Below are 72,089 nucleotides of genomic sequence, written 5' to 3' on the forward strand. Positions count from 1 at the left end.
CTCCCATTTCTAATCAATCACTTCTTTAAGATCTTAATTTTCAATGCCCTAGGAACTTTTTTTTTTTTTCTTTTAGGGTCACGCCATTTTTTTAACTGTTAGATTCGTGGTATAAATATGTTTTTTAAAAAAATTAATATTTTTAATCTTAAATTATTTTAATATATTGATATTAAAACTAAAATTTTTTAAAAAATTTACTTTTAAACAAAAATTATTTTAAAAAATAATATACATCACACTTTTAAATAAATAAAATTAAGTTGTTGATTGATTTAGAATTCAGTTCATCTAAAATTTGGATTTTAGTAGGTTAAAGGAAAATATAAAAAGATCTAATTTAATTAAAAATTTAAGTTAATTCATAACCCAATCAATTTAAGTTAAAACTACTCGAAAAATTATATCATCAATTAATTAATATTTTTTAAAAATTAATTAAAAAAATAAAATCAACTTTAATTTGAATAAGATAACGATAAGATGTGGATGTCTACATCTATCAATAATTTCATTTGTTATATCATGTAGATGAATCTAGTTGGTTCAAAGTTTATCGTACTATACTACAATATTTCAAAAATATTATGATGCTTCATTGTTTATGGATTGTTTATAGGAACAATAAAAAATTAAATTTTTTTTTTTAAAATCTAATTTTTTTTTCTTTTAATTAGACACTTCTACAACTTAATTTGATGAAATTAGACATGCAATTATGATTAAATCACCAAATTAAATACAATATTCATCTCTAATACCGTATGAATAAAATACAATATCCTTTGATTTATTTGTTTTTTTTTCCTTTCTAAAATACAGTATAAATAAAATACGATCTCATTTGATTTATTTGTTTTTTTTATTTTCCATTTTCCCCTTGGTTTTTATTTTATTTTCATCTTTTTTTTTTACAATTTCATCTTTTAACAAAAAAAATAAAAATAGCATGCCACCACGCTGAAGTAGGTCTTTTTTTTAACCCTTTTTTTTTCATTTTATCTCTTTTATTTTCTCAATTTCACATGTCATTATTTTTTTAATTTTGAATTTATCTTTATAATTTATTTTGGTTTTCCACGTAGCTTAGGTTAATTGAATATATCGATGTTTCAATATTAAAAAAAATATCATCTTAAATATGTTTAAAATTCAAACCAAGTTTTTTTAATTGATCATTTAAGTTGGTTTTAGACTTATAAAGTTAACTATAATATATCATGATAACTTTCACATAATTAATTTTAAATATAAATTAAGAAAACAATTAAATCGAGAGATTTTAAATTTTAAATTTTAAATATAAATTTAATAATAATATCAAATAATTTTTTATAAAATTGAAATTATTTTTTTAATTCTATCCCTATCATAACTCAGCCTATAAACTAATATTACCTAGCTATCAAATAAATAAGAAACTAATAATCATAAGCTCAAATTTTAATGCGAGTTGTCCGAACTTGATTTTCTATTCAAATGAATTCTCAAAAGATGGACACTCAATTATGATCTTATACATTAAATAAGAATAAAGCATTATATATATATATATATATATATATATATATATATATATATATATATTAATATAAAATTTACAGGACAGAAGACTTACGATAAAGCTGATAACAACTACTTCTTTTGTTGTTTTGTTACGCTGCTGAACTCTTGATATCATTAAAATTAAAATAATAAAAATAAAAATAAAGAATATTAACTACATAAGGTTGACGTGTTGCTTACATAGTTATCATTGTACCAAAAAATTTAATTTTTTTTTCTATAGAGTTCCTTGATTTAAATAAAACTTGAAATACCATCAATTTATTTAAATGATTTTTTTAATTTTTATTCAAAATAATATTTTTTTTTCTAATTATTTTCCAAACGAACTCGTTCGTTTAAAAGAAACCTAAAACAATGTTTTATTAAAATTAATTTAGGTTAATTCACTTACTTATCGGTTGATTTAAACAAAAAATTCTTCATTTAAACAAAACTTGAAATACAACCAAACTCTGATGGGATATGATTATGTCATTTTCAATGATTTTTTTATTCTTATTTTCAAACGAGCTCATTCATTAAAAAACTCGAAACAATATTATTTTAAAATTAATTTAAATTAATTCACTTATTTATTTATTGGTTGGATCAACCAACCCATGATCCAAGCATTGGGTTAAGTTAGATAACTATGGTTTAATAATAGGATGGATAATTCCCTAAAGAAATTACGCAATCAATCATTCTGGTAGGTAGAGAGGAGGTTAGTTTTCTAAAATATCACTACTGAGTCTCTTTTAGACCCGTCCTTTTCCAGTCTTCGAGATGTTCACATAGCCAAAGTAATCTAATTATTCACACTTTCTGTGACCACGCAATGTAATCCCTAATAAATAATTAACCATCTTCATCATGGAGGAGCTGTGCAAATTCCAGTTCTAGCCCCTCCTGCTCTGCATAGATAGATGCCTTCATGCCACTGCTAATAATCCCACATGGTCCTCTTACTTTGTATATTTGTTCAATCAAATCTCTTACTCTGCATTTTATCAAATCAATCCTTCTACTTCCGATCGAAGGCGATTTAAGATCCCTCGGCCAATACACACGTAACATCTGTCTGACCGGTCCGTAACAAGGTGGATACCATAGAGGGGCTCAGATAACCTTCAATCGGAAGTACAGGGGTAAATTTAAAAAACATAAAAGATAAGGGACTGAATTGACTGAGAGTTTAAAGTGGAGGTCCCATAATGTGTTTATTCACTCAACAGTCTTACTCCAAATAGAGTCACTTTAATTTTGCTCATATCCACTTTAATTAATCGATGGAGATTTCTTGCCTGGACAAATCAGGCATTATGGAAGTGATTTTCTATACATATTTATTGAGCATTAAATTCCCCTAATTAATGTTTTCTCCTTCAATTTAACATGTATAATTTTAAGCCGAAAAGCAATTATATATTTAGTATAAAGTATTATGATTGATCAAATATAATCATTAAACAAAAAGAAAATTCACATTACACACAAATATGCAAATCATCAAGACAAGAATGAAGAGACTTCACTTTGCGTATATGCTTTAGCTTTATTAATTGACGTGTCTTTTTCTTTTCTTTTTCTTTGTAATATTTCTGATCTTTCTTTTCAACTGGGTGTCTTATTACAATAATTTCATATCCTTCTAGATGAACAGACCATGTAGCTAATGCCTTAAGTAAAAAGGCAATCAATTTGGTCCTAAGAAAATCTATAACCAGAAGTGCTTCAAGACAAAATAAATTAATAAATAAATAAAATACTAATTTGCATATTGAAATTATTATCAGTCCAAAACGGGTTTTCTGGCTGCAAAAATTGGAGAAAAGTAGCAATTGAAAAATCAACTTGAATTTTTTTTTTTTGGTGAGAAGTCAACTTGATTTTCTCGTTTGGCTGCTGCTGTAGTAAGAGCATAGAAATCAAATGTTTCTTGAAGCAATCTCGGGCAGAATTGATTGGTTTTTTTTTTTTTGTTTTTTAATGTTTTAAGTTCATGTCCACTCAATGGATAAATAACAACTTGGGAGACGGGGCAATATTTTCTTCGCTAGCATGTTCAAGAAGTCTACAATATTTAACACAAGACTCACTTTACTTTTTTTTATTTCTACTTCAAATTGCAATTGGAGCATATTGAGAGATCAATTCTAAACCACTGCAAATGTTAAGAGTATGGATTCACACAACTAATTGCTTCAAGCAACAAATATTTAAGAGTAACAGCAACAAATTGAGGTGATAGTTGCTTCAGGCTATAGAGGTTAAAGACCAAGCAATATGAAACAGTAATAGTTGAACTTTGAAAGAAAAAGAAAACTTAAGTCTAACAAAATTTAATGCTTTAGTATATTTTTCAACTAGAACATGAGAAAGAACCTGACCATGGAAGTTTGAACTGACTAACATTAGTTGATTACTAAATAATTCACTCATGCCATGATACGGGTTTAGTTAAATTACTAAATAACCTCATTGAAAGAAAAAAAAAAAGACTTGGTTTAACCCGGATTAACCTGCTAAATTCACGACTTTGATCATAAGACTGAGATAACACAATAAAAAATAAATCAAAATAAATTATGAAGGCTAATTCTCAATCACCCATTTCAAATCTAATATTGAACAATGAAATTTGTAAAAAAAGTTAATTTAAAAAATAACACAAAAAATAAGTCGAGTTAACCCAGGTTAACTTATTAAGCACTATTCCTGAGTCATGAAACCAGGATAACTTAATAAAAAGTAAACTGTAACAAATCATGGAGCTTAATTATCAATAAAAAATAATACTAAATAATGAAATTAGAGGAAAAAATCACAAAAAAAAACGAGTCAATTGAATTAACCTGTCAAATTCATGACTTGGGTCATGAGACGTGAATAACCTAATAAAAAGTAAATTCAATGTTGAAAGAATCGTGACCCGGGTTAAGAGATTAAGATAATTTTTTAGAAAAAAATGACCTAATTTAACCAGGGTTAAAATACCAAAATTCACAACCTTGATTGCGAGACTAAGATATCCTCATAGAAAGCATATAAAAACAGATTATGAAACTCAATTCCCAACTAACTCAGTGTTAAATGATGAAATTAAAAAAAAATCAACTAATAAAAAGATACAAAACATAACCCTAATCAACTCGTTAAGCATTATTTTCAGGTTATGAGGCCAACATAACATAATATAAAATGAACAAAACAAAACAAATCAAGATGTCTAATTCTTAATCAATATAATATTAAAGAATAAAATTAAAATAAAACGAAAAAAAACTTGAGTCAACCGGGTTAACCTGTCAAACTGGATTATCCTACCATCTCATGATCCATGTCATAAGAGTATGATAACTCAATTAAAAAAACAAATTTAATATTAAATGATCAAGTTAAAAAAAACATTTATTGAAAAAAAATCAAAAAAAAAAGAAGCAAAACACTATTACAATAAATGAAGGGTACAATAGAACTCCCTCCTATTTTAATTTATAGCTAATACAAACTCTAAGACCAAAACTATAAATGATTGAGAATTGTCGACAAAAACTCTTTTATCAAAATTTTATCTAAGTTTAATAACCTTACTCAAGTTATAGGTTAGATAGATTAATTTAGATAGATCTGGATCGATCAAAACACATCACTTTGATTTTTTTTAAGAAGTCAAAAAAATTTTAACAAGATAGATGGGGTTTAGAATTAACCCACCAGTTCATTTAAGTTTAATTAAAGGGACTATTCATTTAAGTCATAGACAAGTTCATATCTAACTGTGCTCCGCATGTTGCCTACCTGCATGCTTCGATAAATGGACCATATGACAAACTCCTGCACTTTAATTTAGGTAGAGTTGCATGTCGGTGGTTGATAATATCATAAAAATCTTTGTCAACATTAATTGTTCGATTCACATGACCTTATATTCAGGGTAAATTCAATGTATAGTCCCCTTGTATAATTCTTGCTTCTGAGATGTAAATCAATCCAGTATTTAGTTGAATTACGTAATGATATTAAACCTGATTTAGCCTAGCGGTTTAACTTGATTATTAATTGATCGGACTTTGATTTAGACTGGTTTTTAAATTAAACCGAATGAAAATTAATTTGGTGTGATTGTGTTGGCTTGATTGACTAACTTATGACTTGATCTACCCGCTCATAATTTAATCAAAACCTAGTTTGATTTTTTTTTAATTTTTTTCAAAACAAAGTCATTTTAACTGGTTTGAAAAATATTAAAGTGATATTATTTTAAATTAGCTTGGATCAACATTCTCAACCCGTGATCGAGTCTTATAATAGATCATGAGTTATATTATATTAATAACTTTAAAATTATCCATGACCCAATTCTTAGACTGAATCATAGTTCAAACCAGGTTTAATAACTTTAGAATTAACTCATGTATTTTAATTTTATACAAGCTAACTTTCATGTATCCATACTTTCAAATCTAGTCACATTTACTCCATACAACTCCTGCTTATTAGATGTACATCACGCGTTGCCAAGTGTACACAGCCAAATGCATGAGATATCCACATTTGACCACATGGATTCAAAATGTAAGAGTCGGCATGCTAAAAATCAAAGTAGACGGGCCAATTTCACCAATTGTTGAGACTTGAGGGATCACACAATGAATTTAACCTTAAATTTAATTGCCTCTTGACCAACCTATGCAAACTTCTTTAACGTGACGTTAGGATTAGATCAAGGAGAGTCATCAACACGTTGTAACCCTTCTATAAGAGAAGTCTCGTGACTTTCAATTCTTGAACACAAGCCTAAGCAGCAGGGGGGAAAAAAAAGAGGCAAAATGGTGCCTTCAAGTTTTTGTATTTTTTCAACTCTTGTAGTTCTGCTGCTATCTTCTTCAGTGACAGTTTCACTTCCAATTAAAGATAATTTTGTCCAATGCTTCTTACAAAATTCAGAAATTGCCGTTCCCACCTCAAGTTTTTACACCCCAGACAATAGTTCTTCATTCAGTGCTGTTTTACAGTCTACTGCTCAAAACCTGAGGTACTTGTTGCCTTCAGTGCCAAAACCTGTGTTTATCTTCACACCTTTGTATGAAGCCCATGTCCAAGCATCTGTTATCTGCTGTAGACAACTTGGACTTCACCTTAGAGTCCGTAGCGGTGGCCATGACTATGAGGGTCTCTCTTATGCTTCGGAAATTGAGTCACCTTTCATTGTTGTAGACCTTGCCAAGCTTCGAGCTATCCAAGTTAATATTGAAGATAACAGTGCTTGGGTTCAGGCAGGTGCTACAATCGGTGAGCTTTACTATAGAATTGCTGAAAAAAGCAAAACTCATGGCTTCCCAGCTGGCCTTTGCAGCAGTTTAGGCATTGGCGGGCACATTACAGGAGGTGCTTATGGTTCCATGATGAGAAAGTATGGCCTTGGCGCTGACAATGCCATCGATGCTCGTGTAATTGATGCTAGTGGCAGGGTTCTTGAAAGACAAGCCATGGGAGAGGATTTGTTTTGGGCAATTAGAGGAGGTGGAGGAGCCAGCTTTGGTATCATCACTGCATGGAAAGTAAAACTGGTTCCAGTTCCATCAACTGTGACTGTTTTTACGGTCACTAAGACCCTGGAACAGGGTGGCACTAAGCTTCTCTACAGATGGCAGCAAGTTGCTGATAAACTTGATGAGGATCTCTTCATCAGAGTCATCATACAAACGGCTAATGGTGCGAAAAAGGGTCAAAGAACTGTTACAACTTCTTATAATGCCTTGTTTCTTGGTGATGCCAGCAGACTACTCAATGTCATGAAGACTGGCTTCCCTGAATTGGGCTTGACACGAAATGATTGCGTCGAAACTACCTGGCTGAAATCTGTGTTATACATCGCAGGCTACCCCGCCAATACACCTCCTGAAGTTCTGCTTCAAGGAAAGTCAACATTCAAGAACTACTTCAAAGCCAAGTCAGATTTTGTCCAACATCCCATACCTGAAACCGCACTGGAGGGGATATGGAAAAGGTATTTTCAAGAAGTGACTCCTTTCATGATATGGAATCCTTATGGTGGAATGATGAGCAAGATTTCAGAGTCATCAATTCCTTTCCCACATAGAAAAGGTATCCTCTTCAAGATCCAGTACTTGACCAGCTGGCAAACTCCTTCAGAGGATGCTTCAAAGCATATAAATTGGATCAGGAAGCTTTACAAGTACATGGCACCTTATGTTTCCATGTTTCCAAGGCAAGCATATGTCAATTACAGGGACCTTGATCTGGGGATGAACAAGAAGAGGAACACAAGCTTTAAAGATGCAAGTGTCTGGGGTACCAAGTACTTCAAGAACAACTTCAACAGGTTGGTACAAGTCAAGACCCAAGTTGATCCTGACAACTTCTTCAGGCATGAACAGAGCATCCCACCTCTCCCATTCTCCTCGAGAAAAGGGAAAGGAAAGGGACACCATGGGATTCATTAGCTAGAGATATATAATTGGTTTGAGCATCATATATCCATGTCTTTAATTATTGGACCAATATTGTACTGAATTTGATTTTATTAAGAAATATGATAATGTTTTCTAGTTATGAAGATAAGTTATGCAATAAAATAGCTCTTGTGTTTTCTAAATGTAGTAGAAAGTTGATGAAATGTTCCCTTCTCTGCAAATGACATTTTGCTTAATGTTTTGATTAAAAGAAACGCAGCAAGTAAAGTAGTTCATAATCCAAAAGTAAATAAAAACATAATTATATAAGCTAGAGTTTAGTGAATACAAGATCATTCATTAAATTTAATTTAACATCAACAAATTATAATTAAAATCTTGAATTGAACACCCTCCACCACTTTTTTCTAGAAAAAACTAAATTAGCACACGTTGTTGACAAGGCCAAAACGGTAGGTCGATCCTTTGTCGACATGTTAGAAATGCATGGACCTTGATCTGGTCACTTAAAAAAACAAAACCTAGAATGAGACGTGATTTACGAGTCAAGACTAGGATAGTTAAGTTTCAATCAATTAATGGATTGAAGGGAGGAATTAGAGCGTGTATGGTTGAGCCGGCAGGTTTGTATTTGAGGCCCAATAAAAAACGCAATAAAAGCATCAAAAATATGTTTTTTTGCTGTTTGTATTCTTGTGCTTATAGGGACAGCAACGAATAGCAAACGCAACCTTTCTATCCAACAGGGCCATTATTACTTGAATTTACAACAATTTTGCTTGGAGATTTGAAGATCAACCGTGAATGAATAAGACAATTGATGAACACTTGTAGACATGTTGTCCTTCAATGTGCAATGTTTGTTTTCTTGCCCTTTTCTATCACGAGATTAACAGCTGTTGCAAAATATAACATGGTGGTAATGAGAAGATGGTTTCGAGATTTTGACGTTCAGAACCATTGTAAAACCGTTGTTGATGATAAATTGTGCCAGCTTCACCTTCATATGTTGCCCTAAATCTAAGAGGTGATAGGAAATATTTAGCTGCTAGAGATGTCGTACAAATCTTTAAACAGCGTAAGTGCTTAACAAATGAATTGTACATGTTAACAATTGTATACTTTTTATGTTTATTGAAAACACTAAATTATTTTTAATCAACTTTGTAATAACAAAAAATAGAAGCTCTTGCTTTAAAAGAGGGCATGAAGCTCAGAAAGCCATCACATGGAGGAATGTCATAGGGCATAGGTGTATTACTGTTTTTTTGCCCGAGACGCGACATCAATCGATTTCATTCTTGATAGAGAATTTGATTAGATTGATCAAGAAGCCCAGACTTGTGAGATGCATGGCCTTTCGTTTTCTAGGCCTGTTATCCTTGTCTTTTAGGCCAATTCTCAGTTCCTAATAGTTTCCCATGTTCACACTTCACACTTCACAATGCTAGAGGTTGGGGAAGTGCTCTTTTTTTTTTTTTAATGTAGTGTCAATGTATTTTTTCAAATTATAATGATGATCATGTAATATACAATGATATATTGATAAAAGGGCCTTTATTTTTTTTCTTTAACTGTCTACGATGATGATTTAACGGAAAGCAATTAATATAAATAAAACACAAATATGAAAAAATAGCTTTCATTAGTTATTTATCTGTTAAGGGAAGAATTAAAACCTCTTAAGAACTATTAGGTAAAATCGAGAGGTTTTAACCATCCGAGGACCGAAAGTGAACATTGTTTCAATCTTTTTCCCAACACCAAATCGACCATACTTGAACTTGAGGTAGAATTCGGTAAAGCTGATCAAGGAGGCCAGGCCTGGTGAGGTGTCCCATAAAGTGAACCTTGTGAAGCCTATTTTTCAAATTATGACTCTAATTTCGTCACTCTAATTTATATCCCGAGTCAAATCAGCCCTTTAGAAGATTCAAACCAATTCCAAAAATACTATTTTGTATCCTTGGCTATTTCTTCTCTACCAAGATATGGTTGCACACATCTGAACTTGTCACGACCCGAGTCCCGGATCCATGACCGGCACATAGGCAAGGTTCCCTTCCAAGGTTCCATACCTATGCGAACCCAAACTTACACACAACTTATCCTAACTCAATCAGAGTTCAACGCAGCATTAATAACAAAATCAACTTCATAATATAATTGAATTGTCTTAATACAAAAGTTTATAAAAGTTCAGAGTTTTGGAGCACTAACTAGACATAAAGGAAAGGTACAAATTACTACCAAAAGAGCAGGTTCTGAAGGTCCAACAAAATGACCTGCTATCAAGCTATAAGCCTGAAAAGGATAAATAATGAGATGGTGAGTTCAACAACTCAGTGAGTAGATAACGTTCAATATACACACACGAGGTAATACAGCAATGAGAAATATATATACAAGTATGGATTTAGGTTCTTATGGAAGTGTTCTCAAATTGGCCATAACAAGAAGATCATATGGTAAAACTCGTCAGAAAATCAAAATGCAATGAGCATGAGGCTCCGTACTGTGGGATGATCAGTCCACACAGGTTGGTGACTCCCCCGACCAACTAGGGTTCAGATACGATGTGCACAAAGACTAACACTACCCTGTTAGCATGGGTATTCTGACTGACATACCATAGGTTCATAATCATAATCTAACAAACATATTCATATCTCAAAACTCAACTCATGACATCAATCAAATGAGGAGCTATCAATTCAGAAGTTAATTCAAAATATATGTTGGTTCATATCAAGAATTCAGATTCAATAATTAATCATGCTTTATCAAAACAAGGATAATAATTAACATATATATTATCAAGAAGCATGATCCAATTCATATTAGCAAATCAAATATTTATAATATTTCTCATGCATATGGAAAATTATCCACTCACCTGACTTGAAAGCAATAAAACTCAAAGCTGATATCGAAGAAAAATCCTACTGACGTCCCGCCGGTAGAATATCAGGATTATCTGAATATAAAGGAGACATATTTAAGAATGACTCAAAAGAATATATATAACCTATTTAATACACTTATCTAAGGGTGTATTCCATAACCCTAAATGTTTTTGAACTAACTAGTTATCTTTCCTAAAAACCTAACATTTAACGGTTTTCCCGAAATCTAATCCATAATAAAGCAATTAATAAAATTGGTAATAATTCACTAAATAATCCTCAATTATTCATCAAACCAATCTGAAAAAGATAATAGTACAGCTAGGGACTAATCTGGAATTTATCATATTTTTAAGGGTCAAATTGCAACTTTTGTCAAATTGGAGGACCAAACTAAAATTTATCATAAATCCATGAATATACTGAAATTATGTCAATAATTCATCCTCATTTCTGTCCAGATCATCTCATTATACTCCAGGGACCATTCTGGAATTTTACCAAATTTTTAGGATCAAATTGTAATTTTTGTCAAATTGGAGGACCAAATTGAAAGTGTTAAATTCTCTTATCTATACAGTAATTCTGTCCATAATTCATATGTTATTCTGTTCAGAATCTTGGAATAGGCTCCAGGGACCATTCTGCAAATTTTCCAAAGTTTGGGGACTAAACTGTAATTTTCCAAAATTGAGGGACCAAATTGAATTTTCGTCATCTTCAACCTCCAACCCAGAATTTTCACAGAAACCTACTGTTCTCCACTGATTTTTAACTCAACATTCACCATTTACACAATTCATAACTCAAAATCATCATCTTTCAATTCAATCTCTCAAAATCAACCAAATAATCAAATACCCACAACAATTAACTCTATAACATTCAACTTAATTCATCAATTAACCCAAAACACAAATTTTCAAAACCCTAACATTTATCAAAACTGAAATTAAAACTCAATAACACATATTTATACATTTAACAACCTAAATCTTACCTTTAAACTTATTCTCTTCAACTCCTTTCTATTTCCCTTCTAATTCCCTCTTTTCTCTTCTTCCTCTTCTTTTCCCTTCTCTCCTGCCGTTTCTCTCTCAAAATATTCAGACCTCTTCTTCTTTTTTTTTTCTTCCTTCTATTTATATTTATCAACTATTTATTCAATTACTACTATACCCCTCATTTAATTCATTCTAACCTTTAAGCCTTCAAGGGCTTTATTGTATTTTCCAACCCCTTTAATACAAAACATCACAATCTCCCCACCTTATAAAAGTTTCGTCCTCGAAACTTAATAAAAAAGATTGAATACTTACCGAGATTATCGAAAAGATGAGGATACTCCTCACGCATCTTATCCTCGAGCTCCCAGGTCGCTTCCTCACGTGAATGACCTTTCCATTTCACTTTCACTGAAGCTATATCCTTCGACCTAAGCTTCCTCACTTGTCGGTCGACTATAGCTTCTGGTTGCACCTCATAAACCATATCATCCCTTAATTCAATGGGATAAACCTCTAATACATGCGATGGATCTGACATATACTTCCTTAGCATGGAAACATGAAATACCGGATGAATAGCAGACAAGTTTGGTGGTAATGCTAACCTATAAGCAACCGCCCCAACTCTCTCCAGAATCTCATACGGTCCAATGAATCGAGGACTCAACTTGCCTTTCTTCCCAAACCTGAATACTCCTTTTGTCGGTGATACTTTTAAGAACACACAATCACCCACTGAAAACTCTAAGTCACGCCTTCTTCTATCCGCGTAACTTTTCTGTCTACTCTGAGCTGTTTGAAGCTTCTTTCTAATTACCTCTATCTTCTCTGAGGTAATCTGAATCAACTCCGGTCCCATTAGCCTCTTCTCACCAACCTCAAACCAACAAACCGGTGATCTACACTTCCGACCATACAAAGCCTCATAAGGTGCCATCTCTATGCTAGCCTGATAACTGTTGTTGTAAGCAAATTCCACTAATGGTAGGAACTTACTCCAACCAACTCCAAAATCCATGATACAAGCCCTCAGCATATCCTCCAAGATCTGAATAGTCCTCTCAGATTGACCATCTGTCTGAGGGTGAAAAGCTGTACTCAACTGCACTTTAGTACCCATAGCTTCTTGGAATTTCACCCAAAACCGCGATGTAAACTGTGGACCTCTATCAGACACTATTGAGATTGGCACTCCATGCAACCGTACAATCTCACTAATAAACAATTCCGCCAACTTTGCATATCCATAAGTAATCTTAACTGGCAGAAAATGGGCTGATTTTGTCAACCTGTCAACAATCACCCATATTGAATCATAACCCTCCCGACTCCTAGGCAATCCTGTCACAAAGTCCATTGTGATCCTTTCCCACTTCCATTCTGGAATCAACAATGGTTGCAACAATCCAGGAGGTTTCTGGTGTTCACCCTTTACCCTCTGACAGGTCAAACACCTAGAAACAAAATCTGCTACATCAGCCTTCATCCTATTCCACCAATAACACACCTTAAGGTCTTTATACATCTTGGTGGAACCTGGATGCATTGTGTAAACTGTCTGATGTGCCTCTACCATCAATTCTCTCCTCAGATCATCTACATCAGGTACACAAAGTCTATCCCTATATCTCAGCACATCATCATCACCTATCACAAAACCTGCAGCTTTACCCTGCTCAACTTCATTTCTAATCCTAAGTAGTGAATCATCTTTCTTCTGAGCTGCTTTTATCTTATCAAACAAATCTGACTTAACCTGAAAATGAGCAATCATTGCTCCAGCTTCACTAAGATCAAATCTGGCTCCTTCATCCACCAACTCATGCAGCTCCCTAATCAGAGGTCTTCGTACCTCCTGAATATGAGCTAAGCTCCCTGATGATTTTCTACTCAAAGCATCGGCAACTACATTTGCCTTACCTGGGTGGTAATGTATGGTACAATCATAATCCTTCAGCAGTTCCATCCATCTCCTCTGCCTCAGGTTTAGATCTCTCTGCTGAAAGATATATTTCAAACTCTTGTGATCTGTGAAGATCTCACAAGTTTCACCATACAAGTAGTGCCTCCAAATCTTCAAGGCAAAAATTACAGCCGCCATCTCTAAATCATGTGTAGGATAGTTCTGTTCATGCTTCTTCAGCTGCCGTGAAGCATAGGCAATAACCTTGCCATGCTGCATTAGAACACATCCTAACCCCACTCTCGAAGCATCACAATACACTGTGTAACCACCAGAACCTGATGGTACTGCCAGAATAGGCGCTGTAGTCAATCTCTCTTTCAACTCTAAGAAACTTTTCTCACAAGCTTCAGACCACTGAAACTTAACATTTTTCTGCGTTAACTTAGTCAATGGTGCAGAAATCCGAGAAAAGTTCTCCACAAACCTCCGATAATAGCCGGCCAACCCTAAGAAACTTCTTATCTCTGTCGCCGAAGTAGGCCTAAGCCACTGCTTAACTGCCTCAATCTTTTGAGGATCAACCTCAATCCCATTTCTTGACACTACATGCCCAAGAAATGCTACACTCTCCAACCAAAACTCACTCTTTGAGAACTTGCCATACAACTGATGATCTCGTAAAGTTTGAAGCACCATTCTCAAGTGCTGCTCATGCTCCTCCCTAGACCTCGAATACACCAAAATATCATCAATAAAAACTATCACAAATCGATCAATAAACTGGCCAAACACTCTATTCATCAAATCCATAAAAGCTGCTGGTGCATTCGTCAACCCAAAAGACATCACTAAGAACTCATAATGACCATACCGAGTTCTGAAAGCTGTTTTTGAAATATCCTCATCTCTTATCCTCAACTGATGATACCCAGATCGAAGATCGATCTTAGAAAAGAATTGAGCTCCCTGCAATTGGTCAAACAAATCATCTATGCGAGGGAGTGGGTATCTATTTCGAACTGTCACCCGATTCAGTTGCCTATAATCTATACACAACCTCAATGACCCATCTTTCTTCTTCACAAACAACACTGGGGCTCCCCAAGGGGACACACTTGGTCGGATAAACTTTTTATCCAACAAATCCTGCAGTTGCTCCTTTAGCTCCCTCAATTCTGCTGGTGCCATCCTATATGGTGCCATTGATATTGGTTCAGTACCCGGAACCAAATCAATACAAAACTCAATTTCCCTATACGGAGGCAATCCAGGTAAGTCATCGGGAAAGACATCAATAAACTCCCTAACTATAGGGACTTGGTCTAATTGGGGAACTTCTTTCTCTACATCCACTATATATGCTAGGTAGCACTGTATCCCTTTTCTAGCCATTTTCCTCGAGATAGCTGACAACATAATTGATGGAGACCCAATCTTATCTCCTTGAAATACCAACCCAACTTCTTCATCTAGATCAAATATTATTTTCTTACCCCAACAATTTACTGAAACCCTATGCTTTGCCAACCAATCCATTCCCAAAATCACATCAAAATCAACCATATCTAAGATATTTAAGTCTCCCATAAAGATCTTATCTCCAATCTCTATTTCACAATCCAGATACACATACTTCACTAATATTAATTCATCTAAGGGAGTGGAGACTGTAATCGGGGATTTTAACAAAGTTGGTTGTCTATCTAACCTCATGGCAAAATATGGGGACACAAATGAATGAGTTACACCCGTATCAAACAAAACTTTTGCTTCAAAAGATCAAACAATAAGAATATGTTGAGGTGCGGATGTGCTACCTCGCCTCCTATACCTTGCATTTCTAAACTGTACAATATGGACATCTTTATTGTCATTTACTCTAATAGTACCAAAGAAATATGTGAATTTGACGAGTTGTTTTCTAATAATTAATAACAAAAATTTATAAAAGAGATTAGCCTGTTCCTCGAATTCACAATTCAATTAGACGCGAAATCTAACTTCCTCCCCTCGTACTTGTAGAATAATAGTTTTTTTTTGTTGAAATCCTTTTATATATATATATATATATATATATATATATATATATATATATATGTCTATTCCTCGGCATTTCCTATAAAAATAAGAGCACTCAAGTCATGCTAGAACAATAGCATGATAGTTATCACAGAATTATAGGAAAGCATATCTATCACAAGGAAGAAGACATGTTTAATGAGAATTCAAAATTTCAAAGACAACAAACAAGACAACACGGATCCTAATGCTCCATTTATTATGAATTTAATTATATTATTGTTTCTTTAACCTAAAGCTCTGATACCACGTTTGTCACGACCCGAGTCCCGGATCCATGACCGGCACATAGGCAAGGTTCCCTTCCAAGGTTCCATACCTATGCGAACCCAAACTTACACACAACTTATCCTAACTCAATCAGAGTTCAACGCAGCATTAATAACAAAATCAACTTCATAATATAATTGAATTGTCTTAATACAAAAGTTTATAAAAGTTCAGAGTTTTGGAGCACTAACTAGACATAAAGGAAAGGTACAAATTACTACCAAAAGAGCAGGTTCTGAAGGTCCAACAAAATGACCTGCTATCAAGCTATAAGCCTGAAAAGGATAAATAATGAGATGGTGAGTTCAACAACTCAGTGAGTAGATAACGTTCAATATACACACACGAGGTAATACAGCAATGAGAAATATATATACAAGTATGGATTTAGGTTCTTATGGAAGTGTTCTCAAATTGGCCATAACAAGAAGATCATATGGTAAAACTCGTCAGAAAATCAAAATGCAATGAGCATGAGGCTCCGTACTGTGGGATGATCAGTCCACACAGGTTGGTGACTCCCCCGACCAACTAGGGTTCAGATACGATGTGCACAAAGACTAACACTACCCTGTTAGCATGGGTATTCTGACTGACATACCATAGGTTCATAATCATAATCTAACAAACATATTCATATCTCAAAACTCAACTCATGACATCAATCAAATGAGGAGCTATCAATTCAGAAGTCAATTCAAAATATATGTTGGTTCATATCAAGAATTCAGATTCAATAATTAATCATGCTTTATCAAAACAAGGATAATAATTAACATATATATTATCAAGAAGCATGATCCAATTCATATTAGCAAATCAAATATTTATAATATTTCTCATGCATATGGAAAATTATCCACTCACCTGACTTGAAAGCAATAAAACTCAAAGCTGATATCGAAGAAAAATCCTACTGACGTCCCGCCGGTAGAATATCAGGATTATCTGAATATAAAGGAGACATATTTAAGAATGACTCAAAAGAATATATATAACCTATTTAATACACTTATCTAAGGGTGTATTCCATAACCCTAAATGTTTTTGAACTAACTAGTTATCTTTCCTAAAAACCTAACATTTAACGGTTTTCCCGAAATCTAATCCATAATAAAGCAATTAATAAAATTGGTAATAATTCACTAAATAATCCTCAATTATTCATCAAACCAATCTGAAAAAGATAATAGTACAGCTAGGGACTAATCTGGAATTTATCATATTTTTAAGGGTCAAATTGCAACTTTTGTCAAATTGGAGGACCAAACTAAAATTTATCATAAATCCATGAATATACTGAAATTATGTCCATAATTCATCCTCATTTCTGTCCAGATCATCTCATTATACTCCAGGGACCATTCTGGAATTTTACCAAATTTTTAGGATCAAATTGTAATTTTTGTCAAATTGGAGGACCAAATTGAAAGTGTTAAATTCTCTTATCTATACAGTAATTCTGTCCATAATTCATATGTTATTCTGTTCAGAATCTTGGAATAGGCTCCAGGGACCATTCTGCAAATTTTCCAAAGTTTGGGGACTAAACTGTAATTTTCCAAAATTGAGGGACCAAATTGAATTTTCGTCATCTTCAACCTCCAACCCAGAATTTTCACAGAAACCTACTGTTCTCCACTGATTTTTAACTCAACATTCACCATTTACACAATTCATAACTCAAAATCATCATCTTTCAATTCAATCTCTCAAAATCAACCAAATAATCAAATACCCACAACAATTAACTCTATAACATTCAACTTAATTCATCAATTAACCCAAAACACAAATTTTCAAAACCCTAACATTTATCAAAACTGAAATTAAAACTCAATAACACATATTTATACATTTAACAACCTAAATCTTACCTTTAAACTTATTCTCTTCAACTCCTTTCTATTTCCCTTCTAATTCCCTCTTTTCTCTTCTTCCTCTTCTTTTCCCTTCTCTCCTGCCGTTTCTCTCTCAAAATATTCAGACCTCTTCTTCTTTTTTTTTTCTTCCTTCTATTTATATTTATCAACTATTTATTCAATTACTACTATACCCCTCATTTAATTCATTCTAACCTTTAAGCCTTCAAGGGCTTTATTGTATTTTCCAACCCCTTTAATACAAAACATCACAGAACTCTTTCTGTTTTCTACTCCTTCTTCTTGGTTTTCAGCTTAGTAATTCTAAGGGTCCGGTTGTTTTTAGGGTTAAGTTCTGTGTAATTATATTTTATGGATAACTCTCTCTTGAACCCGTTAAAAAAAAAAAACTTGTAAGTTTATATTTTTATTTTATAATCATAAAAATTATCACAATAATAACAAGGGAGCATGAAATATTCTATTACGAAACTGTGTTTGTTTTTATTTTTAGGGTTTTATAGGCTAGATATACATGGTGTTTCCGAGCTAGTTTTCAAACATTATCTCTATGATGACATGGTCAAAGACGGGGGATATCCATACTGCGTCTAGGAGAGTTATTTGAAGAGCGAATAATTAAATAATTTGATGACCCAAATGTCATTTGAACGTATTAAATGTGAGTAAAAAGTGTATCAATGACAATTATAATTATATTTTTAATAAGATATCAGTCAACATTTACAGTTATTATGCAGGAAAAAACAAATCTAATTTAAGTTAATAAAATTATATATGGTCTTTGACAAACTCATCTGTATTCCCTGAAAACTGAATATTCAATAGATTTTTGAGCAAATGATACAAGTTGTGCCTAAGCAGACCACAGCTCTCTATAAGAGAAATCTCGCAAAACACGAATTCTTGACGCCTAAGCCTAAGCCTAACCGGAAGGAAAAAACAAGCAAAATGGCCTGTTCTGGCTCTTCCATCCTCTTATTTTTTGTTTTTCTAATTTTTCATCCTTCATTGCTACTCTCACTTCCAGTTCAGGATAGCTTTCTGCAATGTCTCTCACAAAATTCTGAATTCTCCTTTCCTTTTTCCACCATCTTGTACACTCCAAAAAACTCTTCATACACTACTATTCTGCAATCTTCTGCTCAAAACCCCAGATTCACAACGCCTTCACTACCAAAACCAGAGTTTATATTCACTCCATTACAGGAATCTCACATCCAAGCTGCTGTTATTTGCTCAAAGCAGCTTGGAATTCATCTTAGAGTCCTTAGCGGAGGCCATGACTATGAGGGGCTCTCTTATGTCTCTGAAATTGAAAAACCATTCATTGTTGTAAACCTCGCCAACCTTCGATCCATTAGTGTCGATATCGATGATAACAGCTCATGGGTTCAAGCGGGGGCTACATATGGTGAACTTTACTATCGAATTGCTGAGAAAAGCAAAACTCGTGGCTTCCCGGCTGGTCTTGCCACCACTCTTGGTATTGGTGGGCACATCACAGGTGGTGCTTATGGCTCGATGTTGAGGAAATATGGCCTTGCAGTAGACAATGTGATCGACGCTCGCATAGTTGATGTTCATGGAAGGGTTCTTGACAGGAAAGCCATGGGGAAAGATTTTTTCTGGGCAATCAGAGGAGGTGGAGGAGGCAGCTTTGGAATCATTACTGCCTGGAAAGTAAAATTGGTTCCAGTTCCATCAACTGTGACAGTTTTTCAGATTAATAAGACCCTGGAACAAGGTGCTATTAAAATCCTTAATAGATGGCAACAAGTTGCTGATAAACTTGACGAGGATCTCTTCATCAGAGTCTACTTACAATCGGCTGGTGCTGGTAACGGAGGAAAAAGAACAGTGTCAACCACTTACATTTCCTTGTTAATTTCTTGGTGATGCCAGAAGACTCCTCCAAGTAATGCAAGACAGCTTCCCTGAATTGGGTTTGACAAGACAGGATTGTATTGAAACAAGCTGGATCAACTCCGTGCTGCATTTGGCTGGTTACTCCAACGACACAGAACCAGAGTTTTTACTTGAACGGAAGAATATATATTCAAACTACTTCAAAGCCAAGTCAGACTTTGCAAAACAGCCAATTCCTGAAACCACACTTGAGGAATTATGTAACATGTTATTGGAACAAGAGATTCCTCAAATAGCATTGACTCCTTACGGAGGAATGATGAGCAAAATCCCAGAAAAACAGACTCCTTTTCCTCATAGGAAGGGCAACCTGTTCATGATCCACTACATGACCATCTGGACAAGCCCTTCAGATAATGCTGCAAAGCATCTAGATTGGATTAGGAACGTTTATGAGTACATGAAACCTTATGTTCAACCAAGGACTGCATATGTCAATTATAGGGACCTTGATCTGGGCATGAACAAGAAGACTAACACAAGCCTTAAAGAAGCAAGTGTTTGGGGTTCCAAATACTTCAAGGATAACTTCTACAGATTGGCATTTGTGAAGGCCAAAGTTGATCCTGACAACTTTTTCAGGCATGAGCAGAGCATCCCACCTCTTCCACTTTCCATGAGAAATTGAAGAAGAATTCATGGCTAGATCGCAGCCAGGATTTTTTTTTTTAAATTATAGTTTGAATTTTGATGTAAATATTAATAAGAAATTAACGCTGTAGCTTTTTTGAAAAAATAAATATTCTTCGCTGTTTTTTTTTTTATAGAAATTCTAATGTTATTTGTATTTTATATTAACTCTATAATTATTTTTATTTTAATGATTAAAAAATTTCATAAATTATACATCTGGATAACATCATTTTTCAAAGAAATGAGGTTAAAATCAATTTTGAATTTTTATCACAAGATTAAATGTGTCTTTGATATTCCAGTGTAAGAATTTTTTTAAAATATTTTCTATTTAAAAATTTATCAAAATAATTTTTTTAAAATTTTATTTTTATACTAGCAACGTTAAAACCATTAAAAAATATTAAAAAATTAATTTAGTATTTTTTCAAATCAAATATACTTTTAAAATATATTCAAACATAAATAAAAATACAATGCCAAACAAAGTCTCAATCCATCTAACATTTGTTGAAAAACATATGATTGTATTATTTACGAGATCTCAGCAAGATATGACATTCAGAATTGTTTATAGGGGTGTAGCTGCTAGTATTTAACAGGAGAGGTTAAAATTAATATAACAAGATGTTTATTTATTTAAAATAAAAATATCATACTATTTTATATTTAAATATTAAATACTCTATAAAGTCTCTTTCTATCTATCCACATGCAAAGATTGCAAAAAGACAAGTCGCGTTTAGGCACTAACATTAAAAAAATCTCAATGGTTTGGTCAAACATGTGGTATTCACATTAGGCCTCTATATCGTTTTTTAAACCTGATGTCATGTTAAAAATAAAATAAAATTAATAGAGTAAGAATTGATAGGTAAAGCAAACCATGACTTTGGAGGTTCCGGATATTTAAAGAAGAATTATGGATAAAATTTTAGTATAATTATAAATTTATAATATTTTTAGTCTGATTTTTTAATTTGAAAAAAATACAACTTGACTTTTAAAAATATGATAAGATTTCATATTGGTCCTTAATTGTAATTTTAGTTTTTTTAGATTGGTTTGACGAGTAATTAAGGTTTATTTAGTGAATTATTATCAAGTTTTATGATTTTTTTTCTTGAATAAGATTTTGAGAAAACCATTTGATTTTAGAACATCAATATAATTGCATTCAATATATACTTCTATGTTATTTTTACTTTCGAGTTAAGTGAGTAGATAATTTTTCATATAATAAAGGAATACACACACACACTTGAATTGTTAATATAAAATTGATCGTGCCTCATGGTAATTTTTATATTGTTATTTATTTCTTGTTTATGATTAAGCATGATTATATATTGAAATTAAATCTTTGATATGAACCATTATATACTTTTGAATTGATAACTCCTCATTTATTTCTTGTTTATGTCATAAGTAGAGTCTTGACATATGAATCTGTCTGTTTGCTTATGATATAAATATATGGCATGCAAGTTATAATACCCAAATTAACAAGATAATATTAGTCTTTGTGCATATCGTATTTGAACCCTAATTAATCAGGAGAGTCACAAACCTGTGACAATTGATCATCCCACAGTACGGAGCGTTATGCTCACTGCATTTTGATTTTCCAAAAAGCTTTACCTTATGATAATATTGTTATGACTTATTTGAGAAACTTTCCTCTAAGAACTTTAGCCATATTTGTGTGTGTGTGTGTGTATATATTCCTTATTATTGTATTACCTCGTGTACTTATATTGAACGTTATCCACTCACTGAGTTGTTGAACTTATCATCTCATTATTTATTATTTTCAGGCTTATAGTTTGTTAACATGTTATTTTTGTTGGACTTTTAGAACTTGTTTTTTAATTGTAATTAATACTTTTCTTTGATGTATAGTTAATGCTTCATAACTATGATATTTGTAATAATTCTTGTATTAAGATAATCAATTTATATTATGAGGTTAATTATGTTATTATGTTGAGTAAAACTTTGTTTTGTTTTTATAAGTGACTTTGTTTTGTTTTTATAGATGAAAATAATTGTATATAAATTTAGATTATAAAGATATGAAAACCTGAAAAAAGATCTTGCCTATATGTCAATCATAAGTTTGAAAATCGGATCATAACACTTGACATAGTCAAGTTCGTGTTATAAATTGAGCGAGAAAGAAATTTTTTTCATTGAAAACAATAAAAAACTATATTGTTTTAAAATTTTAAATGTTAACGAATTTTTGTCCGGTCAATTCCTTTTATTTTTTTAAAACTCAGCCCAGAGTACTTATCGTCTTCTAGTCGAATTGCCAGGAAGGTAAAGTTTCGTAACAGCGATTAAGTCTAAATGAGCTATTGGAAAAGTCATTTATTACAAGATTCAATGAACCAAATGTGATTAGAACATGTTAATAAATAAGTTTGTCTATACCAGCTATAATTGGAGTTTTAATCAGCTATTTGGTCAACATTCTACAATTGTTATGCAGTAAAAATCAAATCTAAGTCAGTTGTAACGGTATGTATGGTCATGGAGAAGCAAATCTATTTTAGAGGGTTTGTGTTCCCTGAAAACAGAGTATTAAATAGAGTTTTGACCAAATGATACACAGATCACAGCTCTCTATAAGAGTTCTTGAAACACAGGCCTAAGCAGCAGGAAAAACAAGCAAAATGGCCTGTTCTGGCTCTTCCATTCTGTTATTTTTTGTTTTTCTATTTTTACATCCTTCGTTGTTACTCTCACTTCCAGTTCAGGATAGCTTTCTGCAATGTCTCTCAAAAAATTCTCAACTCTCCTTTCCCTTTTCCACCATCTTGTACACTCCAAAAAACTCTTCATACACTACTATTCTGCAATCTTCTGCTCAAAACCCCAGATTCACAACGCCTTCACTACCAAAACCAGAGTTTATATTCACTCCATTACAGGAATCTCACATCCAAGCTGCTGTTATTTGCTCAAAGCAGCTTGGAATTCATCTTAGAGTCCTTAGCGGAGGCCATGACTATGAGGGACTCTCTTATGTCTCTGAAATTGAAAAACCATTCATTGTTGTAAACCTCGCCAACCTTCGATCCATTAGTGTCGATATCGATGATAATAGCGCATGGGTTGAAGTGGGTGCCACGAATGGTGAACTTTACTATAGAATTGCTGAGAAAAGCAAAACTCATGGTTTCCCAGCTGGTCTTTGCACCACCATAGGTATTGGTGGGCACATCACAGGAGGCGCTTATGGTTATCTGATGAGAAAATATGGCCTAGCAGCAGACAATGTGATCGACGCACGCATAGTTGATGTTCATGGAAGAGTTCTTGACAGGAAAGCCATGGGGAAAGATCTTTTCTGGGCAATTAGAGGAGGTGGAGGAGGCAGCTTTGGAATCATTACTGCCTGGAAAGTAAAATTGGTTCCAGTTCCATCAACTGTGACAGTTTTTCAGATTACTAAGACCCTGGAACAAGGTGCTATCAAAATCCTTAGTAGATGGCAACAAGTTGCTGATAAACTTGACGAGGATCTCTTCATCAGAGTCATCTTACAATTGGCTGGTGCTGGTAACGGAGGAAAAAGAACAGTATCAACCACTTATATTTCCTTGTTTCTTGGTGATGCCAAAAGACTCCTCCAAGTAATGCAAGACAGCTTCCCTGAATTGGGTTTGACAAGACAGGATTGTATTGAAACAAGCTGGATCAATTCTGTGCTCTTTGTAGCTGGATACTCCAATGGTACAACACCTGAATTTCTACTTGAAAGGAAGAATTTATACAAGGGTTACTTCAAAGCCAAGTCAGACTATGCAAAAGAACCCATATCTGAAACCATACTTGAAGGTTTATTTGAAAGGTTGTTAGAAGAAGAGAGTCCTAATATAGCATTGACTCCTTATGGTGGAATGATGAGCAAAATTTCAGAAAATCAGACTCCTTTCCCTCATAGAAAGGGTACCCTGTTCATGATCCGCTACATGACCAGCTGGGATCATCCTTCAGAGAATGATGCAAAGCATCTAGATTGGATTAGGAACGTTTATGAGTACATGAAACCTTATGTTCAACCAAGGACTGCATATGTCAATTATAGGGACCTTGATTTGGGCATGAACAAGAAGACTAACACAAGCTTCAAGGAAGCAAGTGTTTGGGGCACCAAATACTTCAAGGATAACTTCTACAGATTGGTACTGGTGAAGACCAAAGTTGATCCTGACAACTTCTTCAAGCATGAACAAAGCATCCCACCTCTCCCACTTTCCATGAGAAACTGAAGAAGAATTCATGGCTACAGATATGTTTGGTAGGTGCACCATAGTCGTCTCCATCAGATCACAGCCAGAAATTTTTTTTTTATATATATTTAAATATAGTTTAAAGTTTAGTATAAACAGGAATAAGAAATTTTAAAGAAATGCACCAATATGTCTCAGGTGTTGTATTAAAAAAACAGTGTTTCCTTACCAATTTTTACTTCCCATTTTAAGACGTAATCCTGAACAGCATCACAGGATTCTTGACCAGTTAGCAAATTATTTCCTTGGCAAGATGTTAGAAATCTTGATGTCTTATGTCTATAGTTTTCTGGAATTCTTGACTTTGACACGGGTAATAAAAAGATTGCACGGCAAGTATTTTAACTGTCATGTTTTTCAAAGATGATGCAAGTGAAGATAAAGTTCAACTGATATATATATATATATATATATATATATATATATTCTAAATAACAAATGAAAAATTTACTACGAGGTTATGGATAGGTATGCTAGCTATAAAATCTACACAGGTGGTTAACTCGGGATCTAATTAATTTAAGGGATGGATCAGTTCGAGTTAAAAAATAATTAAAGAAAGAATGAACTCGGTTTAACTCATTTAAAATCCCGGGTTAACCTGAGATGAATAAACTGGGTTAAACCTGAAAAAACAAATTATTTTGATCAAAATAACATTATTTTTACCTTTTAATTTTATTTTAGATCAACCTCTCTACTTGTGTGCTTCACTTTGCTCTGAATCACTCCAGATGTTGTTTTAAAACTATAATTTCAATTAGAAAAGTAGAAAAAAAGAATCATAAATTACACATAAGCGTAGCATCACTTTTCAAAGCAATGAGGATCTTTAGTGTGCAAATCAATCAACTTTTTTTTTGAAACGCAGAGAATGTCTTATAGAAGAACACAGACATCAGATAGACAATTCTGAGATGAGCACCTGAATTATTTGTAAAATCTGCAAACCAATCCACTTGTTAGGTTTTGCATCGCACACGCATATATCGATTTCATGCCTAATAAACTCGACATTTAGAGTATTTCCGGACCAATTTTCATACATCAAGACTAAGCATATCTGGACTAAACTTAGCTACATACATACCTTTGGCCAAGCTAAAGCTGCAACAGTCAGAATTCCATCTTTCATTCTCAAAAGAAGAAATTCCGAGTTTGCTAGTTCAAATCAATCAGAACCTATTCTTAGAACCTTGCTAGTTAAGGAATCCAATGGGTTTATGCTCCTCTTCAGCCTTCTCAAAGAAAAACAAGCCAACAAAAAGTTAAAAGAGACTCCTGACTAAATGATACTGGCTGAGCTAAAGTGATGTTTGGATTCGTAGAAGTAGAGTAATGCTCAGACCAATTGTAAAATGCAAAGCAGAGAAGCAAGAAAGGCAACAATATGGTTCCTTCTTTCTCTTTCATTACTCAATACTTCTAGTTCTTCTGTTATCACCATCGATAGTTTCATTGCTTTCAATCCAAAATAGTTTTCTACAATGTCTCTCAAGAAACTCTAACAATTCCATCTCGTTTTCCACTACTTCTTACACCCTAAACAACCCTTCATTCACCACTATTTTGCACTCTACTTCTCAAAACTTGAGGTTCACCTTGCCATCAGTTCCGAGACCTGAGTTTATCTTCCCACCTTTGCATTGTTAAGACACCATCAAGTGAGCAGCAATCATGCACTGATTCCAGAATTACCAAATCTGCAGCAAACATAGCAAGGAACACTTTCAAAGATTCTGCACTTTGACAGTGTTCCTTGCTATGTTTGCTAAGATTTGATTCTGGAATCAGTGCATGTTTGCTGCTCACTTGATGGTGTCTTAACATGCATCAATATCATGTCGAAGCTGTTGTTATTTGCTCAAAACAGCTTGGAATTTATCTTAGGAGTCTGTATGCTGCAAATGTCAGCTGGTTTTCCAGAAGAGGAGCAAGATATCAGAATCTCATCTTCCCTTCCCTCATAGGAAAGGTAATCTGTTTATGATCGGCTACTTCACCATCTGGCTTAATCCTTCTGAGGATTGGGCAAAGCATAAATAGATTTGACTAGGAAACTTCGTTTACAAACACATGACACCTTTCCGTGGGGACCTTGTTGTGAATGGAGGCAAATTAGGCTCAATACCAGCTGCAAATCAAGCTGAAAAGGAATGGATTTTCAGGGAAGAGATTTAGGGGTATGTCTACCAAATCAAAGGGAAAGTATCCTGGTGTGTGCTCCCCATTTCAACTATAAATATAGGGGTTTGTAAGAGCCATAGACACCGAACAAGAAACACAGAGTGATAGAGATAAGTGAGGTGAAAGTTACAGAGGGCTTGTGAGCTGAGTTGAGATAGTCTCTTTCTTTTGTGATGTAATTTTCTGTTTTATCTTTTGTGAGTAAAATTAATAGTTTTGTGGATGTAAGTCACGTTACACTGTGTTTTCTTAATTCTAGGCATTGATCTTAGGTATAACATGCCTTGATTTGGGGATGAACAAGAAGACTAACACAAGCTTCATAGAAGCAAGCGTTTGGGGTGCCAATTTCTTCAAGGGTAACTTCAAAAGATTAGTAAAAGTGAAGACAAAAGCTGACCCTGACAACTTCTTCAGGCATGAACACAGCATTCCACCGCTTTCACTTTCCATGAGAAAAAGAGATTGAAGAGTAATTTTATATGCATGCCTAGGAAATATTTATAGCCAAAAGTAATTTGTAGGAAAGTGATACATATGATGCAATAGTTATGCTCTCCTGTGAGCTAAAATCTACGTAGAAAGTTGATATTGTGGTCATATGCTGCAAATGTCAGCTGGTTTGCCATTAGTTAATTAAGGCATGCTTGCTTCTGCAATATTGCATACACAATAACAAACCACATCACAATGTCAGCAATAATATGAAAAATTAACTGAAAATAGGACATATAAGGTTAAGGCCAGAACCTAGAAGAACAAAAGATCAGGTCAATAGTTGATGTCCTTTCGCAAGATGTTAGAAATGTATAGCTAATTATGTCTTCATCATAAGTCCTTTTAAAGCACTTAGCATTTGGTTAGTACAGAGATAAAGACAATGGAGATAAAGGGTACATGTCCCTATATGCCTAGTATTTTCAAATGACAGAAATTCATTACAAAACTGCTTTAAAAACAGATTTATTTTATGTTTCTATCTTTATTTTTACAACTAAACATGTTTTTGTCTTTTCTATACACTAACAAAAAAAAATAAAAAAAAATACTATAATGCTGTTGAGTTAGAATTAGTCAGAAAGAAATAAAAAATCTGCCTTCAAAGCCACGTTTTTGTTAGCAATATTTAATTTTGCCACTGTCAGGCCCCGAATATAGATTTTTTAGAGGCAAATTATATTGAAACCACTAAAACGAGAAATCGTGTTGAATTTTGGAAGGCAAGACTAAGTGTATTAGGCGTTTAAGGAATGAATCCAGTTGGTTGATATAAGTGAAGATCAAAGTTAAATTCATAACCCTCTTAATTATGAATGCAGATTGTCAAAACAAAGATCAATCCAAGGCACTTGATATAAATGTGATAAATACTATAAATAAAATATTTAAATATAAATATATATATTAGATATAAAATTAATTAAATATCTTTTTTGGTTTCTAATTAAATAATTTTAAATATAAATTTCTATGTTTTTCAGATTTTTATTAAACTAAGCATCATTTTTTCACTAACTTTCCTTATTAAATAATTTTAGTAAAATAGAAAAAAAAAATAATGATATATAATTTTAGTTCCATTAAATTTTGATATTAATTCCTGGAAACTGAGTGTTAAACTGGTCACTCTTCTCAGCCAAGGGATCTAAGCTGCGCTATTGACTGTAAGATTATATCACTCGCATCGTTACAGCTACAGGGTCAACAGCAGAACCTAACAGTCATACATGGGGGCTCGGGCAGGGGCCGTAATCAGGGAACTTTACAATATACAGAACTGGAAGTGCATACAGCTCCATGTTGAGAAAAAAAAATGCCTTGCTGCACACAATGTCCTCGATGCTCGTAGAAGTTAAGTTCATGGAAGAGCTGATCATGGCAGACAAAGTTCTTTTTGGACCATTAGAGGAGGTGAGGAGCAAGCTTTGGAGGCATTAGTCATTACTGCTTGGAAACTAAGACAGGGCAAAGGCAGAAAGTGAACTTGTGTTTATTGGTTGAAGAGTAAAGCAAAGAACTCTTATTTCCCTTGTACTTTAAGTCCGAGGCTTGTAAAAAAGGTTGCTCCTTCATGAACTTTTAAGCCAAGACATAAGCCCACAAAACCCTTCATTTCCGAATCTAATATGCACATATAAATTAAAATCCAATGTTTGGAACAATTTATATGAACCAATCATTCAAGTAGAACATCCACATTACACAATCATGGATAAATTATTCATCATTACCTTGCTTGGTTTGCTGATCTTGGTTAATGGAGTTGCTGAAAACTTGGTGTATAACAACTTTGCCATGCTTGAGGAGCTTGAAAGCTTTGAGATAGACGATGAAGATGATGTGGAACTTTTCGATATCCCGTCATGGAGTAGTGAACGAGGTGGCAAGGTTCTTGTGAATGTTGATAGCTTTGGTGCTGTTGGAGATGGAATTTCTGATGATACCCAGGTGCATATTAGAAATCTTGAAATTATTTTAAAGGTTTTCAGTACTGTGTCACTTACTTTAATGATTGATCTTTCTAGGTTAAAGTCCACATTTTGAATCTCACATATTCCCCAAATTATATATCTGCTAGCCTAAAGCTAAATAAACAACATTGACTATAGTCCTAATCAGGTTACATGTTCTGTTCTGATATTACCAGGCATTTGTAAAAGCTTGGGGCACCGCCTGTGCTATCCCAAAATCAGTATTCTTGGTTCCCTCCGGGCGCCGTTATTTAGTTAATGCAACAAGATTTAAGGGCCCTTGTGAAGATAAGTTGATCATCCAGGTAATTTTCTACGTTGCTTCAAGTGAAATCTATCCAAATTTATATTTCAGAAATTGTTGTCACTTTCTTGGCAGATGTTGTCGAACAGTTGCATTATAATCTCACCTTTTACAATTTGTTGTCATCACGACTTTGCAGATAGATGGAACAATTGTAGCACCTGATGAGCCTAAGAACTGGGACCCCGATCTCGCTCGACTATGGCTTGATTTCTCTAAGCTGAACGGAGTCCTCTTCCAAGGGAACGGAGTTATTGATGGATCAGGCAGCAAATGGTGGGCGTCATCTTGCAAAAAGAACAAGTCCAATGTGATTATTCAAAAATTCTAGTCTATAGTTTAATCCATGCTTCTCTACTTGAATAGGTCAGAATTTAACACTCCTTTTTCTTTCTTTACAGCCTTGCAGAGGTGCACCAACAGTAAGGATCTTTTTCCCTTCATTATATAATTCATCCTTCCGGGGAGAAAAAAGAAACTATGCAGATTGTCAGGGATTTAACCAATGAGGCGTTTGCAGGCATTGACCATTGATTCAAGCTCAGCAGTGAAAGTAAAAGGTCTTACTATAAAGAACAGCCAGCAGATGAATTTTGTGATTTCCAAGTCAGCATCCGTGAGAATATCTAAAGTTACTGTCTCATCACCTGGAGACAGTCCTAACACTGATGGAATCCATATTACTCAATCAACTAATGTGGTTCTCCAGGATTGCAAAATCGGAACAGGTTTTCAGACGCTAACCCCATTATTTTCCTCATCTATTCTCCAAGTAAAGAATATCATAATTAGAATGGAGATCTTGGGGATATTATTGGCAAACTTTCTGACAGGTTGCATATTTTGTTGATTCTATGGTATATTCAGGTGACGATTGCATCTCGATTGTCAACGGTAGCTCTGCGATTAAGATGAAGGGAATATATTGTGGACCGGGACATGGAGTCAGGTTGAGTTAAATATGAGATTCTAGCCATCATGTCATATCCCATAAAGGAAGATGTTATAGGCCAAGTTTTACCATTATCTATACAGAAGAGCTGGGACTGAAATTCTAAGTTTTCATTATTAACCCTTTTCTTTTAAATTCTGTCACTCAGCATTGGAAGTCTAGGGAAGGACAACTCAACAGGCATAGTCACAAAGGTGGTCCTGGATACTGCACTTATCAGGGAGACAACGAATGGCGTCAGGATTAAGACTTGGCAGGTAATACTCTAGGACATAGTTAAAACTGTTCGGATTCTGGAAGTGCTTAAATTATATTCTCTCACAAGACTTGAGGAATGTTCGATGGAGTATGCATCTAAAATCCCCTGCTAATATCCTCTCTGGATCTCTATATGCTGCAGGGAGGTAATGGTTATGTTCGCGGGGTACGTTTTGAAAATGTCAGGATGGACAATGTTGATAACCCCATCATCATTGACCAATTCTACTGTGATTCCCCGAAATCGTGCCAAAACCAGGTACGTATTCCATTTTTTGTGCTAGATTCATACTTGACAACCTACTCTTTAATAACTATCCTAGTCATCTGATCAGAATTTTGCTCCTTTTTTTAGACATCAGCAGTAAGAATTAGCGAGATCATGTACCGCAATATTAGTGGCACTACAAAGAGTGCAAAAGCGATGAAGTTTTCCTGCAGTGACACAGCTCCTTGCAGCACCATAGTCCTGAGCAACGTAAACTTGGAGAAGGAGGATGGCACAGTAGAGACCTACTGCAATTCGGCCGAAGGCTTTGGATATGGCATTGTTCACCCATCAGCTGATTGCTTAACTTCCCATGACAAAGACTATAGTTTCTTCGAGCAGACAGAAGTTTCCCAAGACTACATTCTCAACGACGTGACGGAAGAAAAGGTTGAGCTTGCAGATTCCAACAACGACCGCATTGTTCATACTGAACTTTGACATGGCCTCTTATTGTAATAAAACTATCCTTATTAACTATACTAATATACTAAATTGGGTAAATGGAATGTATAGAATACAAATAGATATTTCTTGGAGGAGGATTGAGGTGCCCATGTTCGATTTTTTGGGAAGTTACAGGTATTCATATATAGTCACAGACCAACGAAAGCAATTATGCACCTGGGATTTTAAATATTGTGTATATTTTGATTACATGTGCCTGCATTATTTGAAGGTTTGTCATAATTGCAAGTTGGAACATTTGTAATGATTTTTTGTTGTTTCGGGTTTCAAATTCTATAATGCAAGTCTTTCTCTTTTTATTTTTTCTAGATTTGTTATATGAGCAGCGAGCTTGCCTAAAGCTACAATGATCGATGCAGGTAAAAGATACAATTTAAGTCCCAAGGCTATATGATGCAGGTAAAAGCTACAACAACAACAACACATACATTTAAAAGAGTTGCGAATGAATTCTAAATTCACAAAGAAAATAATTACATTATGGCTATATCTTCAAGAGGTTTACAACATCTTTAAATAAACTAAAAAAACCTATCTTTACTAAGAAATAATCTAAAGTGTAAAGGTATTTAGGAAATTAAAATAGAATCTAAAATAAAATAATAAATCCAAAAACTTCTAGAAAAAAATAACAAAATTCTGACTATTGAGATAAAACTATTCAATAAACAATAAGTGACTTTCCATGTGAGAATTGCATGTAGAATCACATGGAAAAATTTGAGTCCAAGCTAAAAGTTAGATTTCATGTTATGTCCGTTTTAAGGTACTAACATAGTCTGATACAATCAGTCTTTTCTTAAACTTAGACCTATTCCACTAAAACATAAAAGTATCTACTAAAACATCTATATAGTGTATCTAAACAAGATACTATAAATTAAGAATTTTACTTTCTAACCCTAGCAATGCAACCCCTTTACAATCTGCAATCTTTCAAATTCACCAACCTTGATATGTTTGAAGCATATCCATCAGAAAACACAGACTCTTAATTCATTGATAGACAAGTAACTATGCATTATTTTCTAAGGCGAAGTTGGCTTTGAGCTTTGCGACACGTGACCTATCATAAACCAACTCTATATTTTTATGGTGACAAAACAAAGATATATCCATTTTAGCCTTAATGTTGTCGTTTGTCTTCCCTTTCACGTCCATAACCATGTTAAAAATATTTCCTAACACATTATTTTTAATGTGCATGACATCAAGGTTATGGCATAGAAGATTAGTTTTCCAATAAGAAAACTCCTAGAAAATACTTCACGTTACCCAATTATGGTGAAATCAAAATCAGGAAATTTCTGCTTATTGGATTGAAAACCACGTACACACAATGTCATCGTACTCCAATATCAAATCATAGAATTCTTCACTTTACAGTAGCGAAGGTGTAACATCCTTTTCAACTCTGCTAAAAAAAAAGTCTTTTCTATACTTGTGACCCGTTAGCAAAAATCATTGGTGGAAATAAAAAAAAAGGCATGTTACCATCATTTGTTAACATAAATGCCTTGTTATTTTTCATACAATATGGACATGCTAGTTTTACATGCGTGCTTCAACTAAAAACCATTCCATACACAGAAAAATCATTGATAGTTCACATCAAAGTTGCTTTTTTCTAAAACTTTTGTGTCCTCAATACATTATATGTCAAAGCCCCGGATGACCACAACTATTTCAACTGATCAATCAACAGACCAAGATAAATATCTATATTTTGACCTAGACTATTAGGGTTGAGTATGATCGTAGATAAAAATATGAATTCTGATATCAAACACATCTATAGTGGCAAGTTATAAATCGTTAGTATCATCGACTAACAAGGATAAGAAATAACAGTGAACCGAATGGATTGAATTCGTGTGTACATGACCAAGATGCATGTACCTTAATTCCATTGAAAACTAAGGATGCACCCTATTAAAATATTTATAGGTTTTATCATCAGAAAAGTGCACCATCACTCCATCCACCACATCATGTAAATGATGCCATGTCATGTGCTTAGTAGTGTTTGGTGACATCAATAACATTTGCAGTCTAGTTGTGATTAGAAAGCATATAAGTTTTCTATATACATTGGGTTTATAATGAGCATGCCCACATGTTTTACACTCATTCAACTTTATATTTTTAAGGTAGTACAACATGTAGAAGTTTGGATAAATGTCAATTTTATGTTATCTTAGATCGAGGGGTTTTATCATGGATTTGATAGCATAAAAGTTCTCTATCAGCCTATTCCTTTCAGGTAAAATGCTTTTGCCCATTCAAGAATTCTATTATAACCGACTTCACTCAACTCATGATCTGACTTAATGGTGAACATATGTGCAATGACCGATAATTTACTGTGATTTGTACACCTATCCCATAATAGTTCGTCGGAGTCTTTCAAAAGATCAAAAATCTTGGTCGCGTCTGTATTGGGTTCTTCATCTACTATTGGAGATTGACCGACATAACCCTAATTCATTCTCATCATATCCATAACCATATTCTGACGATGATTACTATTGTCATCTATAACTTCATGCACATTGCTAAAACTAGAAGTTAACCCAACTATCTTTTCTACCATGGTCTCATAAGGAACATATGGTTCTCCATGTGCAAACTAACACAAGTATTTCTCCATGAACCTTTTTTGTAGAAGATTTGTAGTTACAACATTTGGATCAATAAACTTTTTATTTTTACATCTTTTATATGAATATTTAATATCGCCTCCACTAATATTTCTTGGATTAGATAGTATATAATTAATAAAACCCTAAATCTCATTACAATAATTCATCCTACACAACAATTGTGGTGAATCTCGATACATCCATGAACGATTATCCATTACTTATGTCAAACCTATATAGAATATTGATGACAAAATGTATTAATTAATTACGTAAACTAAATAAATTAAAGAACATTGGTTTAACTTAAACTTGTTCAAACTATTTTAATAATTCAACTAATTCATTATCAATTATCTACATAAATTTAAATTTCTATACATTTACTGAAAATTTCAACTCAACAATAAAACTGATAAAATATAAAACGAACCTGTTAAATAAACCATTATTTATTTCATCACAAAACACCTAATTCACAAATTCAAAATAAATCTCATCAATTTATAAACAAATACAATTTTAAAAAATCTCAAACAAACTCTACCATGTACAAATCATACATTCATACACTAGATTTCTATGAGAAAAAGCTATAAAACAAGTAAATACTCAAATAATACATACACACACACCCTACAAAAATATGTTGTTGCACCTCAGCAGACATTGCAAAAAGAGGGCAAAATAAAAAATTGGAGTCACCACTTAGTAATTAAAGGGAACAAGGGATCCTAAAAATCAGTACTGATTTCAGAGATTCAGGTAAAATGTTAGTTATATCCAAGAAAAGAACAACATCACCCTTCCAGCATTCTTTCTTATGAAAGATTACTTTTATTATGTGTTTTTTTTCTTAAATTTATCTTTTTGATTGTCATCAATTATTCTAATTGTTTTTAGTTTTTTTTGTATTTCTAATTTTGTTAAAAGTTTAATGTTGATCTTTAGATATATTAGAAAATGATATCAGTCCCTTGAAAATATAAGAATTGTTGAAGATGTTTGACATTAAGTTCTAAAAAGATTTTTTTTGTTCAACGTAACTCATATTTGATTTGAAATCTAGACATTGATCCTTAAAGAAAAAAATACATGTAAAAATAAGATTGGATTTTAGAACATTTATTTTTGTTGGTTTTTTAAAAATGAACCTGATGCACATCATTGTATTTCAGCAAGTATTGATTAAATTATATTTAGATGAAGTTTAAGAGTTTAATAATAATTGTAGTTTAAAATATTTTTTATTTAGAAATATATTAAGATAATATTTTTATTTTTTTAAAATATTTTTTAATATTAACCTATTGATTTAAAAATATAAAAAATAAGTTTTTTAAAAATAAATTTTAAATTTTTAAGAAATACCAACAACTTCGAACACTTCCCTTACTCAATGCAAATTATTAAATCCTATGAGCGGAAAATATTACGGAATTATTCCCTGTACAGCAAAGACAAAAGCACTGGTTTATTTTGTTACAAAAAACTTCTCAACATTCTCAGCCTTCTCTCATTCTAAAAAGAAAGACCGTGACCAATATTCAACTCTTCTCTTCATTGTGGCTGTTTCTTTCTCTTTTTGTTGTGTTGGCTATGCAAGGTAGACCATGGGTTTCAGGTTTGATTTTTTTCTGGAGGTTCTCTTTCCTTAGTCCCCTCCTTTGTTCCTGTGCTGGTATTTTTTAAAATGGAGAGGGAGCTGTCGGTGGAAGGCTGTGATTGTGGGTTTTTGGGTCTGTATGGTGATTACAGTCTCAGTTCTTTGTGGATGAAGGAGAGGTTACGGGTGCTGCGAGTTGGGTTCGTTGGGGGCTGTATTTGGGGATGACTTGGAAATGGGTTTCCTTTGGTGCTGCTTATTGGTGATGAAGGGAAGGGACGGAGCCCTGATGGGTCAACCGTGGGTGGTTGATGATGGTGAAAATGGAGGCTTGGGTGTACAGTGGTGGGGCTCACTGTGGGAATGGAATTTCTGGGCTCTCGTCTGTAGATGGGGATGAAGGCTGGTTTGGGTTGATGAGAGAAGAAAAAAGAAGAAGAAGACGCTGGCAGTGGGTGACTTGGGTGGTTTCGGATGTTAAAGCAAGGGCTGGTCGTGGATATATGGTTTAATTGGTTTTGGTAGTGGCTAATCCATGGTGGTCAATCTGATAGTTGTTCTCGCTGGTAGATGCAAGATGGAGAGGCTGCTGCTGGTTGGGCAGGGCTGGGGCAGAGAGTGAAGGATGGAAGCTTTTGTGTTGCTGGTCTAGGGTGTGCTGTTATGTGAATCCTTTAGTTGAATGAGAGGCTGGTAGTTCTGAAATATAGTATCAGTGATCGATGGTTGGCTGGAGAGGTCAATTGGTAGTCTATTGAGGTGTTGTGGTTATGGTTAATCTGGACAGTGGAACTGGAATGGCAATGGCGATGGTCTCTGTGTGGGAAATAAGAGGAATGGAACTGGGTAGTTATGGCGTTTGAAGGAAATGGATCATGAAGGCTCTGTGTATGGTCAATCCTTTTAGCTGAATGAGATTGGTATCTGGACTTAATTGCTTAGGACTGCAATCCAAAATCTGAAATTAATTGCTGGATTTTGGGGTTTAACCGCTCAAGAATCTGGCTATAGTTGGGTGATTACAATCTCTGGAATTAAAATTGAATAAATTAATCCAATTGGACTAATATGATTGAAATCAATGAATCAATTTGGACTAAATTGAATTAAATTGATTGAAATGGACTGGAGTAAGAATACAGGCAGACATTCCTTGTTCTCGTAACAATCCTTGGATTTTGAATTTTTTTAATTTTATTCAATTTACCCTAAATCATCTTTTTCTTTTTAATTATATCTCTAATTATACAATTTTGATCAATCTAACTTTTAATTGACTTTTCTTCTTCAATTAAAATCTTCATTGATTTCTAATTTGACCATTTATTTCAAAATCAACATTGAACTTCAAGTTTTTTTCACTCTCAGCAAAATCAAATCAAATTAAACTCTTTTCTTTGATTTACTCTTCAATTCATATATCTCACTTATGATTCAAAAATTTTCAAACTTTATTTTTACTTGTGAAGCTCAATTATCAATCCAATTTCAAACCCCAACTTTTTTGTATTTAATTGTTTCTATTTTTGCATTTTGTATTTTTTTTATTTACAAGATTTGTTTTTTTGACACATAAAAATTTAAAAAAACTACTGAAAAAACATATTTGTTTTTTATTTTTTTTAAAAAAATATACAAAAATAGGGGTTAAAATTGAGTCATGACATATGCAACAAAAATTAACAAATTTAAACTTAAACAAGATGCTGACAAATTGAGTGTTAGAGTAACTAAATTTGTAGTGGGAGGTTGATTTGAGATAAAAAAAAAATTATGTGTTTGTGTGTGTGTTGGGGTGGGGTGTTGTTTGTTGTAAAGAAAAATTGAGGAAAAAGAAGAAATGGGGGAGGGAGAGAGGAGGGTCAGGACATAAATTAAATATTATCGACGGATTTAATCAATAAATTTAAATATTTCTGTAAAAATAACATGTCATCGTATTTTTTTGTTTCTTTTTATTTTTTTTTTCTCACTATGATTCTCTCTGTATATCATGAGAATAGTTCTGTTGGTGTTTATCTATGAATATTACAATGACATATTCATTCAAAAAAATTCAGCATAATTTAGTGATAAAAATACTTAGTTGGTGTGCCTATTTGAATTTGCTAATTTTCTAGTAGTGAAACAAATGAAAAAAGGTTGAAAAAATTGAGGCATGGTCGGTGTTGCAATATATGTTATAATCCAATATTAATAACAAGATTCCACTAAGCATGCGTTGTTATTAAAATTGGCAAGGCTTTTCACCAAAAAAAATAGCTAGGCTTAGTGGTCCATTTAGATCAGGTTTTAAATTAAATACGGTGAAAATTAATTAGTGTGTCAACTTATAACTTAGATAAAACCTAATTTGATTTAAAATAATAATAATAATATTAATTTATCAACTTATCGTTCTAGATTGATTCAAATCAATTTAATTTAAATCATCAAATTTGTAATTAGGTTTCGAGATTACTTCCTAGTCTAATTAGATTTAATAACTTTGAGTTGAAGTAAGAATCATTTAAAAGAAAAATTAGCATATTAATTACTTTATGAGATGATTGTTTCCTAGGAACCCCGTTAAAAATGAAAGTGAACCATGTTGTACATACTAGCTCATATATATATATATATATATATATATATATATATATATATATATTATTTTTTAGTTTAATACATATTATTGTCAAAACAAAAATAGCTTTATTATATATATTTTTTTTCATTCAAGTGATTTGAAATATATTAAATGAGAAAACAAAGGAAAAGAATCATGAGTTTATGAAAAAAAGAAAAGGTTTCAAAGCATACGATAGTAGGTCTTCAATGTCGGCTGCTAAATATTGCAACAGGCATGAACTCGATGTTATAGTGGACCTGATCCGCCAATCTGGGTTAGGCTTTTGTATTCTTGGAGGCTAACAATCTTTGACCCTTCAGAAATCCTCAACCATGACGTATTCTATATTAGTTTGCTCTCAATTATTAGTCCTTCAAGATTTCAAAGTTTTTTCTAAGGAAAACTAAGGATGGAGATTACGAAGTTTTTTCTAAGGAAAGCTAAGGATGGAGTTCTGGATAATAATGTAGATGACAATCCCTTACTTATTATAGAATTAATAACACTATATATATATGCTGAAATGGACATTCAATTCAATGATACTGCTGACAAGAGGTAAAATTCCCTTGGAACTTGAAGAAACCTAGTTTTGAAAGAAGAAAAAAAAGAGTCGTAGAATTATTATTATAAAACATAAATAAGAGATGACTTTTAATTCATACCAACCAAATAATATATGTGTGAATGGCAATCAATTAAGAATTTTAGTTTAAATTTCTTGATTGGCTGCGGGCTAGGACTAAAGTATGCAAACGAATAATGTTCTCCTACCAGTGAGATTTTCAATAGTTGCAGAAGCAGGTTATTTCAGAATCTCAAAGGGTTGGAGCCAGTATGAACTCTATAATAGCCCAACACATGTAGCGCCAAGCACTAAGAAATGGTTAAGATCATGTGAATGGAGTAATATAATGAGAAACCAAATGGTGACCAGAACAAGTTTCCGTCTAGTTTCTGAAGAACCCTTTAGCAGAAAAGTCAGGTAAAATATTTATCAAAACAGGAATTTCACATGGGAAAAGCATAGATGACCAATATCTAGGCCCAAGTTGCCTGTTGGTTGTTGAAGATATAATAAAAATCATTACAATAAGGCTTACATTTAATCCCTGATTAATGTGACTCATACTCATCAAGATTACTATATAAGTAATCTTGGGGCTTCTGCTTTTGATACACAAGCCAGGGAGATAGAGAAATAAGCAGGCAAAAATGGTGTTTCCAATTGCTTCCATTCTTTCAATACTTGTACTCCTATCTCCATTTGTATTTTCATACCCAATTCAGGATAGGTTTCTACAATGTCTCTCAACGACTTCAGAATCCTCCTTTCCTTTCTCCACTGCCTTGTACACTCCAATTAATAACTCTTCATTCACCACAGTTTTACTTTCTACTGCTCAAAACCTGAGGTATACATTGCCTTCAGTGCCAAAGCCAGAGTTTATCTTCACACCATTCAATGAATCCGACATTCAAGCAGCTGTTGCTTGCTGCAAACAGCTTGGAATTCACTTTAGAGTTCGCAGTGGAGGCCATGATTACGAGGCTGTCTCGTATGTCTCTGCAATTGAATCCCCTTTCATTATTATAGACCTTGCCAAGCTACGGTCTGTTGACGTTGACATCGAAGATAATAGCGCTTGGGTTCAGGCTGGCGCCACAAATGGTGAACTTTACTACAGGATTGCTGAAAAAAGTAAAACGCATGGTTTCCCTGCTGGCCTTTGCACCAGTTTAGGCATGGGTGGGCTCATTACAGGTGGTGCTTATGGTGCTATGATGAGGAAATATGGCCTCGGTGCTGACAATGTCATCGATGCTCGCATAGTCGATGCTCAGGGCAGGATTCTTGATAGAAAAGCCATGGGAGAAGAACTTTTTTGGGCAATCAGAGGAGGAGGAGGAGGAAGCTTTGGTATTATTACTGCCTGGAAAGTAAAGTTGGTCCCTGTTCCAGAAACTGTAACAGTCTTTACAGTTACTAAGACCTTGGAACAAGGCGCCACTAAGCTCCTCTATAGATGGCAGCAAGTTGCTGACAAACTCGACGAAGATCTCTTCATTAGAGTTAGCATTCAAACAGCCGGTACCAAAGGCAACAGAACTATCACAACTTCCTATAATGCCGTGTTTCTTGGTGATGCCAAGAGACTCCTCAGGGTAATGGAATCTAGCTTTCCAGAATTGGGCCTGACACAGAAGGATTGCATCGAAACTACCTGGCTCGAATCTGTGCTATACACTGGCAGCTATCCGAGCAATACACCTCCCGAAGCTTTACTTCAAGCAAATAACGTATTGAAGAGCTACTTCAAAGCCAAGTCAGATTTTGTCCAAGAACCTATCCCTGAATCTGCACTGAAAGGTATTTGGAAAAGGCTTTTCAAAGAAGAAGGCGGTTTCATGATATGGAATCCTTTTGGTGGAATGATGAGCAAAATCTCTGAGTTTGAGACTCCTTTCCCCCATAGAAAAGGTGATCTATTCATGATCCAGTATGTAACTGGCTGGCAGGATGCTTCAGGGAATGTTGGAAAGCACGTAAAGTGGATCAGGGAGCTTTACAAGTACATGGCACCTTATGTTTCCAAGAATCCAAGGGAAGCATATGTGAATTACAGGGATCTTGATCTGGGCATCAACAGGAATACTAACACTAGCTTTATTAAGGCAAGTGTCTGGGGTGCTAAATACTTCAAGGGTAACTTCTACAGGTTGGCATTAGTGAAGAGCAAAGTTGATCCTGACAACATTTTCAGGCATGAACAAAGCATCCCACCTCTTCCACTTCACATGAGATAGAGAAGCTGAAGAGTAACAAGGGGCCAGAAAGAAGGGTGGTTAGATCACCATGTTTAGGCACTTTTTACAGAACCAGCATCCTTGATTTGTTGTAATAATTTGGTTAAATAAACAGTAATTACTGTCCCAAAATGATGTGTAATAAGCAAGCCATTCTGTCATGTAGCACTCGAAATTTAGTAGAAAGACGTCGTACAATAATCGTGGTTGTTGAATCCTCGATGATGATCAGATCTAAATTATTTAATAAAATACAGCAATTTGGTGAACAATTTACAAAATATTGAATAATATGCTAATGTGCCTTTAATGATCCACTTAAGTCTGGTATTAATGATCACGTACGTAAGATGTTGTGAAGACGTGAATTGAACCCTTTACCTCAAGATTACAAGTCTTCGAGCTTAGGGGAGAATAGAAGAGCAACGTAGAGAAAACTGTGGAGTTGAATAACAAACCAATAAAATAAACTACTGGTTGTCAACCGGAGAACCTCAGGAGAAGATTAAGAAAGATAACATAATCTGATATTTCTATCATTATCTAGAAATTTGAAAGCACTACAATTTAGCTATTCTCTTGTACTAAAACTCTACAAGAATCACTCATGTAATTAAGATGTTTTTAATCCGCTTCTCTTCTCTAGTTAACACTTTAAAATGAAGTGTTAACCAGAGAACTGTTTACTTGTATGAAAAAGATAGTACTGAAGAACTAGTAAAACTTATCCTTCTGTGTTTTTCACAGCTCTAAAAAAAGACAAAAACATCTTAACTTGTCTTCCTCTCCTTCCTCCTTCACGCGAGAACACGACATTGCAACGACCCTTCCCAGACTAGTCTAGATATCTTTTGTTAGTTGAGAAGTCGCCACCAAGTATATTATGACTACTAGGAACTCTAATTGATTTTTTAAAGATTCTAGGTAAAGGACTGGTGGCATAAAAAATATATTAATTAGCACCTGTAGTACATTTTACCTGAATTAAACTCCATTTCTTTTTTTTTTTTGCTATTGTCTAATGATGTTTCTATTTTTATTAGTCCACCATGGTGAGTTTGCTACGATGAACAAACCCTGGTTTTCTAGATCAAGAAAATCAATCTAGAAAGGTGAAATGTCCTTAATTATCATTGAGCTTTCTTTTAGGGTAAACTTGAGATTTTTGCTATCACATCATTCTAAATAATATTTCAGATAAAATTATTTGTGGTTTTTATCTTTATATTATAAATGAATAAGTTGTATTATTCTTAATAATATTCTGGATGTTAATCTCATATAATTTTTTTATCCTTATATTAAAAAGAGTAATAATAAATTATTATTCCTAATAATATTTTGGATATTAACCTAGGTTTTTTATGTATTTATTAAAAGTGGATAATATATTTTCTTGCCAAAAACTATTTTTAAAATATAGACCAAAATCCCTTGGAATTTTACAAACTTGTTATAAAATCTATGCAATACTTCTTCTTCAAAAAAACATGCCAAAGTATTTTAGATTATCTTCTTTTAAAAGGATGCTCAAATAATTTTAGGATTTTTTCCCATATGCAAGATAAAAAAAATGAAAATATTTTTTTTTATTTTTTTTCCTTATTTATTAGGCTTTGCTTGGCAAAAACTCATTTTTTCTTGAAATAAAACTATAATAACAAGCCATATGTGTTTAAGATCAGAGTTCATGTTTTTATCTACGATCATACTCGACCCTAATAGTCTGAGTCAGAATATAGATATTTGTCTTCGTCTGTTGATTGATGAGTTGAAATAGTTGTAGTCATTGAGGCTTTGACATATGATGTGTCGAGAACATGAAATTTTTAGATGAAGGCAGCTTTGATGCGAACTATCAATGATTTTCTTATGTATGGAATGGTTTCTAGTTGGAGCACGCATGTAAAATTAACATGTCCATATTATATGAAAAATAACAAGGCATTTATGTTAACAAGTGGTGGTAAAATGCCTTTTTTTATTTCCACCAATGGTTTTTGCTAACGGATCACAAGTATAGAAAGGACTTTTTTGTTGACAAAGTTGAAAAGGATGTTACACCTTCGCTACTTTAGGGTGAAGAATTGTATGATATGGTGTTGGAGTACGATGACATTGTGTGTGGTTTTCAATCCAATAAGCAAAAAATTCCTAGTTTTGATTTGACCCACAATTGGGTAAAGCGAAGTATTTTTTAGGAGCTTGTTTATTGAAAGACCAATCTTCTATGCCATAACCTTGATGTCATGCACATTAAAAATAACGTGTTAGGAAATATTTCAACATGGTTATGAACGCGAAAGGAAAGACAAAGGACAACATCAAGGCTAGAATGGGTATATCTTTGTTTTGTCACCATAAAAAGTTATAAACCGTTAGTATCACCAACCAATAAGGATAAGAAGCAGCAATGAACAAAATGGATTGAATTTGTATGTACATGACCAAGATGCACATTTCTTAATTCCACTGAAATCTAAGGATGCACCCTATTAAAATGTTTACAGACTTCACCATCAGAAGGGTGCACCATCATTCCATCCACCATATCATGTAAATGATGCCATGTCATGTGTTTAGTAGAGTTTGGTGACATCAATAACATTTGCAGTTTAGGTGTGATTAGGAAGCATTTAAGTTTTCTATATGCGATAAAAGTCTTTTCCCTGTCAGTTTTGGGTTTATAACGAGCATGCCCGCATGTTTTACACTCGGTCAACTTTATATTTTTAAGGTAGTACAACAAGTAAAAGTTTGGACACATGTCAATTTTATGTTATCTTAGGACAAGGAGTTTCATCATGGATTTGATAGCATAAAAGTTCTTTTTCAGCCTATTCCCTTCAGGTAAAATGCTTTTGCCCATTCAAGAATTCTATTATAACCGGCCTCACTCAACTCATGATCTAACTTGATGGTGAACACACGTGCAATGACCGATAATTTATTGTGATTTGTGCACCTATCCCATAATGGTTCGTCAGAATCTTTCAAAAGATCAAAAATCTTGGTTGCGTCTGCATTAGGTTTTTCATCTATTATTGGACATTGATCGACATAACTCTAATTCATTCTCATCGTATTCATAACCATATTTTGATAAGGATTACTATTGTCATCTACAACTTCATACACGTTGTTAAAACTAGAAGTTAACCCAACCATCTTTTCTACCATGGTTCTCCATGTGCAAATTAACACAAGTATCTCTCCATGAACCTTTTTTGTAGAAGATTCATCATTACAACATTTGGATCGATAAATTTTTTATTTTTACACCTTTTATATGGACATCTAATATTACCTCCACTAATATTTCTTGGATTAGATAGTATATAATTAATAAAACCCTGAATCTCATTACAATAATCCATCATACGCAACCATTCTGGTGAATCTCGATACATCCATGAACGATTATCCATTACTTATGTCAAACCTATATAGAATATTGATGACAACATGTATTAATTAATTACGTAAACTAAATAAATTAAAGAACATTGGTTTAACTTAAATTTGTTCAAACTATTTTAATAGTTCAACTAATTCATTATCATTTATCTACATAAATTTAAATTTCTATACATTTACTAAAATTTTTAACTCAATAATAAAACTGATAAAACATAAAATAAACCCGTTAAATAAACCATTTTTTTATTTCATTACAAAACACTTAAGTCATAAATTCAAAATAAATTTCATCAATTTATAATTAAATGCAATTTTATAAAATCTCAAACAAACCCTACCATGTACAAATCATACATTCATACACCAGATTTCTATGAGAAAAAACTATAAAACAAGTAAACACCCAAATAATAATCTACACACACACACACACCACAAAAATATGTTGTTGCACCTCGGCAGATGTTTCAACCAGGGGGCAAAATAGAAAATCAGAGTCACCACTTAGTAATTACAGGAAACAAGGGATTCTAAAAATTAGCACTGGTTCTAGAGATTCGTATAAGATGATAGTTATACTTAAGGAGGGAACAATATCACCCTTACAACATTTTTTTTTACGAAAGATTACTTTTATTATGTGGTTTTTCTTAAATTTATCTTTTTGATTGTCATCAATTATTCTAATTGTTTTTAGTTTTTTTTATTTCTAATTTTATGAAAAGTTTAACATTAATCTTTAAACATGTTAAAAAATGATATCAATTCTTTTAAAATAAAAAACTCGTTGAGTCTTAAAAAAGAGTTTTCGTGAAAATTGCTAAAAATATTAGTGTTGTTTGATTTGAAATCTAAACTTGGGTTCCTTTTTAAAAAAGAAAGATGTACTTTAAATTGTTTTTATTTTTGTTGGTTTTTTTAAAACAAACCTAATGCATATCATTCTCTTAATCAAAAAGGTATTTAAAAATATGATAATAATTATAATTTAAAGTTTTATTTATTTAAAAATATATTAAAATAATATTTTTTTAATTTTTTAAAATAATTTTTAATATTAATATATTAAAACGATTTAAAAATGTATAAAAAATTAATTTAAAATTTTTTAAAATTTTTTAAAACATAGGGTTTTAACAACATTCCAAACACTCTTTTTATTCAATGCAAATTATTAAATCCTATGAGCTGAAAATATTAGAATTATTTTTGTATAATAAACATCAAAGTAGTTTTTATTTAGAAATATATTAAAATAATATTTTTTTATTTTTAAAAAATTATTTTTTTAAATCAACGTATCAATAAAAAAAATATAAAAAAATAAGTTTTTAAAAAATTAAAATTTTAAAAATAACGATTTCAACAGCTTTCCAGACACTTCCTTTTACTCAATGCAAATTATTAAATCGTGTGAGCGGAAAATATTACGGAATTATTCCCTGTACATCAAAGACATAATCACTGGTTTATTTTGTTACGAAAAACTTCTCAACGTTCTCAGCCTTCTCTCATTCAAAAGAAAGACCGTGACCAATCTTCATCTCTTCTCTTCATTGTGGCTGTCTCTTTCTCTTTTTGTGTGTTGGCTATGCGAGGAAGACCATGGGTTTCGGGTTTGATTTTTTCTGGCGGCTCTCAGTCCTTAGTCGCCTCCTTTGTTCCTGTGCTGGTATTTTTTCGAGAGTGAAGGATGGAAGCTTTTGTGTTGTTGGTCTAGGATGTGGTGTTGTGTGAATCCTTTAGTTGAATGAGAGGCTGGTAGTTCTGAAATATAGTATCAATGATTGATGGTTGGCTGGTGAGGGAGATGATTGGCTGGAGAGATCAATTGGTAGTCTATTGAGGTGTTGTGGTTATGGTTAATCTGGACAGTGTTGGTTTTTGGTTTGATCCGGGACTGGAATGGCAATGGCAATGGTCTCTGTGTGGGAAATAAGAGGAATGGAACTGGGTAGTCATGGCGTTTGAAGGAAATGGATCATGAAGGCTCTGTGCATGGTCAATCCTTTTAGCTGAATGAGAGGCCCCCCTGATTGTCTCTTGTTCATGCCTTTTTGAAGGAGAGAATGGAGCTGAAAGTTTGGGATTTGATGCAGGAAATTCTGTGATTTGCAGGAATTCCATAGCTGATTTCCTGGAATTGGGAGATTGGTATCTGGTATCTGGACTTAATTGCTTAGGACTGCATTCCAAAATCTGAAATTAATTGCTGGATTTTGGGGTTTAAGTGCTCAAGAATCTGGCTATAGTTGGTTGGGTGATTACAATCTCTGGAATTAAAAATTGAATGAATTAATCCAATTGGACTAATATGATTGAAATCATTGAATCAATTTGGACTAAATTGAATTAAATGGATTGAAATGGACTGGAGTAAGAATACAGGCAGACATTCCTTGTCATTACAATCCTTGGATTTTGAATGTTTCCAATTTCATTCAACCTATCCTAAATCATCTTTTTCTTTTTGATTATATCCCTAATTATACAAATTTGATCAATCTAACTCTCAATTCTGATTTTTCTTCTTCAATTAAAATCTTCATTAATTTCTAATTTGACTATTCAAAATCATTATTGAACTTCAATTTTCTTTCACTCTTTAATTTACTCTTTAATTTCTTCAATTTACTCTTTAATTCAAACTGCAATTATTATCAAAAAATTTCCAAACTTCATTTTCACAAACTTAATTATCAATCCAATTTCAAACCACAGCTTTTACTTTTCGAGATGATTGTTTACTAGGAACTGCGTTAAAAATGAAAGTGAATCATGCTGTACATACTAGCTCATATATATATTAATTTTTTTGAGTTTAATACATATTATTGTCAAAACAAAAATAGCTTTATTATATTTTTTTTCATTCAACTGATTTGAAATATATTAAATGAGAAAAAAAAAGAATCATGAGTTTATGAAAAAAAAGAAAAGGTTTCAAAGCATACCATAGAAGGTCTTTAATGTCGGCTACTAAAAGAAAAGTAAAACATTGCAAGAGGCATAAACTCGATGTTATAGTGGACAAGTGCGGGGTTGGTTCTTTCTCTGGGCCAGGCTTTTGTATTCTTGGAGGGTTTGTAATTTCTTGGAGGCTAACAATCTTTGACCCTTCAAGAAATCCTCAACCGCGAAGTATTCTATATTAGTTTGCTCTCAATTATTAGTCATTCAAGATTTCAAAGTTTTTTCTAAGGAAAACTAAGGATGGAGATTTCAAAGTTTTTTCTAAGGAAAACTGACGGAGTTCTAGATAATAATGTAGATAACAATTCCTTACTTATTATAGAATTAATAACACTATATATATAAAATAATAACCACTAGAATGTTAAAAAATAATATAAATTATATCTTGGGAATTTATCTATAATTTAAATTGTTGAGTTGAGATGATTTTTTGTTATTGTATCAGAGTTTTGATAATCAAGTGATTACAAGTTCAAATCTCACTATTCCCATTAATTTTTTTAAAAAAATTAAGCATAAAGTTGTGTAAATTCGTGCAAGTTTCAAGTTTAAAAAACTTTTACTTAAGGAAATATGTTAGAGAACAATATAAATTATATCTTTAATTTTATTTAAAATTTAAGTAATTGAATTGAGATAGTTACAAGCACAATGAAGGAATTTCAAACAAGGGTGGGTCCAAATTGCAATGCTGAAATGGACTTTCAATTAAATGATACTGCTGACAACAGGTCAAATTCTCTTAATCATAACTTGAAGAAACCCAGTTTTGAAAGAAGAAGAAAAAAGTCGTAGAATAATTGTTATAAAACATAGCTAAGAGATGACTTTTAAATAATACCAACAAAATAATATATGTGTGAATGGCAATCAATTAAGAATTGTAGTTTAAATTTCTTGATTGGCTGCGGGCTAGGACTAAAGTATGCAAACGAATAATGTTCTCCTACCAGTGACATTTTCAATAGTTGCATAAGCAGGTTGTTTCAGAATCTCAAAGGGTTGGAACCAGTATGAACTGATCTAATAGCGCAACACATGTAGCTCCAAGCACTAAGAAATGGTTAAGATCATGTGAATGGAGTAATATAATGAGAAACCAAATGGTGACCAGAACAAGTTTCCGTCTAGTTTCTGAAGAACCCTTTAGCAGAAAAGTCAGGTAAAATATTTATCAAAACAGGAATCTCACATGGGAAAAGCATAGATGACCAATATCCAGGCCCAAGTTGCCTGTTGGTTGTTGAGGCTATATTAAAAATCATTACAATAAGGCTTACATTTAATCCCTGAATAATGTGACTCATGCTCATCAAGATTACTATATAAGTAATCTTGGGGCTTCTGCTTTTGATACACAAGCCAGGGAGATAGAGAAATAAGCAGGCAAAAATGGTGTTTCCAAGTGCTTCCATTCTTTCAATACTTGTAGTCCTACTCCTATCTCCATTTGTATTTTCATACCCAATTCAGGATAGGTTTCTACAATGTCTCTCAACAACTTCAGAATCCTCCTTTCCTTTCTCCACTGCCTTGTACACTCCAATTAATAACTCTTCATTCACCACAGTTTTACTTTCTACTGCTCAAAACCTGAGGTATACATTGCCTTCAGTGCCAAAGCCAGAGTTTATCTTCACACCATTCAATGAGTCCGACATTCAAGCAGCTGTTGCTTGCTGCAAACAGCTTGGAATTCACTTTAGAGTTCGCAGTGGAGGCCATGATTACGAGGCTGTCTCGTATGTCTCTGCAATTGAATCCCCTTTCATTATTATAGACCTTGCCAAGCTACGGTCTGTTGACGTTGACATCGAAGATAATAGCGCTTGGGTTCAGGCAGGCGCCACAAATGGTGAACTTTACTACAGGATTGCTGAAAAAAGTAAAACGCATGGTTTCCCTGCTGGCCTTTGCACCAGTTTAGGCATGGGTGGGCTCATTACAGGTGGTGCTTATGGTGCTATGATGAGGAAATATGGCCTCGGTGCTGACAATGTCATCGATGCTCGCATAGTCGATGCTCAGGGCAGGATTCTTGATAGAAAAGCCATGGGAGAAGAACTTTTTTGGGCAATCAGAGGAGGAGGAGGAGGAAGCTTTGGTATTATTACTGCCTGGAAAGTAAAGTTGGTCCCTGTTCCAGAAACTGTAACAGTCTTTACAGTTACTAAGACCTTGGAACAAGGCGCCACTAAGCTCCTCTATAGATGGCAGCAAGTTGCTGACAAACTCGACGAAGATCTCTTCATTAGAGTTAGCATTCAAACAGCCGGTACCAAAGGCAACAGAACTATCACAACTTCCTATAATGCCGTGTTTCTTGGTGATGCCAAGACACTCCTCGGGGTAATGGAATCTAGCTTTCCAGAATTGGGCCTGACACAGAAGGATTGCATCGAAACTACCTGGCTCGAATCTGTGCTATACACTGGCAGCTATCCGAGCAATACACCTCCCGAAGCTTTACTTCAAGCAAATAACGTATTGAAGAGCTACTTCAAAGCCAAGTCAGATTTTGTCCAAAAACCTATCCCTGAATCTGCACTGAAAGGTATTTGGAAAAGGCTTTTCAAAGAAGAAGGCGGTTTCATGATATGGAATCCTTTTGGTGGAATGATGAGCAGAATCTCTGAGTTTGAGACTCCTTTCCCCCATAGAAAAGGTGATCTATTCATGATCCAGTATGTAACTGGCTGGCAGGATGCTTCAGGGAATGTTGGAAAGCACGTAAAGTGGATCAGGGAGCTTTACAAGTACATGGCACCTTATGTTTCCAAGAATCCAAGGGAAGCATATGTGAATTACAGGGATCTTGATCTGGGCATCAACAGGAATACTAACACTAGCTTTATTAAGGCAAGTGTTTGGGGTGCTAAATACTTCAAGGGTAACTTCTACAGGTTGGCATTATTGAAGAGCAAAGTTGATCCTGACAACATTTTCAGGCATGAACAAAGCATCCCACCTCTTCCACTTCACATGAGATAGAGAAGCTGAAGAGTAACACGGGGCCAGAAAGAAGGGTGGTTAGATCACCATGTTTAGGCACTTTTTACAGAACCAGCATCCTTTATTTGTTGTAATAATTTGGTTAAATAAACAGTAATTGCTGTCCCAAAATGATGTGTAATAAGCAAGCTATTCTGTCATGTAGCACTCGAAATTTAGTAGAAAGACGTCGTACAATAATCGTGGTTGTTGAATCCTCGATGATGATCAGATCTAAATTATTTAATAAAATACAGCAATTTGGTGAACAATTTACAAAATATTGAATAATATGCTAATGTGCCTTTAATGATCCACTTAATGATCACGTACGTAAGATGTTGTGAAGACGTGAATTGAACCCTTTACCTCAAGATTACAAGTCTTCGAGCTTAGGGGAGAATAGAAGAGCAACGTAGAGAAAACTGTGGAGTTGAATAACTAACCAATAAAATAAACTACTGGCTGTCAACCGGAGAACCTCAGGAGAAGATTAAGAAAGATAACATAATCTGATATTTCTATCATTATCTAGAAATTTGAAAGCACTACAATTTAGCTATTCTCTTGTACTAAAACTCTACAAGAATCACTCATGTAATTAAGATGTTTTTAATCCGCTTCTCTTCTCTAGTTAACACTTTAAAATGAAGAGTTAACCAGAGAACTGTTTACTTGTATGAAAAAGACAGTACTGAAGAACTAGTAAAACTTATCCTTCTGTTTTTCTATATGATATCACAGCTCTTAAAAAAGACAAACATCTTAACATGTCAACCAGTCGGGTCAGGTAAGCTTAATTGCTCTCGCACGTGTGTGGCATCGCGGTTAAAATATTCACCCTTAAAATATTATCTAATGTGTCAAATATAGAGAGACAAGGAATTCTTATCTTTTATATGTAGAAAGCAGCAATGAGAGTCGCCACCTTATATTTTGATTACTAGAAACCCTAACTGGTCTCAGAAATTGGGTATAAGGATTGGTTGCATAAAGAGAAGGTATTGACACCCAAAATAGTTCTATCTAAGGTAGGCTGCATTGTTTTATTGTCTGATAAAATCTAAGGTCTTGTCGTGTTTTCTAGTTGTTGGTCCATATATGGTTTAAGAAAAATTCTCTTCGATAAAGAGATCATTATCTTATCAGCTAAAACCTAACCATTCTAACGTCAATAAAAAAATTTAATATCCGGAACACGTCTTATGTATAAGGTCGTAACCCCAGATACTAAAAGAAAACAAAATAATTTTTTTGGAATTTTTAAAATATCGGCCTAGTTCTCATGATTTTAATATATTGGTTATTAAAGCCAAAATACGTGCTAAAACATATTTTTTAAAATTATCTTTATATGAAAATATGATATGATTATTTTTGAGAGACTTGATCGTATACATGAAAACAAAATTTTTTTATATATAATTGTTTTGCAATTTTTTGATAAAAATCAGCTATTTTAATACCGGATTTGTATCTTTAAGGTATAAAAATACAAACCAATATTAATCAAAATAGATAAAAAATAAGCGATAAAATCATAAATTTTTCAAAATAATAATTCTTTTTGAAGAAAATTTTATTTTTATTTTTATTTTTTTGAAACAAACTGAGTCTAGCTCGGGCCATGTGGCTGGGCTGAACTCAACCAGCTCAACCTAGTCACTGGTTCAAGCCAGTGACCCGGCTGAGTAGCAGGCACGCACGCCTGCTACTGAAATAAGTGAATTATAATTCACAGCTGCTGTAGCATGTGAATTATAATGCAAAGGATAGAAGAAAGGACTCACCTGGAGACGAAGCCGAATGCACTGGTGTGTTGTTGGTCCTCTGTTCGTGTCTCTATCCTTTTTCTGAGTTTTCTTTTTTATTCTCTGCGCGTGTGTTGCTCCACTGTCTTCTCCTTTTGATTCTTCAGGTTTTTTTTTTTGTTCCTCTGTGCTTCCTCTGCTCAGGACGAAGATGATGGTGATGAAGGCATGAGGTGCTGCTGATTAAATGGAAGCTCCAGCCCCTGGTTTTTTTTTAGTTCTTCTCCGGTTCTCCTCTTTTATCCCCGTTTTTTTTTCTTTCTTTCACCCTCTGTTCTCTGTGTCTTCTTTTTTTTCTGGTCTGTTTTGCTTCTGTTTCTCTTCTCTCTCTCTACTCTGTTCTCCCCTGTTTTCCTTGGCTTCTCTCTCTTTCTTTTTTTTCTTCGGTTTCTCTCTTCTATACCTTCTGTTCTGTGTTTTTTTTTCTCTCCTAGGTTTTTTTTCTCCTCCCTATGCTCTGTCTTTTCCTCCCTGTATTCTCTCTTTTTTTTCACGTTCTCACTGTTTTTCTCCTTTTCTTTCCCCCCCTTCTGCTCGATCCTTCATCTGGCTTTTATAGCCAGAGGATGCAGACGTTTCCGGCAATAACAAAGTAACGGCCGGCGTCCATCATGGTGGCGTGAAACATGCCCCCAGATTGAAGCGGCTCCATTGCTAGCGCCTTCATTGCATTTACTGTCGAAACCGTCGCGGATGAAGAAGGCGATAAACAGTTGTCAAGGAAACGGCGCCGTTTTCAAATTCAAAAAAGAATATTTCCGATTTGGTCCTTGGATGTTTTTGCAATTTTGTAATAATTGGTCTAATAGATACTGAGGTTTACTCCTCATGTTATGTTTTTGGATTCGAATCCTAAAGAAGACTGTAAGAAAATATTTCAATGTGACTTAATGTACGAAAATTGATCCGAGAATGTATTTATATTAAAAAAAAAATCAACTGAAATACACATTATAGGAATAGGTAAAATTCTCCTATAACTTGAAGTAACCCAGTTCTGAAAGAAAAAAAGAAAGTAGTAGAACAATTATTACAATATAAAGTAGCCGGAAAAAGGTCTGAGAATACTGGAACTTTAGTTGTTTGTCTGTGATAAGACACTATATTCCAATTAATACCCCACAAGATTTGTATCCAAAGAAAGTCCTAAATATTTGATTGAAAATACAATTTATTCGCCATTCCAGTTGTAAAATCATCATCATCATCAAGGGTTCATCCTTACCAGATAACTGTAATTTTTTTTAGTTTAACATGGATCTTCATACTAATTTTCATTCACTCCGACTAATCTTATGGCCTTGAAGTTAACGACCATTTAAACTTTCAGTGACCATCATATAAGCAATCATAGGATTCAAATCTGAAACCATATAAAGAGCAAATCTTTTAATTCCAAACTCTTACTAGTGGCTACCATCTAAATGGTTAACTGTAATTTTACAGTTTAGGGTTGTCTGCAAGGACTTGAATAATCATGATGTAAAACCTCCGGGCGAAAAATCATAAATTGACTAGTTTTATGTAAAACAAAAAAATTCGTAACTCTTGATTGGGTTATCTAGAAATTCTGAAATTTTGCGTGGAGCCTTCTAATATGATACCTTAACTTGGGTTAAAATTTCAGAATTTTTAGAGAAATTTAAAAATTTGACGAAAAATCATAAATTGACTAGTTTTATGTAAAACAAAAATTCGTAACTCTTGATTGAATTTCTCTAAAAATTCTGAAATTTTAACCCAAACTAAGGTATCATATTAGAAGGCTTCACGCAAAATTTCAGAATTTTTTGATAACTCAATCAAGAGTTACGAATTTTTTTGTTTTACATAAAACTAGTCAATTTATGATTTTTTGTCAAATTTTCAAATTTCTCTAAAAATTCTGAAATTTTAACCCAAGCTAAGGTATCATATTAGAAGGCTCTACGCAAAATTTTAGAATTTTAGATAACCCAATCAAGAGTTACGAATTTTTTTGTTTTACATAAAACTAGTCAATTTATGATTTTTCGCCCTGAGGTTTTACATTCTCCGCTCCTAAAAAAAAAATTTTGTCCTCGAAATTTAAATTCATACCTATATAAGAAAATAATCCAGGATACTTCTTCATCATTTCTGACTCTCTCTCCCAGGTTTCTTCTTCTATTTGAGAGTTTCTCCATAATACTTTTACTAACGGCATCCTTTTATTCCGTAATTCTTTTATACTTCGGTCCATAATTCGCACAGGCTGTACCTCCATAGTTAAATCTTCCCGCACTTCCATCGAAATTTGTGGCAAAATTCGTGTAGGATCCAAATTTGTTTTCCACAGCATCGAGACATGAAACACATTATGTATCCTATCTAACTGTGGTGGCAGCAGTACACGATAGGCAACGGTCCCAATTTTTTCTATAATTTTATATGGCCCGATATACCTGGGTGCTAATTTTCCTTTCATTCCAAACCGAATCACATGCTTCCATGGAGCAACCTTTAAAAATACCATATCTCCAATTTGAAACTCTAGAGGTCTCTGTCGATTATCTGCATAGCTCTTTTGCCGGTCTTGAGCTTCTTTCATCCTTTGCTTTATCACCTTCACCTTATCAACAGTGATCTGCACCAGTTCAGGTCCCAATAATTTTCTTTCCCCAACTTCATCGCAACATACTGCAGTTCGACATCTCCTTCCATACAATGCTTTATATGGTGCCATTCCAATAGTAGATTGATAACTATTGTTATAAGTAAATTCTACTAATGACAAATGATCCTCCCATTGACCTCCAAACTCTAGAATACAAGACCGCAATAAATCTTCTAAAATCTGTATTGTCCTTTCAGATTGCCCATCAGTTTGTGGATGAAAAGTTGTGCTTAGATTCAATCTGGTACCCAAAGCCCATTGTATACACGGCCATAACCTTGATGTAAACCGAGGATCCCTATCAGAAACTATAGAAACTGGTACACCATGCAATCTCACCACCTCCTTAATATATAATTGAGCTAATTTTTCAACCGAATCCCCCATCTTCATAGGCAAAAACAAAGAAGACTTTGTCAGTCTATCCACAATCACCCATATAGCATCGTGTCCTTCCTGCTTCTTGGTAACCCAGATACAAAATCCATAGTGATATTCTCCTATTTCCATTCTGTAATCGGAAGAGGCTGTAATTCTCCAGCCGGTCGTTGATGCTCTACTTTCACTTGCTGACATATGGCACACTTGGCCACATATTCTGCTATCTTCTTTTTCATGTTTGGCCACCAGTAACTCTCCTTCAAATCTCTTTACATTTTCATGTTCCCTGGATGGATCGCCAATTTAGACTCATGAGCTTCTTTTAAAACTTCACCTTTTAAAACCTTGTCATCAGGTAAATATATTCTTTTTCCCATCACTACAAGCCCATCATTCTACACTTGAAATAAAGAGTCTTGGCCAACTTTTACATTATTCATTTCTTTCTTTACTTCGGGATCTTCACCTTGAACTTTTCGAATCTTTTCTCTCATATCAGATTGTAGCACTAACGTTGCCAGTAACATTCCTCCTGGAGTCACATCCAAATGCACATTTAGCCCACCAAGTTCAAAGAGTTCTTTATCACCTCGCACTAGTAAGCCACCAATAAAAACTTTATTCTTCCGACTCAGAGCATCTGCCACCACATTTGCTTTCTCTGGGTAATAGTCAATGATACAATCATAATCTTTGATCAGCTCCATCCATCTCCTTTGCCGCATATTCAATTTTTTTTGTGACAACAAGTATTTTAAACTTTTATGATCTGTAAAAATCATTATCTGTACTATTTTTAGAGAAATTCAAAAATTTGACGAAAAATCACAATTCGACTAGTTTTACATTATTGGATGTAATTTTCAATCCGACCATTGGATTGAGCTGAAATTTTATGAGGAATCTTAAAATATATTGAATAAAATCTATTTAAAATTTTAAGATGAATGGAGCTCGGTAGTGCTAGCAAAAAACAATAAAGACCTTCAAAGAGGAAAAAAATATTCATTAATGGTATAATAGTAATATGCCATGGAAAACAAAACATATAAGCTCTCCTTCTCTTCTATTAACTGCCGAATGGGCAGAAACAAAAAGGTGAAAAGAGAAACAGAGCATAACGTGAGAGAAAGAGAGAAAAGTAAGGAAAAACAATAAGAAAATTGAGAAAATACCCTTATAAGCTTGCAAGTTCCACCTATAAAAAACTAAAGCAAGTGAAGGAAGGAGGATTTGAGAAGGGGAATTCAGCTAACTTTGGAAGAGAAGAGAAATTGAAAGAAAAGCAATAGGAGTTGTGTCTGGAGCTGGTTATCAGACAGGAGGAGCTGGGTCATCCCGAACAGTAGGTAGGTGATTCGTCACCTTATTGTGTAATTTTTAGTTTCCCTAATAATCTATGTTGCTTATTTAATTGATATTAAACGAATGAAGCAAATAAATAAATTGTGTTATGATTATGTGAATTACCGGTAAATTATGTGAAATTACCGGTTTTGTGGGTTAACAAAAAGGTTAATCGGATATGGGGTAATTCAAATGAAATTACAGGATTGTTTAGCTAATAAAAGAGGTTAGCCGGATGCTGGGTAATTTAAATGGAATTACCGGATTGATTGGCTAATAAAAGAGGTTAATCGGATGATGGGTAATTCGAATGGAAGTACTGGATCTATTGGTGACTGAGGAAGGAAACCAAATTTTTGAGTAATTATATGGAAGTGTTAGATTTATTTGGTAATTAAGATGAGTTAGCTGGATTTGTTTGGAAAAGATTATGTAAATTAAGGGATTAAGTTAGATTGAAGTAGAAATATTAAATTTCAAAGGTTAAGAGTAATTAATTAATATTAGAATAATATAGTGAGTAAGTTACTTAATATTGTTATTGTTGAAACAGGTACACCGTGAGGTGATGCAGATCGTTAGATGTAGGAATACTCCTGTTTATGAATTACTATTTTGGAATGTAATATTCATGTCTTTACTTTGAGTGTAAATCCTTTTGTGTTGTAAAAATTAAGTAGAAGGTGTAATATGTAGTGGATGTATTATATATATGTATAGTTGTTAGTGTGACCAAATCATTTTCAAAATGATAAGATAAGATTTATTATAAACTTAATCTTAATGTAATGTTTTATTTATGTAGTTTAAAGGCTTATATGTAGTTAATTAGCATTTATTACGTGTAATGATGAATTTGTTTATCTTTTGAGTTGTTTTGGTAGTACATTTATGTTGATTTACTAATTGATATTATGAGACTTACATATATTGATAAGTATAATTATTGAGTTATTGTTTGATGAATGGAATGTGATCCAGGATGATTAGATCAAGATGGAAGTCGTAATGACATATAATAGAAGTGTTGTCGATAACTTGGTACCAACAAAAATAGAGGAAACTCTGTCTAATTTTTTTTAAAAAAAATCCCATACTTTTAGACATATTACCCAATACTTGATATTGGTAAAGATATGTTGGGAGATTTCATGATATTATAATTTGAGGGTGTTACACATGATTTCCTAACTTTTACTATATAGCTCAATACATTATAACTTTTAGAAAACTATAAAACTAGTGTTAATATATAAAGAAGATTACCTTGAGCATCTCTTGAACATCTCGTAGTTTAGTTTTTTTTTTCACTTTGGCTTTATTTTTTAAAAATAAAAAAAAAACATCTTGAACTTTATAAATTTATAAAAATTTACAGAGTAAAAAAGTCAACAAAATATATTTAAGAATTTACAAGTTTGTCATTATATTTTATTTAATAACTAAAAACCTCTTAATGCATAAAATTAACAAAATTTAAATCTAGATATTCTAATTCATCAAATTCATTTAGAGTAAAAAAATTTAATTTTGATTTTGTGTTTTAAAATTTAATTTTTCAGTTTAATTAGATTGGACTTTGATTGTTGATTGTTTAGACAAAACAAAATGAAAAGAAAGAAGGGAAGAGATATAATGGATGAAGAAAGGGGTGCTTGTGTTGTATTATATATATGAGAGTACATTGATCTTTTTATTTTATTTTAAGCTTTGAATTGATGAAGAATGTAAAGTGTACTTTTAAAAAAATAAAAATAAAATGAAAAAATAATTAAACTATTATATTTATTATGCTAATTAAAGAACACAAAATATGAAATTAATAAAGAAAATTAAAAAATAAGATATATATGGAAGAAAATTAAAAAATAAGATATATATGGAAGAATAAAATGAAATGTTAAGGGATAATTAGAAAAGCAAAAAAAAAAAATGTTTGATGAAAACAGTGGCAAAACTGCCAAACCTCGAGAATGGTCTTTCCTTGTTGATAATTTTTTTTTTAAACATTTTTTCAACAAATTGGACTCCTTAATGCAAAGCTTTTATTTATAATAAAAAAAACCGCAAGACAGAATGATTGCACAGCATGACATTTCTTTATTTAGCTAAAGTATTAAAAAAAAAAAAGGGTCCCTGCTCCAATCATGACTTGTGAAAATAGTGATCCAAAACAAAGCTTCCCTGGCGATGAATTCCACTTCAATTTCTTTATCTCATGTGGAGTGAAAGAGGTGGTATGCTTTGTTCGTGCCTGAAGAAATTATCAGGATCAACTTTGGTCTTCACATGCACCAACCTGTAGAAGTTATCCTTGAAGTACTTAGTACCAAAAGCACTCGCTTCGACAAAACTTGTGTTAGAATTTCTGTTCATGCCCAAATCAATATCCCTGTAATTAACATATGCTTCCCTAGGATTCTTTGAAACATAAGGTGTCATGTAACTGTAAACCTTCCTAGTCCAATTTATATGCTTTGCAACGTTTTCCTTTGCATCTTGCCAACTGGACCAGTAAAGGATCATGAACTTGGTACCTTTTCTATGAGGGAAAGGAGTCTGAGATTCTGAAATTTGGCTCATCATTCCACCATAAGGAGTAAACACTACTAGAGGACTCTCTACTTCAAAAAACTTCTCCCATAACCCTTCAAGTGCCTTTTCAGGTATGGGTTTTCTGGCATAGTCAGATTTGCCTTTGAAGTAGGCCCTGTCCGGGTTCGTTCTTTGAAGGAAAAATTCAGGAGGAGTATTATTACTCAAGCCTGCCATATATACAGTAGAATTGATCCAGTTTGTTTCGATACAATCCTGTCGTGTCAAACCCAATTCAGGGAAGCTGTGTTTCATTACCTGGAGAAGCCTGTTGGCGTCACCAAGAAACAGGGCATTGTAAGAGGTGGTAATAGTTCTTTTACCGTGGCTACTGACATTAGCTGTCTGAATTTGTACTCTGATGAAAAGATCCTTGTCTAGTTGATCAGCAATTTGTTGCCATCTATAGAGGAGTTTAGTTGCACCTTGTTCTAAAGTCTTGGTAACTGTGAATACTGTCACAGCTGATGGTACAGGAACTAATTTTACCTTCCAAGCGGTGACGATTCCGAAGCTGCCACCTGCACCTCCTCTGATGGCCCAAAAAAGATCTTCGCCCATGGATTTTCGGTCTAGAAGTCTTCCATGAACATCAATTATATGAACATCAACGACATTGTCGGCTGCAAGGCCATATTTTCGCAACATGGAACCATATCCTCCTCCTGAAATTAGCCCGCCCATACATACACTTGGGCAAGTGCCAGATGGGAAGCCATGAGTTTTGCTTTTCTCCGAAATTCTGTAGTAAAGTTCACCATTCGTGGCACCCGCCTGAACCCAAGCGGTGTTGTGCCCAATATCAACGCTGATGGACCGGAGCTTGGCAAGGTCCACTACAATGAAAGGTGTCTCAATTTCTGAAACATAAGAGAGTCCCTCAAAATCATGGCCTCCGCTACGGACTCTAAGGTGAATTCCAAGCTGCTTAGAGCAAATAACAACAGCTTGGATGTGAGATTCTTGTAAAGGAGTGAAGATAAACTCGGGTTTCAGTACTGAAGGCAAGGTGAACCTGAGGTTTTGAGCAGAAGATTGTAAAACACTAGTAAAAGAAGAGTTTTTTGGAGTATACAAGACAGTGGAAAAAGGAAAGGATGATTCTGAAGTTCTTGAGAGACATTTCAGAAACCTATCCTGAAGTGCATGTGAAACTATAAATGGAGATAGGAGTAGGACCAGAAGCACTGAAAGTATCGAAGAACTTGAAGGCACCATTTTGCTTGCTTTCTTGCTTCTTTGGCTTGTCTTCAAGAATTGAAGTCTCAAGGTGCTCTTATAGAGGAGCTGCGATGAGTTAATTGTAAATTGGTTTAATCATTACATTATCCTAGAAATATCATATTACTCTGAATTCTTAATTTGCAGTAAATTGTTTAATTACGACATTAGAATTGAATCGTGATTCTAAACAATTGATATATGATTAAATAACAATATAAATTATAATTTTAGATTTTATTTAATAGTTTAAATTATTGAATTAATATAATTATTTGATATGATATCAGAATTTTGATGGTTAGGCAGTCTCGAGTTTGATTCTCATTATCTTTATTTATTTCATAAAAATTAAACACAATGTAATATGAGCTTGTATAAATTTTTATCTAAAAAAAATTTTATTTGAAAGGATATATTAAAAAATAATATAAATTATATTTTAAAATCTCATCTAATAATTTAAATTATTAGATTAATATGATTCTTTTAAAATGTATAGTTAACAGCACGTGAAAAATATTTTATTGGCCCAGAACATGGACGTGTCTATTGAAAGTTTTAGTTAATTAAACGTGTCAAGCATCTTGCATTTGGGAAGGGTATTTGTTTTTATTGATAATTACAAATACAAAACAGGGTTCTTGTCTGTAGGTTTTTGTTAGCTGTCATTGCCTGTGTATCTTTCATTTATCAATAAATTATATATATAAAAAATACAAAACAGTGTATCTTCCTTTTATGTTGTCTGCTTTTATACAGCATGACTTGACTAAGTTAGATTTTTTGCTATCTAAAATCAAGATTTTCTGATTTTTTTTATATATATGTGTAAATGAATGTGCTTAAGGTTATTTATTAAACTTTCAAGTTGGACCAATACAGATCTTCTAATATCTCAATTTCGTTGAAAGTTTCATTCCCAACATAATTTTTAACAAAGTCTTCACCTAAAAGTTAGTGAACTTCAATTTTTAATCATATTTTTTAAAATAAAATCCTAACACCCTTTTCTTGCAAAATGAAACTTCAATGGTAGAAGTCAAGGTCACACTTTAAGAGGGATGAGATCGGGATTTAAGAATAACAAAATTGCTACAATATTGCCTAAATAATTTATTAGAACTCTTACTAAAATAACAAAGAAATTTAAAAATCTCATAATCTGTATACTTATATAGTGCTATAACAATTGAAAATGAAATCTTAGAAGCAAAGAAGTTAATTATTAAAATTTAAATTTCATGTTAGAGTGTTAAAAATAAAATTCTCATTAACCTTTATAGAGCTTGTTTGATATTATATTCGTTTTTTTAGCTAAAAGTAACCAATTAAAACTACCAAATAAGTATATATTGGTAGGAGTTTCATTTTTTTTCAACTTTGGTCAAAGATGTTCTTTTTATTGATAAAATAATTTACATTTTCAAGTAATTTAATTATTTACCGAGAATCTTGAAATTTAATTACATCCTAAATAATATTTTTAATTCAAATATAAATAGCAATAATATATCACCAAAAAGTTAGATGATTTCAATACCTGCACATAGGATGTCATAGTGCATAACCAAAAAACAAAAACTGTTCAATCAAATACTCAAATAATGACAAAAATAAATAAATAAATAAATAAATACTCAAATGATAAGTGGAGTATTGGGTGTTGGGTCATGCATGTGAAATTATCTGATTAGTTGCAAGCTAAGCCACGATTCTGTCTGTCTCCCTGCAGGCACCAACGTACATGGTGCATTATTGCACGTTATTTTGATGGCTGAACGTGTTGTCTTTCAAAATCTGTCCTTGTGGTTAGGTTTGAGACTTAACTAGAAAAAATGTTGGATTTTTAAGTTCTCGAATCAACTCACAAATCACCGGAATAGTTACCGAGTTTAGCTAAAAATAATATTTTTTTTGTTTAAATTAAAACTTAGCTTAGATAAGGATTGGAGTGATAAATTTTTTGAATAAAATTATTACAGTAGATTGAATTTACTAAAAATAATGTTATGGTATAAAAATATCTTTATAGCTTTGTGCTGGTGTAAATACTCAAATGATTCAAATAAAAAAAAGTTTAAACAATTTTTCACGTGCCTCCACAGCAAAATAAACAGGCTTGAACAATCATATAGATGGTCAATATTTAGGGCCAGCCGGCATAATCATCTCATGAACTTAAAACGTGAAGAACGTCCTTATTTATTTATATTTTACTCTATGAGAAAATTGCAATCTTTCAAAAGGAAAATGTTGAAGATTCTAATATTTTGGTATAAAAAATATTATTTAAATTGAAAAAGTTTGTTCCACTTTAAACTAGTGTAAACATCGTGTTGTCTGGATTGGCACATTTTCAAAGAAGTCATTTAATTTATTTTTCTTTTATATTTGGTACTTGTTATTTTATTGCTATTTATTTTATTTTAATTTAATCCTTTTTTTTTACCTTTTAGATTTAATCTCTATTCTTTTAATTTTGATTTTTTTAAAGTATTCTCTTAATTAAATTATCTTTTCAATTGCATCCCTCAATATTTTATATCATTCTTTTTTTAATTGCATCCCTCAATTTTTCCTATCATTTTAGTAATTAAATTATTTTTTCAATTGCACCCTTCAACATTTTAGTTCATTTTATTTCAATTGCAGATTTGGTACTTGTTTTTTTATTAAAATTATTTTTTGTTTCTAACTCTTTTTTATTTGAACTTTTTTTATTTCATTCATCAATATTTTATTGATTAAGATTTTGTTAACCTTTTAGGTCATGAGTTTGAAAGATTGGACCTTGTTGGTTCAAATCTTTTTTTTTTCAATTCATTTTGTATAAAATGATATTTTATGATACTATCCTTCTATAAGATTATCTTGATCTCATGTGCTAAATCCCGAGTTTTGCATGTTATTCCAACTTTGCTCGAGATAATATTTTTTAAATTTATTTGTAATTGTTGTTGCCTGATTTTTTTATCATATTATCATATTAATCAAGTTTTAATCTGGTTATTGAATTTTTATTACTTCTTTAAGAACACAACCATCTCCTAAACAATTTTTTGGGGTTGAAAAAAGATATGGTCTAGCCCGAGGCATCACGCAGACTCCTTATCTAGTTTCACCTAAATAAAAATCCTCTCTCTTTGTATTTTTAAGTGATGATAAAACTAAAATTGCGGGCTTTTAGACACACACACACACTTAAACAAAATTAGTTTAGGATACTTATTGAAGCACTTAAAAGCTATCATGCTGAAAACTTTTGTTATCAAGGATCAATACTGTTTTTATCTATTTTTGGATCCCTACACAAAAAAAGGAGAAAATACCAAAAACAATTCAAAAAAAAATGTAGCAGTGAGAAAACATGTCAGAGCACAAAAAAAAAGAGGGATTGATGAGGTTCAAAAATGCAAAGATTGAAATTTAACAATATATCGTTAACTGATGAGAGCCTTGTTAACAAAGAAAATTCAATTTGAAAAAACATATTCAAAATCAGATGTTTGTGGACTCAATTAAATTTTATCTAAAGTTTAATTGAATTTATGAAGGGTTTGATTACAAGAAAAAATAATTTTTTATTCAATTTAGGCTTTTATTGGAAGAGATTAAAGTTCTAGGGTCAAATTACAATTTTTAAGAGTTGATTTGGTCAAATTAGGGACTTAATTGCATATTTCTTGAAGTTTGATGGCCAATTAGGGACTTGATTGGAAAAATCCAAAACCAATGACCAAACAGGAAAACGCGCGTAAATAGAGGGGCTGAAATTAACCAAATCAGGGGCTAAATTGAAAAAATTAAAAGTTTATTGATGAATTAAGAGTCAGATCGCATAAATACAAAAAAACAATTGTAAATGGCGCCAAAAATCAAGGGATCCAATTACAATTTATCCAGGGGTTTGATTACAAATTGTGAAACGACAAGGACCAAATCAAAATGGCCATTTGAATTGGAGAAATAGAGACGTTTCATCAACAACTGTTCATCGTCTTCTCCTCAACAACGGTTTCAGCAATAAAATGAATGAAGACGTTTCATCATTAAAGGCAGAAATCGTCTCAATTACGGGGCATGGCTCACGGCTATTATCAAGCCGGCCGACCAGCACAAAGCCTTCTCTGGCCTTATAAAAGAAGAGAAAGAAAAACAGGGAGGCAGAAAGAAAAAGGAGAAAAAACAGAGAGGGAGAAAGCATAAGGGTGACAAATGGAAGAAGAGTAGATAGCACAGAAGGAAACGCAAAGGAAAGCCGAATAAGGAGATACGAATAGGAGCAAAGGAACATAAACAAAAGAAAACCGAATGGCGAAGCAGAGAACACAGATACCACCATCGTCTCCAGAACCAGTCACCACCGATCCTGCACAGAAGTTTCATCGCCATTGTCTTCATCTGTCTCAGTTACCAGGTAAGCTTCATACATTCTCTTCACGTCGCATTTGTTGTTTCATTGCATGCATTTTTTATTTTTTTTTTCATTTGGTGTTTTACTGTTCAAGTGAATTATAATTCACTTGAACAGTAATGGTTGCTTTACTGTTCAAGTGAATTATTATTCACTTGAACAAATGAGCATGCACGCGTGAGGAAGCTCACACGTTCCTCTTGTCTGTCTAGCCGGGTCACTAGTTTGGGCTAGTAATTCGGTTAGGTCTACTAGAACGAGCTGAATCCAACTAAAAAAACAATTTTCAAAAATCTTCTTAAAATTTTTTGTGATTTTCCCGTATATTTTTCTATCAATTTTATAAAATATTGGTTTGTATTTTTATACCATAAAGATACAAATCCAGTATTAAAATACTAAGTTTTGTCAAAACATTGAAAAAAAAAAACGTGTTTTTATTTTCATGTATACAGCTAAGTATCTTAAAAAAAAACATAACATATTTTCATACAACAAAAATTCAAAAATATGTATTAACATGTATTTTGGCTTTAATATAACCAGTTTATTAAAGTCACAAGAACTAGCTCAATATTTCAAAAATTCCAAAAAAATTATCTTTTAGTATCTGGGGTTACGACCTTATACGTAAGATGTATTCCGGATATTAAATTATTTTGTTGAAATTAGAACGGTTAAGTTTTACTCGATAAGATAAGGATTTCCTTACCGATGAAGACTTTTCTTAAACCATAAACGGACCAACAACTAGAAAGCACGATAAGACCTTAGATTTTATCAGACAATAAAACAATGAAGCTTACTTTATGTAAGATGTATTAGAGGTGTTAATACCTTTCTTTTACACAACCAGCCCCCGTACCTGATCTCTGAGAGCAATTAGGGTTCCTAGTGACCAAATACTAGGTGGCGACTCACATTCCTGCTTTCCACAAATAAGAGTTGTTTTCCATAGATACTATATGAGAGTGGATTTTTTTTCTGCGACGCCGCACACATACGACAAATACTTTATTCTTAAAGTTTTATTGCTCCTTATTTGATCCAAATAAGATGTTTACAATAAGTCTCCCAAGATTTCAATAATACCATGCATTTCTAAAATAAGGTTCATAAACATAAAACAAAAAATCAAATATCGTTCTACAAAGACTGAATCTAAATTCTAGATTGTGAGGGTTTTAAAAAAGGCTTAAAATAATGGAGACAAACACTAAAAACCAAAATGAAAAAGATTAGTAAAATCTTGAAAAATAGTGCAGTAAATCCTTCCTTCGATCCTTTTTTACCATGGATTGTAAAACCAAAACAGATAAAGAATTATCTCATTGCCAACTTTGATTACCCTTTATAAAAGTAGAATTAAACCTAATTGTTTTGACTTTAAATTTAATAGTTTTTAGTTCAAATATTTGAACACCTAGCTTTAATATATACTTTTTTTTTATTCTCATAACTAGAAAAGAAACTTGAATATGTTAAATAATTGACTATATAAACTTGATGATGCAAAATAAAATTAACCTTAAAACTTCAAAAGCAATCCAACTAAATTGATCCATGCCTAGTTAGGTAGCTAGCATTAAGCTTAAATCCTTGGCAATACTAATTTCACTAAGCATCAATCAAAATTTTAGACCTTGAGATGCTTCAATTGGAGTGTCATGTCTCTTCAGATGATAACAAAAACTTCTAGTTCAAAATGTAAGGAGAGAGAAGGGAGAAAGGGCTTGAAGAACAAAGAATTAGAAAAGTAAATTCTTTATTGAAGAGACTTCTCCTTCGGGGTCTATCCTCCCAAGGTTCTACCTTGTAACATTACATATAGCCTCTATATATATAACTTTGAGGCTTTTTCTTACATCACTCATTACATCAGAAAATACTAATGCACACTTAATAATGCACACTCACATGACTTATGACTCAGCAATTACTAAACACAAACAACAAGCTAGTACAACACTAATATCAACTGACAATAGGTTCATGATCTAGATAGAAATTATGTTTTGACAGGTTATCCTGATCTCGAATAGTTTGGACTTGTAGGGCCAGCACATAGTCATCTTCTGCAAGCATTTCCATCTTATGTGGTTCCAGAAGCTTTGGTAATCCCAAAACAATATGTTTGAGTTTTTTGTTGTTGTACTGCATCTTCAAGTCATGAAGATAAGCAGAATATTGAGCGTCATACAGATCATAGTTAATTTCTTCATCTGGATCTGTTCCTTTAGGCCGTATTTCATCAGGAATAATGTTGTTCTTAAGGCATACTGTTTTTTACAGGGTCTTGATGTTTGGAAGGTTATCTAAAGGGTTTTTCATACAGGGAGTATGGATGAGTTTTCTATACTGCAACCTGTGGAAAACTCATAACCAAATTGTCTACTGAAGCTTTGAAAGGCTTGTGGAATATGAAAACAGAGAACAGATGGGCAAAAGCTTGCTTAACAAATTTGTTATGAAGTGTCCTACAGTGTACTTCAATCCAGTAGGTTGGTGCATGAGGTCATTTGGATTTTTCCTGTTGGAGAAGAAAGATCCAATGTGTGGGGTTGTAGAATCAAGTGAAGAACTTTAGAGAATAGTTCCAAGAGTCTGCAGACCAAGATGTCTTAAGAAATCTAGAGGGAAAGAAATCAGTGGGAAACTCGGTAGCAATATAGTACATGTGACAGAAATACCATAAGAAAAAATAGAATTCTTTGGGGAACAATCTAATAGGTTTGAAGGTGAAGTGGTGAATGAAATGATATTTGGGATGGATGCCTAAGTTTTGGAAACAAAGGGAAGTCATATCATAGTTGAGAATAAGATAGTCTTGGAGGTTAAATAGTTTGTTTTTTTTCTTATAGGTCAAGAGTGTGGTTAAGAACCATATCTTGAGCAAGAGGAGATAAGTCATTTGCTGAGAAGTCTCGTTCAGGTGGAGAAGGATTGGAAAAGGAAGCCATAAGAATCAAGAGAAGAAGTAATGTTTGTGATTTGGGTGGTTTGGTGAGCATATCTAGGATCAAGTTCTTGTTGCCTTTTATATGTTCGACGGTGAAGGTGTACTTGAAAAATCACCCAACTAATCATAGAAGCTATGGATAAGGAAGCAACATATGTTTAAAAAACAATATAATCTATTTTACTGTAAAAAAGACCATTTGTATTGAGCGTTCAGATCTTATTGTCCGACCTTATGCAGAGCATGTTCTTTAATTCTAATAAGGATGACAAGAGAAATAGTTGCTCCAATTCAAATTCAAAAAAATTTGACAATCTAATCTATTTTAAATTAATCTATATAGTTCAACTCTCTTTCTTTCTTTTATTTTTTAAACTTTTGGTTTGACTAAGGTTGCTGACATAAACAATGAATGTGCAAGCAAGATTTTAAGTTTAGTCTCACAGGAAACCTTGGATTGATTCGTACCCAAACGTTCAATTGATACGTGAACAAACTTAATCATATGTCATAAGGTTTGATGGCTATTATTGGAATTAAAATGTTAAATTAATACTAGTAGTTTTTGTTAAAGAATCATTTCAATCTAATAGTTTAAGTTGTTAGGTTAGGTCTTAAGATATGATTTATATTATTCTCTAACACATTCTTTTAAGTGAAAACCTTTTGTGCTTGAAGCTTACACAGACTCACATTACCTTGTGCTTAATTTTTATCAAATAAATAGAGATGATGAGATTCAAACTCAAGACCGTTTGGTCATCAAGACTCTAATATTATATCAAAGAACTAGCACAACCTAATAACTTAAACTGTTAGGTGAGATCTCAAGATATAATTTATATTATTTTTTAACAGTTCCTATACATGTGCTTAAAATAATATTCAAAAGAGATTCAAGAAGTTAGCACAATCTAATAACTTAAACTGTTAGGTGAAATCTCAAGATATAATTTATATTATTTTTTAACAGTTACTACACATGTACTTAAAATAATATTCAAAAGAGATTCAAGAAGTTAGCACAAAGTTTGAAAATAATAAAGAAAGATTTAAAAAAAAAAACCAGAGAGATAGAAGGATAAAATTGACAAGCTAAGGGATACTTAGAAAAAGAAAAAAAGTTTGATGAGAGCAGTATTGAAGGAAAGAATCCCACATAATTAGGTGATATACTGTAATCAATGGGATTACGATTCACCAATGTTAATCCTATAATAGCTCCTAGAATATCTCCTAGAATAGTGGATCTGATTGTATGTAAACTTTGTATATATATGTCGTGCTTCTTTGCACTATTCAATATACAGAATACAACATTATCATTCTCTTCATGGTATCAGAGCATTGGTTCTGAAAAACTAGAAATCCATACAATCCAGGAATCCACACAAACAAATACCTCATGGCTGGTGACGAAGACCAAAAGCTTCTTGAACAGAACAAGAGCTCAAACTCTTTCAAGACCTCAGAACCATGGGAGAACTCCAATCATCCATTTTTTCTCCATCACTCAGATCAACCAGGCGCTGTCCTCGTTTCACAATCATTGACGGAAGACAATTACACAACATGGGTACAGTCAATGAGCATGACACTTACTATAAAAAACAAGAAGGGATTTGTAGATGGAACTCTCAAGAGACCGACTTATAATCCTGATGAGCAACAACAATGGGACCGCTGTGACATTCTTGTGAAAACCTAGCTGCTGGGAGCAATATCGAAAGATATCTCAGGCAGTGTCATCCATTGCAAGGACGCAAGAGGTATTTGGCTGGAACTGAAAGAGAGATTTTCTCAAACTAACACTGTTTCATTGTTCTATATAGAAAATGTCATTCATGATTGTGAGCAAAGTACAAACTCAGTCATGTCCTTTTTCACGAAACTCAAAAGCCTGTGGGATGAGAAGGATGCCCTCTGTGCGTTCCCCCCTTGCAATTGTGAGGTAGCTACCGCGATTAAGGTTTTTATGGAGACACAAAAGACCATGAAGTTCCTGATAGGGCTTAATGAAAGCTATGCACAGACTCGAAGCAATATAATAGGCATGGATCCCCTTCCGAACCTGAACAAAGCCTATGCAATGGTTTTGCGTCATGAAAAGTAGGCAGAGGCTTTTACTGGAAAGTCGACGACACCACTAGAAGAATCTGCTTTTGCAGTAAAGAAGATGACCCGTGATTTTAACTCTACAGAAGGAGAAGCTAAATTTTATGAAAAATGCAACATGAATAATCACAACACAAAGAACTGCAGAGCTCATCTCAAATGCACATATTGCAATGGAAAAAGACATACCTATGACTATTGCTGAAGAAGAAAGAATGCTACTGCAGGTGGACAAACAAGATCGAAAGCAAATCATGTAGCTCCTTAAAATAATAGTAAGGAAGCTTTGCCTGATTTTCCCTTCTCACGAGAGGAGTGCCATCAACTTCTCAGTCAGCTTTTAACAAAAACAAAGTCTGCCTCAGCCAATCTAGTTGGTAACATTCCAAATTATGAGGAACTCTCAGGTAAAGCATTTCGGTTCGCACACAGTAATAAAGAAACCACATGGATACTGGACAGTGGTGCAAGTGATCGCATTGTTTGTAACCCAAATTTGCTTACCTCTCTAAAATCAGTCCATAACCGTTGGGTTAAGCTTCCTGATGGAACCTCCACACACGTTACTCATATTGGCACAGTATCTTTCTCTCCACACTTTGTTCTTCATAATGTTCTTTGTGTCCCACTCTTCTATCTTAACCAAACTAGCATTTGATTCATTCTACATTACTATCTTTCTCAAACAAATTTGTGTCATACAGGACCTACGATCAGGGAAGATGATTGGGACGGGAACTGAGAAGGAGGGCCTTTATTGTCTCAATTACTCAACGAAAGGAACATGCAATGCAGTGCACACCAACACAGACAACTTGTGGCATCAACGACTTGGTCACCCTTCAAATAAAGCATCTTCATTATTTTCATTCCTTGCCAATAAAACTTGTATTTCAAGTACTTGCTCTATTTGTCCTTTAGCCAAACTCACTAGACAACCTTTTCCATTAAGCACTACACGTAGTGAATCTTGCTTTGATTTAATTCACATTGACATTTGGGGTGGTTATCATGTCCCATCTTATTATGGTGCACAATATTTTTTAACCATTGTTGATGACCATTCACGAAGCACATGGGTATATTTGATGAAACATAAATCTAAAGCATGTATTCTACTCATTCATTTTATTCACTTAGTTGAAAATCAGTTTGGGACAAGTGTTAAAAGTCGTACGGAGTAAAAATGGCCCAGAATTTAAGATTTCCCAATTTTATTCATCTAAAGGCATTATCCACCAAACTAGTTGCGTTAACACACCACAACAAAATGGTGTGGCTGAACGCAAACATGACATTTGCTAAATGTAGCTAGAGCTGTCCTTTTTCAAGCCACTCTACCAAAACATTTTTGGGGTGATGCCATACTCACTGCAACTTACTTGATCAATAGGACACCGACTCCAATTCTTAAAGGAAAAACACCATTTGAACACCTTTTTCATAAGGAACCCGGTTATTCTCATTTAAAGGTTTTTGGATGTCAATGTTTTGTGTCTACACACCCGACCCGTCCTAGCAAATTTGATCCCAGGTCCACAGAATGTATTTTTCTTGGCTATCCACATGGCCAAAAAGGGTATAAGGTTTATAACTTAACAACAAAGAAAATCCTCATTTCAAGGGATGTGATTTTTTTTGAGCATGTGTTTCCTTTTAAAACAAATTCTGCTTCCCATTCTTTGCCCCACTTACCAATTTTCACTCTTGCAATTTCTCCTCCATATTATCCTCAAAATCCCCA

The 72,089-nt window shown here is 33.3% G+C and overlaps 6 protein-coding genes, 1 long non-coding RNA gene and 1 pseudogene across 7 annotated transcripts; 6 read left to right on the forward strand and 2 right to left on the reverse strand.

The window, feature by feature from the left end:
* Positions 1 to 6,327: 6,327 nt before the first annotated feature.
* On the forward strand, positions 6,328 to 8,170 carry LOC133702626 (monolignol oxidoreductase AtBBE-like 15). Its single transcript, XM_062126932.1, has one exon. It carries the CDS (start codon positions 6,381 to 6,383, stop codon positions 8,016 to 8,018), a length of 1,638 nt encoding a protein of 545 aa, XP_061982916.1. The 5' UTR covers positions 6,328 to 6,380; the 3' UTR covers positions 8,019 to 8,170.
* A 1,955-nt stretch (positions 8,171 to 10,125) lies between these two features.
* Positions 10,126 to 16,640, reverse strand: LOC133702922 (uncharacterized). Its single transcript, XR_009843805.1, has 2 exons — positions 16,503 to 16,640; positions 10,126 to 10,884 (listed from the first exon to the last, which is right to left on the reverse strand). It is a non-coding gene; the product is annotated as an uncharacterized LOC133702922 (long non-coding RNA).
* Positions 16,641 to 18,911: 2,271 nt separating this feature from the next.
* LOC133703983 (monolignol oxidoreductase AtBBE-like 13) lies at positions 18,912 to 20,714 on the forward strand (annotated as a pseudogene).
* A 2,496-nt stretch (positions 20,715 to 23,210) lies between these two features.
* Positions 23,211 to 25,130, forward strand: LOC133703984 (monolignol oxidoreductase AtBBE-like 13). The gene has a single exon (XM_062128743.1). The coding sequence runs from the start codon at positions 23,280 to 23,282 to the stop codon at positions 24,879 to 24,881; it is 1,602 nt and encodes a 533-aa protein (XP_061984727.1). The 5' UTR covers positions 23,211 to 23,279; the 3' UTR covers positions 24,882 to 25,130.
* Positions 25,131 to 29,244: 4,114 nt separating this feature from the next.
* On the forward strand, positions 29,245 to 32,118 carry LOC133703060 (probable polygalacturonase At1g80170). Its single transcript, XM_062127463.1, has 9 exons — positions 29,245 to 29,537; positions 29,737 to 29,865; positions 30,004 to 30,174; positions 30,266 to 30,286; positions 30,385 to 30,592; positions 30,732 to 30,813; positions 30,965 to 31,073; positions 31,217 to 31,333; positions 31,430 to 32,118. Exons 1-9 carry the CDS (start codon positions 29,298 to 29,300, stop codon positions 31,781 to 31,783), a joined length of 1,431 nt encoding a protein of 476 aa, XP_061983447.1. The 5' UTR covers positions 29,245 to 29,297; the 3' UTR covers positions 31,784 to 32,118.
* Positions 32,119 to 39,837: 7,719 nt separating this feature from the next.
* On the forward strand, positions 39,838 to 41,749 carry LOC133703909 (berberine bridge enzyme-like 26). The gene has a single exon (XM_062128646.1). The coding sequence runs from the start codon at positions 39,885 to 39,887 to the stop codon at positions 41,475 to 41,477; it is 1,593 nt and encodes a 530-aa protein (XP_061984630.1). The 5' UTR covers positions 39,838 to 39,884; the 3' UTR covers positions 41,478 to 41,749.
* A 7,470-nt stretch (positions 41,750 to 49,219) lies between these two features.
* LOC133703920 (berberine bridge enzyme-like 26) lies at positions 49,220 to 51,157 on the forward strand. Its single transcript, XM_062128667.1, has one exon. It carries the CDS (start codon positions 49,266 to 49,268, stop codon positions 50,862 to 50,864), a length of 1,599 nt encoding a protein of 532 aa, XP_061984651.1. The 5' UTR covers positions 49,220 to 49,265; the 3' UTR covers positions 50,865 to 51,157.
* Positions 51,158 to 59,060: 7,903 nt separating this feature from the next.
* Positions 59,061 to 60,893, reverse strand: LOC133703215 (monolignol oxidoreductase AtBBE-like 13). Its single transcript, XM_062127673.1, has one exon. The coding sequence runs from the start codon at positions 60,849 to 60,851 to the stop codon at positions 59,250 to 59,252; it is 1,602 nt and encodes a 533-aa protein (XP_061983657.1). The 5' UTR covers positions 60,852 to 60,893; the 3' UTR covers positions 59,061 to 59,249.
* Between the last annotated feature and the right edge of the window lie 11,196 nt (positions 60,894 to 72,089).

The sequence above is a fragment of the Populus nigra genome, chromosome 9 (assembly GCF_951802175.1).
Source record: "Populus nigra chromosome 9, ddPopNigr1.1, whole genome shotgun sequence".
Classification (NCBI taxonomy): domain Eukaryota; kingdom Viridiplantae; phylum Streptophyta; class Magnoliopsida; order Malpighiales; family Salicaceae; genus Populus; species Populus nigra.

Bases quoted from the DNA above. Each gene is read 5' to 3' on its own strand.
- LOC133702626 (XM_062126932.1), top strand. From the start codon at position 6,381: ATGGTGCCTTCAAGTTTTTGTATTTTTTCAACTCTTGTAGTTCTGCTG.
- LOC133703984 (XM_062128743.1), top strand. From the start codon at position 23,280: ATGGCCTGTTCTGGCTCTTCCATTCTGTTATTTTTTGTTTTTCTATTT.
- LOC133703060 (XM_062127463.1), top strand. From the start codon at position 29,298: ATGGATAAATTATTCATCATTACCTTGCTTGGTTTGCTGATCTTGGTT. The intron at 30,593-30,731 runs GTTTTCAGACGC...TGGTATATTCAG, and splicing joins GGATTGCAAAATCGGAACAG to GTGACGATTGCATCTCGATT. The intron at 31,334-31,429 runs GTACGTATTCCA...TCCTTTTTTTAG, and splicing joins CGAAATCGTGCCAAAACCAG to ACATCAGCAGTAAGAATTAG.
- LOC133703909 (XM_062128646.1), top strand. From the start codon at position 39,885: ATGGTGTTTCCAATTGCTTCCATTCTTTCAATACTTGTACTCCTATCT.
- LOC133703920 (XM_062128667.1), top strand. From the start codon at position 49,266: ATGGTGTTTCCAAGTGCTTCCATTCTTTCAATACTTGTAGTCCTACTC.
- LOC133703215 (XM_062127673.1), bottom strand. From the start codon at position 60,851: ATGGTGCCTTCAAGTTCTTCGATACTTTCAGTGCTTCTGGTCCTACTC.